This window comes from Pseudocercospora fijiensis (assembly GCF_000340215.1).
Source record: "Pseudocercospora fijiensis CIRAD86 unplaced genomic scaffold MYCFIscaffold_10, whole genome shotgun sequence".
Classification (NCBI taxonomy): Eukaryota; Fungi; Ascomycota; class Dothideomycetes; order Mycosphaerellales; family Mycosphaerellaceae; genus Pseudocercospora; species Pseudocercospora fijiensis.
This window is the reverse complement of record NW_006921541.1, coordinates 3,646,232-3,716,163: the sequence shown is the minus strand read 5'-3', so window position 1 is coordinate 3,716,163 and position 69,932 is coordinate 3,646,232. Positions and strand designations below refer to the sequence as shown.

At 46.0% G+C, this 69,932-nt stretch overlaps 10 protein-coding genes across 10 annotated transcripts; 5 read left to right on the top strand and 5 right to left on the bottom strand.

Moving 5' to 3' along the window:
- Positions 1-13,609: 13,609 nt before the first annotated feature.
- On the top strand, positions 13,610-16,628 carry MYCFIDRAFT_89319 (uncharacterized protein; the record flags this gene model as incomplete). The annotated part of the gene is made up of 1 exon (XM_007933681.1): positions 13,610-16,628. One exon carries the CDS (start codon positions 13,610-13,612, stop codon positions 16,598-16,600), a length of 2,991 nt encoding a protein of 996 aa, XP_007931872.1. The 3' UTR covers positions 16,601-16,628.
- Positions 16,629-17,325: 697 nt separating this feature from the next.
- On the top strand, positions 17,326-18,246 carry MYCFIDRAFT_46762 (uncharacterized protein; the record flags this gene model as incomplete). Its single annotated transcript, XM_007933106.1, has 3 exons — positions 17,326-17,428; positions 17,484-17,814; positions 17,868-18,246. The coding sequence occupies 3 exons, from the start codon at positions 17,326-17,328 to the stop codon at positions 18,244-18,246; spliced, it is 813 nt and encodes a 270-aa protein (XP_007931297.1).
- Positions 18,247-19,907: 1,661 nt separating this feature from the next.
- On the top strand, positions 19,908-22,631 carry MYCFIDRAFT_217005 (uncharacterized protein; the record flags this gene model as incomplete). Its single annotated transcript, XM_007933680.1, has 3 exons — positions 19,908-20,017; positions 20,082-22,305; positions 22,367-22,631. 3 exons carry the CDS (start codon positions 19,908-19,910, stop codon positions 22,376-22,378), a joined length of 2,346 nt encoding a protein of 781 aa, XP_007931871.1. The 3' UTR covers positions 22,379-22,631.
- Positions 22,632-22,707: 76 nt separating this feature from the next.
- MYCFIDRAFT_85320 (glycoside hydrolase family 3 protein) lies at positions 22,708-25,422 on the bottom strand (the record flags this gene model as incomplete). Its single annotated transcript, XM_007933679.1, has 3 exons — positions 22,708-24,974; positions 25,029-25,350; positions 25,411-25,422. 3 exons carry the CDS (start codon positions 25,420-25,422, stop codon positions 22,708-22,710), a joined length of 2,601 nt encoding a protein of 866 aa, XP_007931870.1.
- Positions 25,423-32,710: 7,288 nt separating this feature from the next.
- MYCFIDRAFT_212656 (uncharacterized protein) lies at positions 32,711-33,430 on the bottom strand (the record flags this gene model as incomplete). The annotated part of the gene is made up of 1 exon (XM_007933678.1): positions 32,711-33,430. The coding sequence occupies one exon, from the start codon at positions 33,428-33,430 to the stop codon at positions 32,837-32,839; it is 594 nt and encodes a 197-aa protein (XP_007931869.1). The 3' UTR covers positions 32,711-32,836.
- Positions 33,431-33,600: 170 nt separating this feature from the next.
- Positions 33,601-34,777, bottom strand: MYCFIDRAFT_168680 (uncharacterized protein; the record flags this gene model as incomplete). The annotated part of the gene is made up of 2 exons (XM_007933677.1): positions 33,601-34,675; positions 34,727-34,777. Coding segments are annotated over 2 exons (1,122 nt in total), but the record flags the coding sequence as incomplete, so codon positions are not given.
- A 5,759-nt stretch (positions 34,778-40,536) lies between these two features.
- MYCFIDRAFT_46738 (uncharacterized protein) lies at positions 40,537-42,195 on the top strand (the record flags this gene model as incomplete). The annotated part of the gene is made up of 1 exon (XM_007933104.1): positions 40,537-42,195. The coding sequence occupies one exon, from the start codon at positions 40,537-40,539 to the stop codon at positions 42,193-42,195; it is 1,659 nt and encodes a 552-aa protein (XP_007931295.1).
- A 466-nt stretch (positions 42,196-42,661) lies between these two features.
- MYCFIDRAFT_85323 (uncharacterized protein) lies at positions 42,662-43,042 on the top strand (the record flags this gene model as incomplete). The annotated part of the gene is made up of 2 exons (XM_007933676.1): positions 42,662-42,789; positions 42,847-43,042. 2 exons carry the CDS (start codon positions 42,662-42,664, stop codon positions 43,040-43,042), a joined length of 324 nt encoding a protein of 107 aa, XP_007931867.1.
- A 937-nt stretch (positions 43,043-43,979) lies between these two features.
- MYCFIDRAFT_54386 (uncharacterized protein) lies at positions 43,980-46,052 on the bottom strand. Its single transcript, XM_007933119.1, has 4 exons — positions 45,967-46,052; positions 45,784-45,903; positions 45,507-45,723; positions 43,980-45,454 (listed from the first exon to the last, which is right to left on the bottom strand). Exons 1-4 carry the CDS (start codon positions 45,999-46,001, stop codon positions 44,087-44,089), a joined length of 1,740 nt encoding a protein of 579 aa, XP_007931310.1. The 5' UTR covers positions 46,002-46,052; the 3' UTR covers positions 43,980-44,086.
- A 973-nt stretch (positions 46,053-47,025) lies between these two features.
- Positions 47,026-48,269, bottom strand: MYCFIDRAFT_89322 (uncharacterized protein). Its single transcript, XM_007933675.1, has 3 exons — positions 47,859-48,269; positions 47,454-47,808; positions 47,026-47,398 (listed from the first exon to the last, which is right to left on the bottom strand). Exons 1-3 carry the CDS (start codon positions 48,201-48,203, stop codon positions 47,070-47,072), a joined length of 1,029 nt encoding a protein of 342 aa, XP_007931866.1. The 5' UTR covers positions 48,204-48,269; the 3' UTR covers positions 47,026-47,069.
- Positions 48,270-69,932: the final 21,663 nt, after the last annotated feature.

The following is a 69,932-nucleotide window of genomic DNA, read 5'->3' as shown; positions in this document are numbered from 1 at the left end:
CGTAGCTAGGCGCTAGGTAGCAATTTTTAGCGGCAAGAGGGCCTTAGGCTCGCTTAGCACTTATAGAGTAGATAGCTTTACTAGTAAGGCGAGCTTGTCGTCGGGTATAGCTACGTACTTAGACTTACGGCATAACTAACCTAGCGTCGGTAGTTGCGGTACTAGTACCTACGGTGCCGGTACCTAAGCTAGTAGAGCGCGCGTCTTCTATAGCGGCTAGCCGGGCTCGTCTATCGCTACGGTACTAACGTATATCTTAGCTTTTACTATAGTAGCGAGCTCGTCTAGCATATACAAGTATAGATCGGCCTACTATTAGGGTATAAGCGCTTCGTAACGTCTAGCGATGCCTTTTAGTCCTAGTCCTCGATAGAGGGAGATTAGGTAGTTGTCTTCCTTATTATAGTCGTATAGGATATCGTTTAGGCGTAGCGTCGTATTCTTCTTATAGGCCGATCTTAGCGTCTAGTCTCGATCCTTTCGTAGTATACGGCCTATTTATAGTTAGAGGTACGTAGTATAAAGGAAATAGTCGAGGGCTACGTCTATAATGCCGGCGGCTGCCTTACGATTAAGGGCTGCTTTTATGTTCTCTAAGACGTAGTCTAGTACCGCGACGATATTAATCTCTGTCGGCTACTCTACCTAGTCTTCCTTAAAGGTTAGCTAACCGGCCGTAATAGTCTTTAGCTACTTGCCGTAGAGTAGGTATACTAGGTCCTTACGGTATTTCTTCTATCGCTTCTACTAGTCGCGCGCGGCTGTTAGCAGCTCCGTCTCGCCGGGGATATCTATTAGGACCTGCGAGATTATCGCCTAATCTAGGGCGTTATCGATAGAGGTAAGCTAGACTTAGTGCGCTACCTTACGCTAGAAGACTATACTACCTATAAGGATATATCGGCTATAGATTAAGGCGATCTTATACTTACCGTTAGTGCTTGCTATATAGTATAGGTATAGAGGGCCGATTAGCTTGCGTTTAGTACGCAGGAAGCCGTACGCCTCTACTAAGCAGGTATACTAGGTGCCGAGCTCCTTTAAGGTAATTGTAGCGTCGTCGATTATTTAAAATATATTACTAAGTTTAACGTCTAAGAGTTGCGTGCCCGTAGGCGGTATATAATCGATCGTAATAAAGCCTAATACGTTATAGATTAGTACCGTAGTATCGGCCTAGTAGCTAGACTTAAGCTATTGCTCGACGTCGGAGTATAGTATTCCGGAGCGCTATAGGTAGGTATCCTCGTCTATATTAGCGGCGCCTCGACGAACCTTCTTATCTATCGGAGTGCGTACGCTTATCGGTATAGCGATTTAGGCGCTCGTCGGTATAGCGGTTAGGATCTCGATAGTCGTAACGCGCGTAGGCTCTTCTAGAATCTCGAAGTCTATAACTGTCTCTTCTAGAACTTCCTCTCGGCGTAATAGACTAGCGTCTCTAGTACCTACGTCGGGGGTTGCCTCGCGTAATAGCTACGACGTAGCGTTCTATCCGATAAAAGGTAGTTAAGCGCCCTCTTCTATATCGCCCTTATTTATAGTCTATACTCGATAAAACATTGCTATAAGCGAGCTACGTAGGTTAGAGCCTATTAGGGAATTAGTATACTCTACTAGGAAGCCCTTATATTGCTATTACGTAGTATCGTCCTTATAGGTGCGTTTCGTAAAGCTAAGTTCTTATATCGGGTTTAAGACGGTATAGGTCTAGCGTACCGTATCGTTAACCTAAACAAGGCGGTCTATAGCTAAGTCGTCCTTACGTACGGCGTTAATAATTGCTACTATAGCTACCGTAAAGGCATAGCTTGCCGCGCGCTAACGTGCGCCTAAAGCTATAACTATATCGCGTACCTTCTAGCTAATATCTAGGGATACTACGGGTAGGCGCTTACGACGAGGCTTAGGTAGGTTATCGTCGTTATCGTCTCTATCTAAGCTATTCTATTCGCTAAAGCCGTTCTACTTTGCCTTACCTAGCGTAGTCGGCTGCGTCTTATCTTTCTATTACTTAGTATAGTATTACTATAAAGGTACTACCTTATATCGAGAGGGGCCCCTAGTAGTAGAGCTCTCTACTAGGTATATAGTAATATCGCATCCGTATATAGTACTAAAGGCAGGCTCTATATTGCGCGAGAGTATAGCCTTACGGCTAGAGGTACTAAGCTTATAGATATATATACCGTTAGCGTCTTATTCGCGGATTAGAGTCGAATAGCGGATTAAGTCTAGATCTAAGTCGACGTTAGTACTATCGGCGTTAAGGAATTCTTCGGTATCTTCTACGCTCTTAGTAGCGTAGAGGTTCGGGAAGGCTAACTAAACGGCGTCTACGACCTAGCGTACGGTTATCGGGGCGTTAGCGCAGATAAGGATAGCGTCTATAGCCTTACTCTAAAGTTCGTCCTTGCCTTTATTATCTAGAGGAGCGGGGCTGTTATTGTTTTTAGTTCTAGCGTTACCGACATTCTTTTCTATAGCCTTTTGTTTCTGTCCTTCGTACTACTCTTTCTCTATTACGTTCTTGCTATCGACGTCTATTTTCTCTACGTCCTACTTTTTACCTACGATTACTTTTCCTAGTTCCTACTCTTCTTTCTCTATTACGTTCTCGCTATCGACGTCTATCTTTTCTACGTCCTACTTTTTACCTATAATTACCTTTCTTAGTTCCTACTTTTCTACTAAAACAGTATCCTAACGCGTCGCGTCGTTAGAGTCCTTAAACTCCTTCTTATATCGCTAGAGTACCGGTAATCCCTTAGGGCGTAGGGCCGCCTTTCCCTTAGGGCGCTTAGTAGCTAACTCTACGGCGCTAGTATTAGCGTTAAGTGTAGTAGCGTCGCGTACTACTACGGCGTCCGAGGTATGTTAGTATTAATTTCTAGCTTCTCTAAGACGCTAAGGAAGGTCCTTATCGCCCTATACCTATCCTTAATTATTATAGTAATTTATCTACTAGGTATTAGGCTTAATTATTTCTACGATCTTAGTAGGGCCGTATACTAAAGTTAGGGTACGCTCCTTCTAGTAGCGGCATTCCGTCTAAAATCGCGCAAAGGCGGCAAGTTACTTAGGGTAGGCGTCTAGTAATTTAGTACTATTAAGCGTAACTAGGTCGACGGGCTCGAGTATAATAATCTTTTCTTATGCCTTTACGTATATCGCGGCTGTCTACTACTAGACTATCGCTTCTACGGTAACGTTCTATTCCTCCTCGAACTAGCCTAGCAAGTTGTAGCAGTTTGTAGCCTAATTAAGGCGCTCGTCGGCCTACTCTAGCGTTTCGTCTTCTAGTCTATCTACCGTGCGTACTACGATCTGTATAATCTATGCGTATACGGATATAAGGTTTAGCTCGGTCTCGTCCTAGCCTAGTATACCGGTAAGGATCTCGTATAGCTTATCTAGGGCGTTCTTTACGAAGCCGTAGCTAACTAAGGCGCTTATAAGTTAAAACGCGGTCTAAGTATAAGGTACCGCGAAGAGCATACCGTTCTCCTTATAAGACGTTAGAGTAAGGTCGAGTTTAGTAAGCGTCCGGATCGCGTAGTAGATATTATAGTTGCAGACCTAGTCCGGGATCTCTATTAGATCGTAGAACAATTTAGCGTACTAGGGATCGGGGACAATAACGCGGTATCGCTAGCCGTCCTAAGCGACGTCTAGCTTAGCGTCTAGGAACTAATAGAACTGCGGTAGGCCGAAAAACGTAGCCTAGCTAGCGTAATTACCTATCTCGTAGCCGTTAATACTAGCGCCCTACTATAATAAGATAGCGATACAGCGTAAGGTATTGCGGTCCTTTAGATTAGCTTTAGGGTCGAGTAGTAGCAGAGGTAGGTAGCTAAGTTCGGAGAGGTCGACTAAGCGAATTCGTATAATATATGCCCTATCGGAGCCGTAGTGCTTTAGGAAGAAGTCCTCGAAGGTAATAGGGTTTACCCGTATAGTTCTTCTATATAATAGCGGGCGCGGCACTAGCGTACGATAGATTCGTACCTATACCGTAGCGTTAACAAAGTTACTAATATTTTCTAGTAGCGGCTAGTCGAGCTCGCGGTATAACTCTACCGGAACCTTATTATAAGGGATTTTGTTAAGGTTCGCCTACGCGATGTTTTTAGGCGAGCTAACGTAGTCCTCGTAGTGCTCGATTTATAGTAGTACTACGGCAAATAGTAGGCCGCTAACCTTGCGACGCTAAGGTAGCTACTACTAGCTTAGTTCTAAGAGCTCGTCTTCTTTATAGGCGTATTGCTATTATATAGGAGGGCCGCGCTCGCCCGCTAGCGGACAGTAGCGCTCGGTACGCTCTATTTTAGGGATAGATAGTATTATCGGGGCTAGTCGTTAAGGCGGCGTATACTTAGTAAGTATGTTAGTAATACTAATAAATAAGCGGAGAGAATTTAGTATATTACGTATACGTAGCAACTAAGAATTTGCGGCGTTACTAGGGCGTTCTACGCTTGTTATAACGCAAACTTTACCTCGCTTACGCCGCGCCGTTTATATATATAGTACGGCCCGTCCGACAATAGGACGCGTCCTACGTTAATAATAATAATAAGACGCGTCGCCGCGCGCTTTAGAGCGATAATAGGGGGGGAGAACAATAAAGTAAACTATTTGCGTTTTAAAACAAAGTAAAGTAGGGTACGATTCAATTATAGACAATAATGCTATAACGTAATATACCGCGATAGAGATGCCTATTATTACGTATAGTACTACTTAGTTAACTTTCTATATAGCCGTTCTTTAGGAGTTACGCAAGCTAGGCCTCTAAGAAGGCCGAGCCTATAGTTCTCCTACTATTAACTACGGCGCGCTTAGGGATAGCGCTATCGGTGCCTACTGCTATAGCGCTTACTAACGTAACGCTTGCTATCGTAACGCTTGTTATAGGTAGAGGCGGTTGTACTCCTAGACAAGTTCTACTAAGTCGCGGAGGTTATCGATATTATACTAAACGTTATACGCGTAACTATAGCTACGCTACTTAACTAGGTACTGTGTTTTGCCTCTTAAGATCCTACGTCCGAGGAGCTTTTCGACCTCGTAATATAGCGCTTTTAGGTATAGATAGTCGTTATCGAAGGATGCTTCGTCTACTAGGCCCGGCTCTAGTATCTCTCGGTCGTATAGGTTACAGCCCTTAGGGTATAGTTCTAGCTACGAAACTAAGATTATAGGATAGATACGTATTACTAGGGGGAGGTCGAGCTCGTACGCGAGGTTGCTAACTAGGCGTAGCACCTTAAATAGTCTAGTACGCTATATAGAGAGCTTACGATTAGGGTTCCCTAGTAGGCGGTATCCCTTATATAATTTAAGTAGTACCTTTTAGCCTATCTTAAAGGAAATAGGGCGATGCTTGCGGTCGTATCGGTTCTTTATTATCGCTACCGCCTACGCAAGAGAGTCTGCTACCTAGTCGCATGCCTCCTATCTTAATGCTAAGTAGTCCTTAGTAGAGAGCTCGGTAAGGGGGTTTAGCGCGTCTAGGTTTGTCTTAAATCCTTAAATTAGAATATTAGGTACCTCTCTAGTCGAGGCATTCCTAGCGTTATTAAGCTCGGCCTAGATATACGGTAGCGCGTCCGTCTAATTAGCGTCTAAATAATTAGAGGTAAAGAATCGGAGCGCGATCTCTACGGTCTAATTAGTTCGCTTAGATTAGCCGTCCGACTAGGGATAGTACGCTATCGTTACGAAGAACCTTATACCTAACTTCTTAAAGGCCGCCTTTATAAATTCGCTAAGCTAAATAGGGTCCCGGTCGCCGATTATAATAGCCGGAAGGTTGCGTTCTATTTCGACATATCCTTAGATCTAATCGCTACCGTACTGCTACGCTGTCTACGTTAATTTATACTTACGTAGCATAACGCGCTTAGAGTACTTATACGTCTTAGTAAGGAAACTATTGTAGCCGTCTTTATTAGGTAGCAGGCCGTAAACCTAGTCCGTAGTAATAGCGTACTATAGAATAGGCTAGCATTTAATCGGTTGCAATTTACTATATAGAGGATAGCGTAGCGTCTAGTTTAGGATGCACTCGGAGCAATAAGCGATATACTTAGAGACCTCGCGCCCGAGCCGGCGTATATAGAAGCTAGCGTATAGACGAGCGTATATACGGTAGTAACCTACGTAGTAATAATAATCGTAGGCTATTTAGAAAACTTCTTTATATAGGGAACGGGGAATGTATAGCCTCTCCCTACCGTTAGTATCGTCCTTAAAATAGATAAGGTCGTTACGTAAGAAAAAGTAGAGTCCTAGTAGGCTTAACTCGGCCTCGCCCGTAATGTCTGCCTCTTTATAATTAGGGTTAGCGTCCTTATCTAGCGTCCTCTTAGTAGTATCTCGTAGGCGGCGTTCCTCTATAGCGTTTAGCTAAGCTAAGATTGCGGACTAATAGGGGTTTTTAGTATATCCCGCCTTTAGGTCGTCCTTAAATTCGGTAGCGAGTTCTACGAGCACGGAGTAGAAGACTATAGGCTCGTCGGATATATACGTTCTACTAGAGTGCTCGTCGACTATCGTAGCGTAAAAACAAATTATACTCTCGCTTTTATACAGGTATATATAGTATACGTCGATTATATTATTCGTAGGGGCGGGATTGTCGTATACTAGGGGATCTAGTATATTATATGCCTAATCTGCCGCTCGGTCGAGGTCCGCTACGAGCCTGCTTAAGGCGTCTAGTATTCTATAGAGGCGTCCTAGGCGGTAGTATACCTTAAGCTTAGGGTACTAAGAGAGGTACTAACCGGCTCGTACTAGATAGAGGTTAAGCTTGTTCGTAGACGTAGTCGTCGCTAGGCTCGCTACTGTCGTAATGCCTAGGGCCGTAATATAGTCGGAAAACACATATACCGGCTTACGTACCGCCTATAGGATTATTCGTACCTTCCGTACTGTCTAGACTAGTCCGCTAACCTTAAGCTCGGTAGCTAGGTACCGCTTTTCTACGTCCGTAAGGGCTTTGCTAAGGTATATAATAACTTGTACCTAATCTACCGGGAAGCGTACGGCTTTGCTATTCTCGATAGTCGGCTTTAGATCTCCCTTAACGTAGTATACTACCGCTACGAATCCTCCTATATAGGCGTCTAGGTCGATATATATAGGGCGATTAGGGTCCGCGTAATAGGAGAACTTAATATCGCGGTATATCTGCCTTAGGATATTAAAGGCCTTATACTCGGTTTCTAGTGCCTCGTCTACGTCGAAGGCTAGGGTCCTAGCTACGTAGCGCTTTCGCTTATTGCCCTTATTAGCTAGGCTAAAGCGCAAGAGCTCTTTCTTACGGTTCTCGAATAGCATCGTAATCGTAGAGTAGTATAGAATATACTGTCGTTGCTATCTAGTAAGTCCTAAATAAAATTTAATGTCCTTTAGCGTAGTAGGGAATTTTAAGTCTAGAATAGCCTAGACCTTTTCCTTATAAGTAGTATATCCTAGCCCTAACACTCGTTAGCCTAAAAGCTTCGTAGATAGATATGCGAGGAACGACTTATAAGGTGCGATACTGATTTTCTTGCCTGCTAGGCACTCGAAAACGGCGTCTAGATACTTTAGGTGCTTTTCGAAAGTACGGAAATAAATAACAATATCGTCGATATAAGTACGGTAGTAGGATTTGTATCGCTTAAGGATCTTATCGAGCTAGCGCTAGACATATTATATACTATTTAAGAATCCTATAATAGCTATATATATCTATTCCTAGCCGCGGTAACTATTAATTACAAATTTGCTACGGTCCTTCTCGGCTACGGCCTATTAGTAGAAGAAGGCAACGGCGTCTACTATCGTAATATACGTAGAGCCGCGTAATGCCTTAATAATGTCTTCCTATCTAGGGAGTAGATAAGAATCCTTAACTGCAATCTTGTTTAGGCCCCTAATATCTACGACTGCGCGTCCTTTACGGACTAGCTTACTATCTACTATCGTCGTTTTCTAGACTACGAAGACTAGGAACCCGAATTAGGTAGGCTTAGTCGTAAAGGATATCTTTCCTTAGGCGTATAGTAGGTCGAACGTCTTGTTTACGACTTCTTTATTAGAGGCGTAGAGTAGGTACGCTACTATAGGAACTTTATCGTTCTCGTAGCCTAGCTTTAGCGTAACTTCTAGGTAGTCGGACTTAGGAATGTCTATAGTAGTGCCCTTGTCCTTCTATAGCTCCTCGTACTTCTTTACTATAGCCTCGATGCGCTATACCTACTCTTCGGTACCGTAGGCCGTTACGCTATTAAAAAGTTGCTTCTCCTTAGTAGGGTTCGGTATATCCGGTAGCGGAAGGCCGGCTACGCCGTAATCTTTAGGCGCGATATAGTAGTAACCGTAGTAGTTATACTCGCGTATATACCCTATCTTTGTATATCGTAGTAGAGTTTATAGCCGATCTGTATTATTACGGACCTATACGAAATTTATAGCGGCGTCTACTACTACGGCGTAGATAGTTAGGGCCTTGTTCTTAAGCTCCTAGTTTTGCGGGTAGAAGGCTACGTCTCGGTCTATAGAAAGGTCTATTCTAAACTAGATAGGTACCGAAGTTACCGCCTACGGCGCTAGAACGACGTTCTCCTCGCTAGAGTATATAACCGTACGGAACTTAACCTAATCTTTGCGGCCTACTAGTAGTAGAATCTTCGCCTTTTTATAGGAATTAATCGTTGCCGTACGGTATAGTATATTAATCTTAATGCCTTCCGGGCCGATAATGTCTATTACTATAAGGAACTTAGCGCTAAGCTCCTTAACGATATATACCTTATAACGTATATAGGCGATAACCTTAGAGCCCTTAACGATTCCCGGTACCTAAAAGTCGAGATCTACGTACTCGCTAATATCCGTAGATCCTACGCCTTTAACCTTTAGTAGAGCTACTAGACGCTTGCGCTCGATATCCGGGCGTATCTAGCGTAGGAAGGCCTCGTCGATAAGTAATACTATAGCGCCTATATCTAAGCAGACCGCGTACTTAGTACTGTCCTTCTATAGGCGTACGACTATACGTAGATAATAATAGCCTCGAAACGCGTATCCTCCTTTAATCTTTAGCAATATAGCGGACTTAATAAGCCTAGCGTTCTCCTCTACGCTATCCCTCTTAGGCGTTAGCTCCGTAGCGTACTTAGTACGCCTATAGTCCTATAAGAGATTGTTGCTATCGAATTTCGCGCTGCAATTTAAGTATAAGAACTTTAAAGGCCGTATCGTAGCGAAGGGTTCTATAGCCGGGAGAAGGTACTTGCTAATATATAGAGAGAAGGGCGATAGTAGTAGAACTTCGCTATAGTATACTAATACAGAGTTCTATAAAGAGGCGTTATTATCTACGTCGTCTAATCCCTAGTAGATGTCTACCTAGTCGTTAAAATATATTAGTACGGAGTGCGGGCTTACTAGCCTCGCGGAGTAGCGTAAGCTTAATCGTAGGCGTAAGTATAAACTCGGATATAGGATAGGGGTAGGATCTTCGCCCTAAGGCTCTAGTTCCTACTTATTAGCGTAATAGTTACGCGGGGCATTATTATCTTAACGGCCGCGTTATTACTAACCCTAGGTATCGCGTACGTCCTTTTGCGTATCCCTATCTTATCGTCGTCTACGCTTAGCGTTCCCTTTACTACCGCGCGCTTCGTAGCCCCGATTATTGTTACGTAGCTCTACTCGGTTGTTACAGTTAGAAGCGTACTCTTTTTAGCGTCCCTCCCCCGCTAGGGCTTGCTTGTCGTTTCCTTAGTCTCGATACTAATACTAGTTTTAATTAGTATAGCTACTATTTCTAGGGCGCTTATTGCTATAGCCGCCGCCGTAGCCGCCGGCGTAACCGCGACCTAAGTTGTCGCGATATCCGCGTACTACTATAGCGTACCGGTCGTCGAACCTACTAGCGTAACCGCGACCTAAAGTATCGCGATACGCGCCCGAAGAATCGGTATACCGGTCGCTATTACGAGCGTTTCGATACTATAACTTACCGTTATATCTATTATAGCCTCGCGCTATACCGTAGGTGTCGGACTGTATATATCTACGGTACTATACTTTATACTTGTCTTCTACGGCTCGCGTAAAAGTGTAAATCGTATCGCTTAGTAAGGGCTTATCGAGCTTGTCCTATAGGCGCAGTTCGAATCGTAGCTATACCTAATAGAGGAGGGCGTACGGCCTATTCGGGTCTATCTCGAGGCCCGCCTTACGTACGTAGCGGATATAGTTTATAATAAATTGCTAGGGTGCTCTACGGTTATATACGTTCTATATTATATAGAATTCGGTATATAGCTTGTCCTAGGCCTCGACGATAGATCTGCTAAACTTGTCCCTTAGTGCCTTATACTAGCGCTTAATGCCCTCTCCTCCGCGGATAGTGTCGCGGTTATTACTCGTTAGCTCGTAGATAAACTATTACTATATAGCTTTACGTAGGTACTTAGTAAGCTAGGTACGTACTATGCGGGCGTAATTAACTGCCGCGTAGTCGTAAGCCGCGTCTAAAAACAGGTATACCGAGGTAAAGGTAACCTTGTTACTATACGTATAGATATCCTAGCCGTCTAAGTCTATATATAGGGCGTCGGGGTAGAAGTATCTAATATCTATTGGGTTAAACCTCTCTAAGCGCTAAGAACGTTATAGGCTATAATAGGGTAAGCGGCTAAACTAAAAGTTGTCGATATAGTACGGGTTAACGCGGTAACCTCGAGGGCTAAAGTTCCTACCCTAGGTACCGGAATTACCTAGGCTCGGGCTTAGAGGGCCTCTACTAGTAGCACCGCCTTAGCTGTAGCGGCGTTCTCTAGCCTCGGCATTGCGCTATACGTTACGGCGTAACTAATACGGCTAGGCCTTAACTAGGTTAGGTAGTAGGGCTAATAGGACTTGTTCCTATAGGACCTATTTATTTAAACCTATACGCGCGAGGCGTTTAGCTCTCCCGGTATTAAGCCTGTCTTATACTAAGCTTAAAGGGATGCTCTAGCGTAACTAGTCGATCTCGTCCCTAATTCTATCCCTAAGTTGCTATATTTAGATAACTTGTTAATTTAATAGTTATCTAAACAGCTAGCGTATCTTATTACGTAGGACGGCTAGGTTAGCGGCGTTTAGGATTTCGCCGTTAGCGTCTTCGGCGGCCGCGTTAGCGCTAGCGGCGTTCTAGTTCTCGCGTACTAGGACTTTACGTAGCGCGCCCTCTCGTAGGCGTTATAGCTAGGGATTGTCGTAAGCTAGCTACTTACTGTTGCGCTAGTTCTAGGAGGATAGTCCTACGGCCGCGTTACGTACTCGCTAGCGGTCCGCGACTAGACGCCTAGCTTCTATACCTAGGAAAGCGTTAACCGATCGGCGGCGCTATATCTACTATCGAGGAGATAGGTCCCGCTCGATACTAGGTTCTATGTATACTAAGTCCGTGCGCTAGAATTCTAGGTCTATATTTTAGGACATATCGGCTGTATCTTTAGTAGAAACGGGTAGAATTAACGGCACTTGCTACTATATCTTAGGACCTCGATACTAGAGCTTAGGACCTAATAGAGAGGACTCTTAGTAAGGCTTAGTACCTAAAGAAAGGGACTCTAGACTGCTCGGGGCTAGAAGCTCCTACTATTCGGGCTTAGGGCTCTCTCGCTCCGGAGCTTGCTACTTAGGACTCTACTACTCCGTATCCTAGTACTCGGGCTTAGGACCGTATTGCTTAGGACTTTACTATTTAGGGCTCTACTGCTTAGGGCCGACTGAAACCGGTAAGGACAAATTAGGACTGCTTGTAAGTAATAGCTCTAAGGTACTAAGTTCTCGTAGACCTAGGGGAAAAACAATTAGTAAGGACCTATAGCGTACGTACGTAATACGTCGCGTACTAGCTACTAAAATCGTCCGACGGCGACGTAGCTATAGGCTAGTGTCCGGACTTAGACTTATAAACACTACTATATCTAGAAAGGGTAGTGCTAGTTCCGGAGTAGGAGCCGCTAAGTCGTTAGGTCCTATCGTATCTAAAACTGCAAGTTCGTTATAGAGAGCAAGTAGCGTCTTCGCTACTACCGTAACTAAAGAGCGGTTAACTACCTAATCCTAAGGGAAACCGAGGGTAGTACCGCCTCTAGTATCCGAGAGTTTTCGTAGTATATATTCTTCTAGAGGCTAATAATGCGTAGTAATTTTCGTAACGACTACTACGAGCAGGTCTCTTTGCTTCTAGTATACTAACTTAGCGTAACCGGCGTTAGCTAAGAACTCCTTAAAGCAAAAAGCGATGTTTAACGAGTAGGCGTCTAAATCGGGGTATACGGAAGCTAGCGTATTTGTAGAATAAGCGTAGGCTCGATAATCTTATAAGTATAGGGTAAGTATAGAGTTAAGGGACTAGACTAGAGTCGGGAAACTGTTAGGGTACTTATAGGCTCTTGCCTCGACTAGTGCCCGCTTCGGTAGGTACTAGTATAGAGCAAACAAACCTAGATAAGGAAGGCGGGCCGCCTAGTCTAGCGATTAGAGGGCTATAGGGCGCCGTCGATTAGAGGGCTATCGGTATATAGCTATATATATACGGAAGATAATATACGGAATTTAGAGGACTGTCGTAATCGTATCTATATCGAGCGTAGGTAGTTGTTGTAGTTAGGTAGGTAGGTCGGCACCGCTAGTACGGGACCTCGCGGTCGCGTTAAGCGGCGGCGGTAGGGTTTTTTAGTTTTTTTTTAAAGTGCCCGTTCGTCTAGTACTTAGGTACTATTTAAACGGATCTAGATCTAACTAAAGCGAAGCTACTAATTGTTATACGAGGGACGATTAGTAGTTAGGCAATAGTATAGTATTACGTAAGTATCTACGGTGCTACCGAAGTATATACTAGGCCCGGCGTGCTATACCTGCCGTAATAACTAATAATATTGTATTTAGACCTAATATAGGTATATAGGTGCCGTCGGCTAAAGGACTCTACTATAGACTTCTCGAGCTCTTCCTATAAGACCTCTACTATCTATTCTTCCGCTTCTATCTATCTATCTATTAATAATACCTTCTTTAATCTAAGCTCTTAATATATCCGTTAATACCTCTACTAGCTAATCTTAAACCTATCCGCCTATAGTACTCGAACCGCCTCTTTATTAGGTAACCGTAGAATATAGAAGGTATATACGACCCGGATCTTTAGTACCTTAATATCGTTAACTTAGTAATAGTAAGTAGAGTAGCTATAATTAATATTCTACTCTTTAAGCCTTCGTTTAAGTATATTAAGGGATATCTAACAACCGGTCTCCTATATAAGGTACTATACGATTGCTTCCCGTATAGTACTGCTATAGACTTAAGATATTATCTAAGCCTTCTATAGCGATAAATCGATACGTAGAGGCATTCTACGAGTTAATAGCGAGTATATTGCGAGTCGTAGAAGGTCAAATACGAAGAATTAGGTAGTAATAGCGGTAAGAGGTATAAGAAACCCCGCATTGAGCCTCTGGTATGTATGGGCCTCCCTACCTGGTACATGTGAGCACAGAGACGCGAGATATACCTCCACTCTCACCAAAGCTATTGGAATTGATGCATGCTACATGGACGACTGACGCCGCTTGGCACGCAGCTGCGTCAGGTGCTGGCCCATCTCTCACCAAGACGACGTAGCACATCGGCTCTATATCAACCGTGCATTCCGCAATGCCATCCACGCCGCCTGCAGCATGGCAGTGGCATTGGCATTCCTTCTGCCATTCAGCCTGCCATTCCGACCAGCAATCCACCAGATATCCATGAAGAAGATCGACTACCAGCACAAGGCTCCGCCTCAACACCTCCCTCGAAGCGTCTACGCAATGTTGATTTTGACGGCCGCCACCACGTCGAGCCCACTGCCGAAGAGGCAAGCCTCGCGCCCGCATTCCTTCTACATGCGAGCGAGTACAGCGATCAGCGCGCCTACAAGCATCGAAATGCACGCATGAGCGCGCTTGAGCGTATCTTCAGGGACTTCGTAAAAAGCAGCAAAGCAGACCGAGATTCATTGGCAGCAGAATGGGAAGTGTCATACAAGCCAACACCTCATGCCTTGGAGGTCCTGCTTGCAGCACGGTACAATGTCACACACTTGGTCGCCTGGGCTCAGATCGAGAATGAGTCGGATTCTTTCGCAGCAGCAGCGAAGCTCGAGGCGCTGCTGAAGTCTAGCACAACAACACCAATACCTCTATTCTTATACATGGGTATTGTCGACCGGCTGTATGTCAGCGCGAAAGCTCTGCGAGTACTGCTCAGGCTTGCCTACGTGCTTTTTGACCCCAGTGATGCACGACCGCTCCTGCATGGCTTACGGGACGATTCTGTCTTCATCGCAGGAGCCGGCCTACTTCGACATGCGCGAGAAGTCTGGCCATCCAGTCTCACGGCGATTGTAGAGCTGGTCGTCAATCATTATCGAAAACTTGAGCTCGATGAAGATGCTTTACCTACAGCTACACGAAAGTTGAACAAGCTCCTGAAGCTTGTCTCAATGTCAACGGCAGAGAACCCATTCAGAGATAACCACCACCAAGAAGCCGCAATGCTGCCAATACTACAATTCATGGCAGAGCACTCGCCATCCATGCAGATCAACCGCGAAGGCTACAGAGCAGTGATCAGAATTCAGTTGGCGCAAAGAAAGACTCACGAGGATCAGCAGTGGGCCGAGCTCAAGTCACACGCCTGGCCACCTTGGAAAGTCGATCGCACAGCAATGGACGAGTTCATAGATGTCGAGAATTATGGTCAATCGAAAGCAGCAAGAACTCTTGCGCGCATGAGAGAAGCCGGTTATGCGCCTGAAGAGTGGGAACGCAATGCTCAGATCTTTGCTGGATGGGATGTCGACGGCACGCCGACGATACAAACTCGCACGACTCGGGACTCGCGAACGAGCGCATGGGCTGCCCGCATTGAAACAACGAGGACAGTCCAGGAAGCCTGGGCGTGCTACCTCGCTTGGGAAGAGTGGGCACTGCCGCACGATCAGGACATATACCTCGCGACTGCGGAGAAGCTTCGCGAAGAAGAGAGAAGGTCGCATAAGGAGGAAGTGAAGGAGGACCGCAATGACCATGGAAAGGCCTGGCCTGTCTTGCCAGGAGATGTGAGAGAAGTGGCGCCATTGCCGAAATCGACGCACTTGTGGACCTATACGCGTACCAAACCACCGAGTATGCACAGCTTCTATTCTCACATCTGCGCCCGGGGGGCAGTGCTGGGGAAACACGTTCTGGCCTTCTTCGTAAGCCACGCTGGTACGCCAGAGTCTGGACTGCAGTATTTGCGAGATCATGTCTCTCAATGCCCCGAGATTGAGGGCATTCTCAACCTGAGATCAACACATGATCTGACAAGGATTTCCGATCCCATCTACAAAGCTGCCATCACGCTGTACTCCCGAATGGGCTTCGTTCCCTCGGGAAAGCTCTTAAAAGGTCGTGGACAAGAGATTCCAGAGACTGGTCTGAAGGCTGACTACGAGATTGGCATCGTCTCTGCAATCGAGCTACTTCGCCGTCGTAAAGATCCGCACCGAGCATGGTATCATGTCGTCCTGCAGGGCCTGACTCGCGAGGACAACTTGCAGCAAATGTCAAAACTCAATGTCGACGAAAAGAATGCTGTCGCCAACCATGATGCCCCCCTTTCCTCGGATCTTCTGCAATGCCATGGCGCAGTGATTGCCTACCAACTTGCTCTGAAAGTGCTCGACTGGCAGCGCGACCACCACATCGATCCCGATTCAGGTACTTTTTACAGCTTTTGCCGAGCCGTGGAGAACTTCGCAGTGGCTGTATGGATTGCTGTAGAAAACGGACAGCTTATCGGGAACCTTCACGACCGCCGATATTTCAATATTCGCCTACTTCTTCAGGACTCCCCGAATGAGCGTCAGAGACGACATCCAAAAATTGCTTGTCAGGAAGAATTCTTGCGGCTTGTCTCTCCGTTACAGGATGAAGGCGATACATTGGCAGTGCCCGGCCTTCCTCGCCTACTCACAACACCCTCACCTTATGCCTTGCACGCATACGTCCGTGCTCTAGGCTGGCTGGGATATTATGACGGACTCCTGGACCTCACGCAATTTATGCGCCAACATGGAGACGAGCTGGCCATCCGCAAAAGCCAAGATCGAGGCGGAGAAATGGCCATGAGAAGGACGATCGTGGCACTCAGAGTCTTCCTGGAGCGTAGCTGGCTTCCAAACGACAGACCAAAGGAAGAGGCGGATGTATCCAAGCCACCACCCCTTGATGCTGCAACATACGCACCTCTCGAAGCAGACTCCCGCGCACCTTTGCCAACTTCAGAACCAGAGCCAGAACCATACAAGCTGTCAATTCGGTATCAGGTACATGCTGATCGTGCTTTGAAACTGCTTGCACAATTCCGCGCGTCTGCGAGTGAAGAGATCGTTACTGCCGTCCGCGAAGTCGTGGAAGATGTCGGGGAATGGGGTGGCTGGCCTGATGAGAAGGAAGTAGAGATTTATTGTCAGGATAAGAAGTTTACTTCGAGCCCTTTTCGGAAGTAGACAGAGCATCTATGCATTCGCACAGCTGTCTGCTTTATTCTCCATTCCTGTTGATGAGGTGCATCATAGCTTCTGGACGCCATGTCGGCTCAGAAGGAAGGAGGTAGAATTGCTGGTAATTTACTCAGTAGATTCTCATGATATGCGTAGAAACTGGACTTGTGATGTTCTGGGGAGAGGCGGAAACATGTTCACTCAAAGTGCTGGGCCGGAGAAATTGTGGGGCGGCGGGAAGCGGGAGACGGAAGCCGGGAGGCGCCGAGCCCGCAAAGCTTGGCACGTTGCCCGGCCCTACCATTGGCGTCATGGTAAACATACAGCCAGCCACCTTTGCTAGCCACCGACTGCCACCATGATTTCAGCGACGACGAGGGTGTACAGACGGCGGCAGTAGGAGGACAGTCTGATCAATCTCGAGCTAAGCTTCTCATCTCCCTCCGACAACTTCCACAACCGATCGCATTGTTCTGCGCACCAATTGACCAAAACACGCCTTCGCAGCTGCCGAACCTCGAATCCAAACTCTACCGAACATTTTACATACCATCCATCCCTCGACACATTCCAGCAGTCAAATATCTCACCACGAGCATTCGTTCCGCCCACCAAGCAATACACGGCTGCTGCATTCCACACCTCACCGACTCCACGGCCACTGGGCCGCTGGAGCAAGCGACCTCATTCCCAAGATCTATCATCCAGACAGCCGGTAGACCGTTTCTACCATGCCGAACGTACGGTTCGCCGTCGGCATCCAGCGGCTGATACCCTTCTTGGGATACCATCATGTCTTGATGATACTGATTGCAATAGCAATCATCTTTCTATGTCAGTCTCCCTAAATCAATTACTTTGACTTGCCCCTCACTGACATGTGAAACAGCACTTCTACTCGCAGGATGTTCCTCTTCGTCACCTCTAATACCAAGCATCTTCCTCATATCCTTCTACTATCACAGGTACACGCCGACATACAATCCGACTCAAGTCAATCCCGGAGTCACGGCAGCCATTGCGAATATCGTCGGCGAAACACACCTCGAAGTGAGAGTGGGATACTTTGGACTTTGCGTCAACGCAGATGGCGGAGGAAGTTTTCTGTGCTCGAATAACGCCACACTCCTCGCCGAACAGATCTCCATCGATCAGGATCCTCTGAATCTGATCTGGGTGGCCAACACCTTCAAAAATTCTGTCGTCTTCCCATACTTGCTGTAGGTCACTACAGTCTTCCTGAACCCGGAGCAACAAGCTTAATTCTTCACAGAATCATCGCAATCGTCCTCGCATTCATCACCTTCCTTCTCCTTGCAACCTTCCCTGGCTGGCACGAGGAGCACGACGCCCGAACTGGATCCGACATCGATATCAAGCCTTTCCCATCCCGACCCGTCTCGCAAGTCGCCTTGGCACTCATATTTATCGCATCCATCTTCGTCCTCGTCAGTGTCCTCTGGCAACACACGGCATCCGTCGCAGCGGCACAGGTGGCACAAGACCTTGGGAACGGCTCAGTGAAGAGTGGAGTCGGCACCAGTGCTATGGTGCTGGGTTGGTTTGGATTCGCACTATTGATCATTGTAACAGTTGGACTGTTGGTGATGATTCTCAGCATACACCTGTTGGACAAATTGACGGACGAGTGATGAAAGGACGGAGGATGTCATGGATAAGATACCATTGGCAGACGCACGATCTACTCGCAGTCTGGGCCTGGAAGGACGAGGAAGCTCAAAGATGAGCAGAGAAGGCCGGACGAATTGAGTGACGTGACGCTGACCGGAAACCACGAAGTCTCTTGGGGTGGGAGTCATACAAAAGGCGTGTCTTGCACGATACCCGAGCCGAGAGCGAAGAACGAGTTTGAGGCTCTTTGCATAGCGTTGCTTCAGACAGCGGCATCCTGATGGCGTTTGGGAAATCGTTTAGGAGAGTTATGGGTTGAATGCGAAGGGACTGGACAGAAAGCTACAACGTGTATGAATGGTGTCTACGACAGAATGACGCCATGTAAATAGACACCTTGAAATGGGATGCTGCGAGAAGGCAGAGTATGAGGCAAAGTCTTGTGCCAAGCTGACTTCTCTCACTCTATTGCAGTAATTCACATCATCGAAACTTGTTCTGAAAGGGGATCGTCTCGTTGAAGGAAGTCACTCCAGATTTGAGCGTTAGAATATGGCATATGTCGCTCGATCGAGTGATAAAGAAGCTAGAAGACAAGTAGTGGCCTAACTTTCATGCCGAAGAGAATAGTGACACGAGCCATGCCGACAAGAATACAAAGCATCGTTCTAGCCCTGCAGTGCTTGTCCCAATCGAGTGGAGCGACGATGTAGCGAGATCGATAAGACTACTACAATATGGTGGCTGAAACAGGCACAATCATCACAGACACGTGCCAAAGCAGCCTCGCACTCCCCCGAGCCAGCGATCCATGTTTAGAAGAGCCGAGCAGAATCGAGCAGAGAGTGTTGAAATGATAGGACCCAAGCTGCGAAACAAGGTCAATAATAAGCCAGGTCGGGATGGTGGGAGGTGTCAAGGTCAAGGTCAACGTCAACGTCCTTTGCTTCAGGTGGATGGGGACCAATCTTCCGAGACTGAGTCAGGGAGAGAGAGCCAGGGTGGTGTCGGCTTGGCTGGTTGGAAAAGATGGTACAGCGATTGTAGGAGTACGGCTGGTGAGGAATCGAGGCAAGGCAGGGCAAGGCTGCCAGCAGTGCCCTCTTGGAGGAAGTTGTTGGAAGGATGTGAGATTGACGAGTCGTCCAACCAAGCCTTTGTTAGTCGGAGGATGATCAGGATGAGGCGCGGGCGGTGGAACGGTGTCTGTGTCGGTGTTTCTGTTTGTGTGCTGTGCTGTGCTGTGCTTGTTCTGGGAGTGGCAGTGCAGTGCAGTGCTTTGGTGATGGTGGTGGTGCGCGCCACGAGACTGATGATCGGTAAGCCAAGCCCCGCCAAGCCCGATCCAGAACCCAGCGCCCATGACGACGCTTTCGTCTCGTGTGTGCGGTGTGCCTGTGCGTCAGCTCCACGTCCAGCTCTTGTTGTTGCAAACTTGACCAGCATAGCCGACTCATTGTTGCCTCTCCCGAAAAGTCCATCGCGCCTGCCAGAGAACAGTCTTTCGTTCCACGACGATGGTTGACCGTGGTGAATACACGTAGTTGCTCCAAAATCCAGCGCGCCAGTGCAGCAGGGCGACGCGGCATACGGCACGCCACAGGCTCATGCGAGCATCGATACAAGTACAGCTGAGTGCTGACGCCGGTCAAGCGAAAGACGAAGGAGAGACACAGCAAACATGGCCTACCAATACCAGAACAACATGTCGGCCACGTTCGTGCCCGGCGGCTTCGACGACTTCTATATGCCCACCGCCAGCCCGCCGCTGGTCCAGCCGGAGCCGCAGAGGTATGGCAGAGATCGCAATATCAAGAATGCGGCAATGAGAAGGATTGGCTAATCTGGCCCGCAGGATCAACCCGGAAATGTCGAACCAGATCGCAGAAGGCATTGGCAATATGGATCTGAACAGCCGAAACAGCGATACACCGCATCTTTCCCCCTTTCCCAAACTCGTCGACCCGCCGGCGAATGTCCCTCCGACTGACGATGAGCTGGAAGCGCGATTGGAGAATGCGCGGCTGCCTGTGCTGAACTCGAATGATCCCGAAATGCAGCTGGCATGGGCTGCGGATGCCTTGACCTACTGCGGCGTGTGCGCAGACGACGCTGAGCGAACGGCAGCCTCGAAACCACAGCAGGCACGATCGTCGACTCCGAGAATAGAACACCAACTCAAAGTGGATGCGATGAACATTGTGACCTTCTTGGCCGACCAGCAACATCCGCGAGCAGAGTTTCTGCGGGGCATGTGGTTAGAATGGGGCAGATTTGGCCAGCGAGAAGACAAGAAAGAGGCATTTCGCTGCTATTCGCGAGCAGCAGACAAGGGCTACGCGCGAGCCGAATACCGGATAGGCATGTTGTACGAGTCCTACAATGATCCCATCAAGGCGCTCAAGCACTACAACAGGGGCGTCGATGCGGGAGACGCAGCTTCCTGCTACCGACTCGGTATGATGACTTTGAGAGGACAGCATGGGCAACAGCAGGACTGGGCGAGAGGCGTAGCCCTGATCAAGCAATCTGCAGACGCCGCGGATGAGAATGCTGCTCAAGGTGCATATGTCTATGGCATGCTTCTAGCGCGGCAACTGCCGCAGGTCGAAGTACCGGAAGGTTACCTTCCATACGATGAGCGTCAAGCGAGAGAGAACATCCAGAAAGCTGCATACATGAAGTTTGCAAAAGCGCAGGCCAAGATGGGATCAGCTTATGAGCTTGGCGCACTTGGTTGCGAGTTCAGCCCTGCACTCTCGATCCATTACTACGCATTGGCTTCGAAGCAGGGCGAGGCTGACGCCGACATGTCGTTGAGCAAATGGTTTCTGGTCGGACATGAAGGCTTGTTCCCCAAGAATGAGGAGCTTGCATATTACTATGCAGAACGAGCTGCACAGACTGGCCTACCCACCGCTGAGTTTGCGCTCGGATACTTCAACGAGATTGGCATGCATGTTCCGGTGAACCTCGATAAGGCGCTGGAGTGGTACCACAAGGCCGCGCAGCATGGCAACGATGACGCGAAAGGTCGGATTGAAGGCCTGGAGAAGAAGCAAGTGCTCTCAAGGCAGGATCACGAAAAGGTAGCCATCAACCGGATCAAGTCTACCCATGGCTCGATGCGAGGACAAAGACCAGACCGGCTTCGTCAAAAGCAAGAGCCCAGCCTTGGATCAGTGAGCGAAGGCGCTGCATACTCGTCCTACAGCAATGGTTACAATGCTGTACAGTCACCGGCCAGAGGAACAACACCATACCCAGAAGACAATGGCCCACCAAGGATCGATCCCAGACCAGCATCCGTTGCTCCTTACCCGATGGCAGACGGCCCTCCTTCGCATCTCACTGCATCTAGGATAAACAGTGGCCCGACCGGTGGCTTCTTTCGCCCCTCTACCACCATCAATCAGCCTTATGATCGACCTAGCTCTGCATTTCACGTCAGTCCCGATCTCCGCGCTGCGTCCAACCAATCTGTACCTCCCCAGCCAGGCCTTGGCCAGCGGCCATACACAAGTGGCCTCGCACCAGGCCCTCTACGACTGCAGACTGCGCAGCCAATGGCACATGAGCAGCGCCACTCTTCGGCACCTGGCACTCCTGGATTTGACGGACGTCCATTCAATCCGAATGATCCACGTGCGAGACCTGGTATGGGCAATCGCATTGCATCAGGCCCTCCAGACATGCAAGGCCAACGCCCACCCCCAGGAAATGCGCTGTCTCCTGGTCCTGGTAACATTCATCACAATCCGACTGCACCAGTAGGTCACATCCCAGACATTGGCTTCTCGGCTCCATTTGAAGAGCGCAAGCCCAGCGTCGACCCGACTTGGAGCGAGCTGAAGCCGAAACGACGAGACCAACGACCAAATCCTACGCCACAGCCACAATCAGCCTCTCGACCCGCAACAACACGTCCTACAGGCGCAGGTCCCACTCCGCCGCAGAAGCAGAATCCATCGCCAACCCCTCCCGCAAAGACGACACCTGCTGCGGCCCGGCCGCCAGGCAAGGGACCAAAGACGTTCGACGAGATGGGTGTTGCTGCTCAGCCTCCGGACAAGGAATGCGTGAGTACCGCTTCATTCATATACTTCGTAACGTGGTCAGGCGTGCTAACACTCGCAACAGGTCATCATGTAAATTTGCACATTCGCATCGATATTAATCTACTTGTGAATTTGGGAGCGCGGCGTTCTGAATACCAGTGCCACATAGCAGACGGATGCATTTGAGGTTGCATGTATTTGTCAAATGTGTTGGTTAGCATAGCGAGAAGTGTCTGGACTGGGAAGGACTTTTTGCATATGGACATGAACATAATGCATGAGAGGGATAGCAATCAGTCAAAAACAAGTATACAGTCATGATTGTATATTCAAGTCAGTGTGGCATTAAAGACTCCTCTCTCTCTCTCTCTCTCTCCAAGCCATTCCTTAACGTCGGAACCCATTTCAGTGACAGATGATGGCTCAAACACTCCTCAACGTAACATTCCTCCCCGTATCAACCCCCATGCCCCCATTCTCCAACAACGCAAACACATACTCCCCCTTCTCCACCTCCCACTCATACCTCCGATTCAAAATCTTCAAATACCGATCCACCTCCACCTCCATCTCCACCACTTTCCCCTCCCCGACATCCAAATACACCCGGGAAAACGCCACCAACTGCCTCTCCGCACGCGTAATGCTGCTCCTCACTCGCTGCAAAAGATAGATTTGCGCCGTGTACGAACCGGGTCGAGCGCCGAGATTCCGGACCGTGACGTGGAAAGTGATGATGGAGGTGTTCACGAACGTGGCCCGCTCGGCTTCGAAATTCGAAATCTCAAACTTCGTGTACGACAGGCCGTGGCCGAAGGGGTAGAGGGGAGAGGGGTCTTCGTCCAGATATGAGGTTTTGTGCGTGGTGGGTTTGAAGTTGTAGTAGGAAGGTAATTGGCCGACGGAGCGGGGGATGGTGAGGGGGAGGTGGCCGCCGGGGGTGGAGAGGCCGAAGAGGGTTTGCGCGAGGGCGAGGCCGCTGGCTTGGCCGGCGAAACCGGTGGAGAGGACTGCGGTGGAGGAGGCGTAGAGGGAGGGGAGGGAGAGGGGACGGGCGCCGTTGAGGATTAGGATGCAGGGTTTTGAGGTTGCGAGGGAGAGGGAGAGGATGGATTCGGCGAGGTGCGTTTGGTTGGGTGAGAGGGATAGTGTGGAGCGGTCGCCGGATTCGCCGTCGGAGTTCCAGGCTCCTCCCACGGTGAGGATTGTGAGGTCGGAGGTTTGGGCGAGGGAGAGGGCTTGGGAGAGGGCGTGGGTCGGGGTGGAGTCGACGAGGTTCCAGAAGAGCATGATTTCGGAGTTGAGGGAGTTGTGGTTTGCGATTTTTTGGTAGAGGTTCCAGGCGCGGAATTCGAGGCGGATCTTGTGGGTGGCGCCGGGGACGAAGGTGAAGGGTTTGGAGCCTGGGGGTGGGGCGGTGCTGTTTTGGAGGGCGTAGGCGCGGTTGGGGATGTTGGAGAGGAAGTTGCCGGTGGTTGTGAGGGGGATGTCGATGTGGAGGGTGTCGTTGATGTAGAGTTTTGCGGTGCTGTTCCAGGCAATGCCGACGCCGAGCCAGCCTTCTGTTGTGATTGAGACGGGGACGGTGAGGGTGCCTTCCCATACGGCGCTGAAGTTGTTGCTTGGTAGACCAGGTGGTGGGTAGAGGCCCCAATCTCGGACGGGCACCTCGGGCTTGACGACGAGAGGCTGCGAGAAATTGGTGTCGGCGTAGTAAGTTGCCTGAAGACTACCGGTAGTGCCGTTGGGAGTGGAAAGGTGATAGCCAGGAATGGGAACTTGATCGTTTTGCACCCATGTATTGGCTCCCCAAGCTGTGTTGATCTCGACTGAAGTGTTGTGATCCTTGAAAACCTGTTGTATGCCTTGACGGAGAGTCCAGGCATTCTCGACTGGATATTGCCCAAATTGTCCGGAGTAGTCGCCGAAATTCAAGTTGTCAGAGTATGGTCCGATGAGGGCGATTTTCTTTGGCGAGGTAGGATCTAATGGCAGCAGTGAATTTTTGTTCTCGAGCAAGACGATGCTCTTCAGGGCGGCCTCCAATGCAAGAGGGACGTGTTCTTTGGTGAGCTCATCCGCATCAATGTCGTCCGGAATGTAGGGGTTTTTAAAAAGGCCGAGATCATATTTTACGCCCAGAATGCGTCGCATCTTCTCACGCAGCGTGTCGAGTGCAACCGTGTGATTCGCCACCAGCTCCACTGTCGAGTTCAGGTACGTCTCCAGTGGGTAATCGTAAAAGGACACCATCCCTCCAGCGTTGAACCATTGCCCGATCGTGTCCGCCGCGCCTGCCGATACTTGATGTACTTTCTCAAGCTCGGACATGCCAGTGTCATCCGCTATGACGAAGCCATCATATCCCCAATCGTGAAGCGCATCGTAGAGCATGGGACTGACGTGAGATGGGACGTCATCAACCTCGCTGTAGGCCATCATCACGCCTCCCACACCCCCGAGATCGATTGCGGCCTTGAATGGGGTGAGCAGATTTTGTAAAACCTCGCGATTGCCATGGCCCATCCAAGGTGCTCCATTGAGACCACCTTGAGAAGCTCCATGGGCTGCAAAGTGTTTCATGACTGGAACAACAGCATCGTTCTCGCCCCAGGCTCCATTCTTGGAGAGGCCAGCAGCATAGGCCACTCCTAGATGGCTCGTCAGGATGTGATCCTCTCCCCAGTCCTCTAGATTTCAGTCAGCATTATTCTCCGTTGATGCAATCCATACTTGCTGCGAACCCTGACATCTACCCCATCTGGGGTCCCGACATATATCGAGCACTGGCGAGAAGCAGGCATGTAGGCCTATGGCACGAGCTTCCGTGCCGATCGCTCGTCCGACTCGGTGGATGATGTCCGTGTCCCACGATGTCGCCATTGTGAGAGCTTGTGGAAACATGGACTGCCTGAAAGAGCCGACGCCGTGCAGACATTCGCCGGTATGCAAGAAAGGGATCTTCAGGCGGGACTTTTCCAGATTGAGGGCCTGCAGACTGTTGATTTGGGTCTTGTTGAGAGTGTAGACGTCGTGCAGGAAGCCAATACCCGCATCTGGAGCGAGCTTGAGGGCGTGGTCCGCGATGCGTCAGTGATGAATTCTACCGGAGTCGTGTTGACTGACCATAAAGCTCATTGTTGGAGTGTGGACCGATGGCATCGTCGCCGAAGAATAGATAGAGCTGTAGCACTGCATAGCCGTCAATTGTGTTGTAGTTCAGTTAGGTGATATGCTGGTTAGCTGATACCATTAGCTAACCTGTGCTAAGAGGAAGGATATACAATGGGTATATTAACTGCAGTTTCTATAGCAGGCTCCTAATCCTTCTTTGTATAGTTATATAGTTATCAATCCGATAATTAGTTGCATCCTTAGTACGATTTACAATAGGTTATAAGCCCGGCGTATACGCTCACCTGTCTAGTTCAACTATAAAAGAACTGTTTCTAGAGTCTACCAAACAGAGCTAGCTATCTGGACCTATTAGGTACCTAGTTAAGAGCTCTAGTTCGGACTAAAACCTAGCAAGTGTCCCTTATAAGCCCTACCTAGCACTATACTAAAAGGCAGCTAGGAACGATAGATACTAATTAGACAAAGACAGCAAAGGAGAATCAAGTTCTTAGGAAGGGGATTAACTTCTAAGACTAGAAGCTTATATTCTAGGCGGCCCTTTTAGAAAAGGACCTAGTTAGTATAGTATTCTATAGACTTAACTAGGCTAATAAAATAAAACTACCTCTGAAAAGCATGTTTATAGGGGACTTAGCCGATTAGCAGTATAGAGACATATTTAGGGATTAGAAGAAGAAAGATATCCAAGCCCTAGGTATACTTATTGCTAGACTCGACCCTGCCCTTAGACTAGACTTCGGTAATACACTTAAGTTAGCTAAGGATACATACGACTACATTAAGGCTCTATATAAGCCTATTATAACCGTAGACATATTTAATACTATCAAACTTATTAGGCATATTAGGATACCCCTTACTAATCCGAACACCTAGTAGTACTGCGAATCTTTTTAGTAGTGGTTTAACAGATTCTAAACATCGATAGAACAATTTGCTAGCTTAGTTACAACAATAGAAGCGCCTATAAAGTTATCAGATATTAAGATGCCTAATATGCTTGTTAGGATGCTGTTTATTTAGGGCCTTTCTAGTTACGAATAGCTTAGATCCTAGAAGCATAACAACAAGCCTAAAGCTAAGGACTCCTCCCTTAAAGTAATAATAACGTCCCTAAGGAGAGAAAAGCCTCTTAGACAGTCATCTAGCGGCTTAAAGCTTGTTAGAGGGGCTATTAGCAATAATAACGACCAGTATACTTAGTACAAGTACAAGCATACTAACGCTAAGTGCTATAAGCAATACCCTAATATAGCACTACCTAGTTAGGGAAAGAAAGACAAGAGTAAAGATAAAGACAAAGACAAAGGCAAGAAGGGTAAAGGTAAAGGAAAGGGCAAATCTAGTAGTGCTATTAACAATAACAAAGATGAATTAGACTCCTCCTCTAACTCGGAAGATAAGGGAGACTATTAGCTAGACGGCCTTAGTAGGGGCCTAATTAGGGGAGCTATTGCAAAGCCGGGACTAGCTATAGCAAGCTCTAAGAACCTAATAGCTAATACAAAAGTTTAGGATATAGGTACATTACTACACATTATAGGGAATAAGAGCTAGTTTAGCGATCTTAAGCACCTAACTAAGCCTATTTAGTTCTTCTAAGTAGTAGGAAAATTAAGTATATTACGATTAGGAACTATTAACATCTTCCTAACCTATAAAGGAAAGAAAACCCTAATTACTCTAATAGACGTCCTCTACTCCCCGAACTTAGATTGCAACCTAATCTTAGTAGAGCGTCTTTAGAAGAAATATAGCATTCACTTAGACAGACCTTTAGGCACTTTAATGCTTAAAGGCAAGCTAATTAGAAAGGTTGAGGAAGTATAAGGAGTACTTGCCTTTAAAGATACTAGAGTTAAAATGCTAGGCTTAGCTTTAAAACTAAACTTAGAATCGAGTTAGAAAGGGCAGCTATTAGCCTTAGCTATCGCTAGACTACGAGCGGACACATTGAGATAGCATTAGAGACTTAGCTACGTCGGCAACAAGATCCTAACAGCTACTAAGGAAGCCATTCTAGGCCTAGAAGAAGTTAATATATCTGAACTCGAGTACTATAAGACCTATAAGCTCTCGAGAGCTTAAAGAGTTGTATTAAGAGAATATAGAACTAGACTAGAAAAAGCCCTTAACGAAGTCTATATTAACCTTGTTAGCGTATAACCATTTGATCTATTTAGAAATAGGTACATTATAATCCTAACTAATGCTAAAACTAGGCTTAGGTAGGGTCTGTTACTTCGAAACAAAGACAAAGTAATAAGTAGTAACAAGCTAACCAACTAGATGACTAGAATTAAGAGGCAATACAACAAAATCCCTAAGATTATCTTTAGTAATAGCGGGGGAGAATTTACTAACAACGATCTAGTACATTTTATAGAGGAAGTTAGTATTAGATAGGATGTATCTGTACTATATATACCGGAGCAGAATAGCATTGCAGAGTCGTTAAACAAGACGATTCTGCTTAAGGCAAGAGCAATAATAATTGACTCTAGCCTACCAATATACTACTAGTACTTTGTAGTAATACATTCGATTTACCTAACTAATAGACTAGTAAACTTAAGAACTAAGGAAGTTCTACTTAAGGCTTTCGAATTAGACTTAAATATCGGCAGTATAGACATTGACCTATCTAAGACGAGACGATTTAGCTATAAGGCATTCAAATACCTCGAATCCGGGGTTGAACGACTTAACTCTTAGAAATTTGCACTAAGAGCTTTCGTTTACTAGTTCATTAGATTCTAAGAAAATTCATTAATAAACTATCTGCTTTAGAACCCGCACTAGAAGGATAGCGTATAGCAGTATAATATCAGATTCTCTCTATACGTTACCTTTAACGAGGACTTTGTCTATAAAGACAATTTTACTAAGCTTCTAAGTACCCTTTAAGCTTAGGGGGAGTATTTAAGACTAGCTATCCCTTAGGAGACTATTTAGGTACTTGAAACCTAGTCTAACCTCTTATTTGAGTTAGGAATCCCTACACTATTCCCTAGTGATAACCAAACACCTTAGCACTCTTTAGAACCTTAAGGGGAGCCATTTAGAGGTAGCATCCCTTAGCCTTAGTAGGCTTATAATTAGGAAGATTAGGAAGACTCCCTTATAGCTTAGGGGGAGCAAGGTATACTTAAGCAAGGAACACTACCTTAGCTAACACCTATAGCTAATAAGCTAATACTCCAAAATTACTAACTAGAACTACTAGTTGCCTAGTAGGAAGCTGCTCCTAAGAAAAATCAGTATACTTAAGAAACAGATACTACTAAACTAGAAGACACCCTAATCACTCCCTTCTAAGTCCCTAAGACTACTAGTAAGAGAAAGAGGGCTCCTAACCTACCTTAGCTAAACCCTCCTTAAGCCGAAGTACGACTTAGGTCTAGCAGAGCCGTAGCTAAGTATAACTATAGCAAGATTACTAAGATTGCTATAGCTACTACTATAAAAGATACTTAGAAGCTAGCTAACCTAACAACCCTAGCTAAAGCCCTAAAAAGGCCTAACTAAGATGAATAGAGAAAAGCCGTTACAAAAGAGATAAGGTCTCTTAAAAAGTCTAGTGTAATCGAGTGGATTCTAGCCGAATCCCTACTAAAAGGCAGAACACCTCTAATAGGAAAATGGGTTTTCAAGATTAAATACCTGCTAGACGGCTCTATTAACAAATACAAGGCAAGATAGACAGCTAGAGGCTTTATATAGAAGCAAGGTCTTAACTATATTAATACCTATGCTCCTATACTAAGAGTAGCTACTGCTAGACTTGTCCTTAGGCTTTTAGTAAACAAAAACTAGAAGCGAAGACAGGTTAATATCGAGACTATTTTCTTAAATCCCCCTCTAGATAAAGAGATTTTTATTAGACCCCTAGAAGGCGCGCACCTGTTTAAGAAGCACCCTCTAAAGTGGATTATCCGTATTAGAAAAGGATTGTATAGCCTTAAGCAGGCTGCTAATCTCTAGCACTATAATGCTTTAGACACTCTTCGTTAACTTAGCCTAAGTAGGACAAAGAGTAACTATTGCCTATAGCAAGGTAATAGTATTCTTGTCCTCCTTTATATAGATGACTTCTAAATCTTTAGAACCTCTAAGGTAAAGATCGATGCTCTAATTAAAGGTCTTCGTAAGAAGTACACAATCAAGATTGTTACGTCTAACCTATTTCTAGGCCTTTATCTAAAGGAAGATAAGGAGGGAAACCTTACTATCTCCTAGACACACTATACTAAAGAGAAGCTTTAGAAGCATAGCTTAGACTAGTATAAGCTAATAAAGTATCCACTTAAGAAGCTTTACGAGCCTCTTACAACCCCCTATAACCGTTAGGACTACTAGCTGTTTAATACTATAATTAGTAAAATGTAGTTTCTAGCTAACTAGACTAGACTAGACATTAGCTATACCGTTAACCACCTTGCTAGGTTCCTTTAGAATCCCGGACCTAAGCATATTATAGCTGCTAAACATCTCTAGAGGTACATTACTAGCATAGTTAACAAAGGACTTGTCTTTAGAAAGAAGAAAACTTTGGAATTTTAGGTATACTCTAACGTAGACTTTGCTAGTAACCCTTTATTATTAAGATTAACATTAGGCGCCCTTATACTTCTTAACAACACTCCAATTATATAGAGATTATAGCTCTAGAAGGAAGTCGTACTCTCTAGCACTAAAGTAGAGTATATTGCTCTAATAGAAGTATATAGAGAAATCTGCTAGCTCCGAAATTTAATAACTAAGCTTTAACCACTTACTAGGGAAGAAGTCAATAGGATTTACGTCTAGGTAGACAACTAGTTAGCTATTTCCCTTATTAAGGACTATATAAATTCCAAGAGGTCGAGGCACGTTTCCCTTAGGAACTACTACTATAGAGAACAGTATGCCTAGGGAAAGATTAGTATCGAATTCGTTACTACTAACAAACAGCTAGCGGACTGTTTTACTAAGCCTAAATCTCTAAACAAAATTCTCTAATAATATAGCGTCTCTAGGACAAACTCCTAAGTCACTCCTTTAGAAAGAAAAATCTTATTTATAGGATTAGAAAACAAGCTTTACACACTCATTGAATTTTATTCTAATTTCTAGAAATAGCCTAGCTGCACTATATAGTCTAAGCTACAAAATTTCTTTTATAACAACATTAAGACTAAGTAGGAAGAAATACCCTAGCCCTTAAGAGTCGGGAACTCTCTAATACTATAAGGCTTTTACTAATCTAGACTGCCTAGCCTATTTCAAAATCGAAAACATATATTATAGCTCTCTATCTACTAGAAAAAACCGAATCTCCCTAATTAGCTACCTATCTTAGTATTACTGTCTTCGTAATTAGAGAAACCCCTCTAAGGACTACTAGAATTACGAGTCGAGCTAGGACTAGTAGACAACCTAGAACCTAGACTACGACTACGTCCCTAAGTAGCAGCCTAGGTATAAGCATTTGCCTACTATAGTAGCAAATTTGCTACTGCCTAAGCGCCCTAAGGAGTACTCTAATCGATGCTAGACGGGACTAGCACGTACAGACGACGCTAATTAGTACCTACTCTACTCCCCGGATTGCGAGGCGGTAGAGGCACTATAGGCGTCTAACGATTCGTATTAGAGCGTAGCCGAGAGACGTAACCTAATAAAAGGATTAGTGTTTTTGCTTCAAAAAAATATACAAGACTAGATTCAACTTACTAAAGAACTCGCATTATCTATAATAATTTAGGCTAGCACAGTTAGTATAAGCGCCCTTTAGGAAAGCGATATCCTAACTGTTAATTCGATAACTTAGAGTTATATACTCTAAGTACGGACCCTTTAACTGCTTGCAAGGACCGTACTAGCTGTTACTAGTATATACGCGTCTAGTAGCAGCCGTATATATAAGCGCGGTAGGCAAGTAGTTAACATTCGATTTTAAGCCTAAATTGAATGCCTTAGCCGCCTTACGTAGACGCGGAGGCACACTTAGAAATAGCCGAGCATTATCCTAGCTCGTAATAAAATGCCTAACATTAACGTTGCGTAGCTAAGGCGGAGTCTGCTCCGGACTAATATTAGTTAAGCACTAGATAATTCTCTAGAGAATCGCGACAGTTAACTAAACTTCCTTAAGGACTGCGCCTAGTTAGCAAATTGTTAGAAAAGGGGAACCTCTAATAGCAATACTTACTAGTCTCTATAAGCTAGAGCTTATTATAACGCGAAGGGTGCCGATTCTTATTTAGATCGTTACTACCGCCGCCGCTACTACTACTACCTATACTACTCGCTATACTCCCTAGACTAGGGTAAAGAATTATCGCTATAATAAAGTCTCGGCTAGCTATTAGACTTAAAAGGTCTTAGTAAGAATTTGAATTCTAGTAGAGGCTGCTAGTACTTAGGGGATTGCTAAAGAGTAGATTGTAAAAGCTCAAGTTATCTAGTTAAGTTTAAGTGTCTTTTATAGGCGCCTACTAACCCTATAATTACGACTAAGGATATCACTCTAAAGCAAACCAATTAGCAAACAATATAATACAAGTACGTATAAGTAGTATAGTATATAAAGCTATATATAAAGCAGATATAGTCTAATATCTAAAGGCAGTTAGAAGATAAAGTGAAGCTCTAAGCCTAGATTTAGAGTGTCTAATCTAAACAGTATATTATCTCTACTTAGGGGGGAGTATTGTAGTTTAGTTAGGTAATATACTAGTCAGCTAATACTATTAGCTAACCTATGCTAAGAGGAAGGACACACAATAGGTATATTAACTGCAGTTTCTATAGCAGGCTCCTAATCCTTCTTTATACAGTTACATAGTTGTCAATCCGATGATTAGTTGCATCCCTAGCACGATTCACAACAAATTGCCCGGGCATTCTTCGACTTGACTTCTCAACACGCACGCACCCATCTCCGGCAGCGTCATTTGCGACAGCAGCTCTTCCACGAACGCCGCCTTCTCACCTCTGGCGGTGTTGGGAGAGGCAGACACGAAAGCGCAGCACAGCAGGCATGTTGCTAGGGCTGGCAAGAAGAAATGCATGATCGGATATTCCAATCAGCCGCATAGACGTTGCAGCGACGGCGAACAGCAAAAGAGAAGCGGCGAAAATGTATTCGAACATGCTGTGCAGGATCCTACTGTCCCATGCGCTGCGCTGCGAGCGATCATTCGACGTGAACATGGCAGTGCAACAGTTGCAGCCGTGCGTGTCTTTATGCGCGGGGGGCAGTGGAGAAATCTCGATGAACCTGGCTGGACTGGACTAGGCTTTTATCCGGACAGCGGTGTTTCGGTGAGGACCTCGCGGGCACAGGCACAGGCACAGCAGTGCAGTGTATCTACAGAAAAAGACCCACGCTCGCTCAGAACGCCAGCCATTATAGGGAGGCCATCACGAACTACGATCGAACCTGCTCAGGCTGACTCTGACTCTGCGCCCTCATAAACTCCTCCACCTGATGCGGCTCCATCTGATCCACCCGGTGATCCTCCGCCTTAACATCCTTAACATCCTTCTCCAGCTTCTCCTCCGCAGCAGCACCACCCAACCCCACAGCACTCGCCACACTCGCGACATATTCCTTTGCCTGCTCCACAACCGTCGGCGCATGCTCTTCCTCTCGATGTAACGGCGTTTCTTTCGCTGCTTGGCCCACAGTTCGAGGCTCCATGATACTAACATCATTGCCTTGTCCGTCGGGTCTTACGTGAGGGGTGCCATGTTCCAATTGTCCTGCTGCGTGCGTGACGTCTTGTTGCGCGAATTTCGAGGCTGAGGTGCCTTGACGGTTGGCGTGTTCGGGGGGGCTTTGGATTGCGTTGACGGGGTCTCGGTAGGGGACTGTGTAGGTGCCTGCTCGGGAGGTGTCTGGCGAGGATGCGTTGGCGCTCTTGCCTGTGTCGAGGAGAGGGTCTGGTGGGGAGGCGTTGGCGCTCTTGCCTGTGTCGAGGAGAGGGTCTGATGGTGGAGATGAGGGGGTTTCGGCTGGCATTGTAGGTGGAGGATCGGTTGTGGTTGTGGGTGGATGTATTGACCCGTTCGCATGTGGGAGCGGAGCGTCGTTTTCAGGAGATTGTGCAGTCGACTGGTGGAGGGTTTCTGCGCCTGTTCGGGAAACAGTGGCAAACAGCGCTTTGTGAGGCGTGGTCTGTCGGCCAGGACTGAGTGCTAAACGAGTCACACCCTCTTCAGGATGTAGCCCCGCCAACACTGTGTTACGTGGAGACCCTTTCTCGCTACCAATGGCGATTGCGACCAAGTCCCCGTCGTCGTCATACTGCCATTTGATAGGTCCAATGGGCAAGGTTCTGTTTCCACGGGAATCTCTCACATCTTCCTTCCATCGTAATGAATTAGCAAGGTCAGGCTCAAGCACGGGCATTTCGCCAAACTTCCAGTCCAGATTGCCTCCATATTTCTTGGGGATATTGTCGATATGCACGTACTTCTGCAATTCGCTCAGCATATTCTTGTCGGACAAAATAGAGATTTTCTGCACGGTAATCGGGTCGAACCAAGCCTTCGCCCAGTTCCAGATGGTGGGAAAGAAGGCAGGAGCTCCAATGACAAAGATATGGTCCAGCGTCTCTGGATAATGCGCGGTGGCCAAAGCCGAGCTATCTTGCAGATGGGCTCGCAGATTCCAGAACGTCTTGATTCCCACTTTTGAGAGGTCGACGATGTTCGAGCTCTGGCTGACCGGCGTCTCTGGCGAGGGTCGATTTGGGACAGCAGAGCACAGTGGGAGAACGAATCGGCAGAGATTCTCGTACAGCGCAAACAGCCGGAGCATTTTGCGCGGAGTTGTTGACTGGGCATCGGCGTTGGAATTCTTGTCCTTTTTGCGATCCGAGTCGTCCTGGTATGCCACTACATCCTTGTAGTTGACTTGACCGACCTCGAAGACGTAGAAGGGTATTCCGCGCAAATCTCTTCTGCCGGTCCATTGTGGATATAGGCGTCTCGTCGCCTCATATTCCTCGATATCTATCGTCTCGTACAGCGTGTCGAGCTGGTTCTGCTGCCGCCAGTCCTCGGTGTCCTTGAACTGCTTGAAGGCATCTTGCGGCACGAACTTTCGCGCTCGGAGGTATCGAAGGAGAGTCTCGTCGTCGTGAGAAGCGGGCGTCTTCTCGTCGCCGGGCTCGTAGTATCCTTTCTGTTGACAAAGCGCCTTGAACTTGTGCAGCGCAATTGTCTGCCCCTCGCTCAAGTGATTGGCGTGCCCTGCCGGCCACTGCAAACATGTCAGATGCGTTGTACCTTGGAGCACTAGAGCCTAGAATACCTGGTAGGAGTTGACACGCTTGAGCTGAGCACCGTCTGGGCGACTCATGTTGACTGACCTACGAGGAATACTGCAGGCCCAGAAGCATGTGAATGGCAGCCTCAATCCAGCAGTACACTTTATGTCTGCCGCGTGACGACATGAGGGTCAGGACCAAGGCCGAGGATTCCGCTGCGCATCATTCAGCATGATGAAAACGGATGTTGAGAGTACCGATCAGCCGGACAAGAGCCAAGGCAAGCTCTTTGACGCATTTTCAAAGCGCCGCCGCCGCCGCTCGTCATAGCTGAGTGTCAGTGCAGTCTGATGTGAGCGAGCAAAGAGCCTCAACTCTGACTTCACCTCCGTGAGACCCATTTTTGGAGTCTACATTGCACGTGACACGGCCTATCCATATCCCATCCATCCCGCTATTGCTTTCCATCACCTCTCAACTTGAGCATCGAGTTCCCGACCCGAACTACGCACCGCACAATCACGAGCACCGGTCTCAAGACACATGTACTGGCCGGGTCGAGCAAGATGAACGGACCACAGGAAAGTGAATGAATATGTGCAATAAGTGATGCGAAAAGCTGCCCATGAGCAGCGAGGACTACCTCCTGCCTATGTGATGCCATTGGCCTGGGTGCTCGTCTAGCTTGGTCCAAGTATTCGCAGCTGTGACGCGCGCGCTGCGACGCACTGTTGTTGTTGCTGCTGCATACACGACAGACCTGGCCACCGCTCCCCCGCCGCCTGGACGTATATCACCATTCCTATCACGAACATATCCATTCGGAACATACTTGCCATCGTCACGCGTCCGCGAAACCGGCCGCGGCCCGCGCGCGTTCCCAGCTGCAGTGGCTCTCTGCGCCTCGAAGTTGAACCCTCGCAGCCTCCGGGGCCAAAGGAAGTCTGCAGTGTCTCGATTATTCGGATACTCAACATTCCAGAAATGGTCCGTAAAGAACCTCGCCACATCGTCGAGATGGATGCGCCACGCTTGATCGAGCGGTCGCGTCACTTTTGGCTCTGCGCGCTTGTCCATCAAATTCGGGTCATCGGGCGTTGCGGAATCTTCATAGAAATTCACAATCTGCTGATAAGGCCATTCGTAGATGGAGAGTATGCCTTCTAGCGTCGAATCCGTGCCGTTGTATTGATACACATTGACTCGCCGAGCCTGAGGTTCGAGGAAGACGATATGGCCTCCCAGGAGACGACTTTCCAGCTCAAAGCCTAGCTCCGCGAGTAAGGCGTCTTCTCCGAGGAAAGGCTCACCTACCTCTTCCTGCTTAGAGAATCCACCTAGCATAAAGTTCCGGTAGCCATGTGCGATTTCGTGTATCAGGGCAACCGCGAAATCGAAGTGCATTGCCAGCTGCTTTGGCACGTCCGGTGGAGCTGTCGATGCAGTTATCTCTGCGAGCTCGACATATGTGGCGTGGGCGATACGTACTGTGCTCTGAAATCCATCCTGAACAGGTTGCGAATTTCTCGCTGATCTTCCCGGAGGTACGGTGGCATTAATGGTCTCCTCGAATGTTCGCACGCCCTGCTCGACGCCTCTGTCGATTCTGAATCGGAGGTTGTCTGCTAGTTCCTGCAGCCGCTGCTGCACTGTGGCCCTGTCACGATCGGAAATGGGCTTATCTGTTCTGCACAGATCAGTCGGGAAGACATCGTAGTGCCTGGGAGGCTGAGCCGAATCACGATATCGCTCTAGTTCGGTGGGATGATGCAAGATGAAAAAGAAAGAATCCAGAGCTCCACTGTCAAGGAAACGTGTGGCGAGTTTGAATGCCTGCCCAAAAGCTCGGATAAGAAGAGTCTCCCTCGTTTCCTTACGAGCTTGCTCGTACAGGTCCGAGACGGCCTTTTTGAAAATGGGATGGATCCTATTTGTCAGTCTTGGGAGCGCTGTGGTATGATTCTCGGTGTATCCAAATTGTGTCCTTAACAGCGTGGCCGTGTCAATGCGCTGTGAGGCCGACATGATATAAGGAAATCAAGGGAAATTTTGATAATATACAAGGATACCAGATCCGTAGAGAAGGAGGAGATAGCAGCCAGTGCTTCGAGAACGAGATACGAAAGTGTGCAAGGAGATTTTTTTTTCGAGAGATGGCAGGAAGGCTATAGCAATTGCTATGCTGGAACAAGCGCCATTTTCGGCTTTGTTACCGAGTGCATTGTCGCGAGGAGATGACCTGGATGGGTTGGTCAAAGACTTAGATTTGAAAATAGGTATCCGCGAACAAAGAAAGCACAATAGCAGAATGCCTAGGAGCACAATGAAGGAATGCTTGTGCCTAGAGTGATTCCGATGCCGGGAAGGAACGCAACGTGCAAAATTGGAGTGTCGTCGATACAGAAAAGTAAGGTCGCTTCACTTACCAACTCTGCATCCACAGCCGATCCAGATCAGTGTGTACAGGCAAGCACTCCACAGGAGTCCGCTGGTCCACAGGCCGCCACGGCCTTTCCTTCTGCTTTTTGACCGCCTTACCTTTACTCGAGAACACCACATTCTTCCTATCCACTCTGCCGCTCCTTACCTTCATCAGATCCGCAGCAACGATACCAGTATCTTGATTCAGAGTGTATCCAACCGGCACATACTTCCATTCCTCATTTTTAGCCTTTGGTCCTTTGGTAGGTTGATGGTTGCCGCACTTATCGAGCTTGAAGCAGACCCCGAAATCTTTCTCCGGCTTTAATGCGTCGAGGCTAGGAGTCGCAGCATGTTGAGCGTGCCAGAATGTGTCCTCGAAGAATTGCTGGAAGAAGCTCACCGGGAGCTTCCAAGCCAGATCCAGTTCTCGAAGTTCTTCAATCCCTTGTCTGACGTCCATATCGGCCGCGTTCTCTTCTCTAGCGTAAGTGTTCGCAAGCTTTTGATATGGATACTCCCAAAGGACAATGCGGCCCGTGAGTTGACTTTGACTTCGACCGTGTCTGAAGCAGTACATGCTGAGGTCCTCACCCGTACTTTCGTGTATGTCAATGCTAGGCCAAAGCCGCTCGATTCGTCCGCCAAACAATCGGTTCTCCAGCTCGAAACCTACCTCCGCGACCACTGCGTCTCCAAAGAAAGGCTCGCGGCCTTCGGGGTCGAACATGCCATGCATGAGATTACGATATGCGTGAGCGAGCTCGTGAACCAGTGTGATTGCGAGGTCGAATTGAGCGTACAAGAGATACGGAACGTCCTTCTGCTGTGCTTCGTGAGCGGCTTTTAATTCATCAAGTCGTTGTCTCGAGATCAAGATCGCGCTTTTCTCACCCCAAGCTCCAGGGTATGTCGTTTTAGGAAGGCCAGTTCCAATCGCCCAGTCCACCTCACGCAAATACGCGCCATGATTCGGATCATCGATGGTCTGGAAAGCGACATAATCTGCTAAGTCAATTAATCTTTGCTGTACGAGACTCCTTTCCCACGAGCTCAACTCTTTGGAAGGATCGCAATCTTCGGGAGCGAACTCCCATCCGAACCTGTCGGGATCATCAGTATTCTGCCATTTCCTAGGCACAGATTGAAATGTGTAAAAGAAAGAATCCAATGCGCCGCATTGGAATATTTGACTTGCCAGACGTAATGACTGCGCCATGCACGGTCGCAGACTCGCTGGCATGTGGTGGTTTACCTTGCTCAGCAAGGGATGTAAGTCGGTGCTTAAAAGCGGCAAGGAGAGGTTGGTGATTGTGTATTTCTCCTGTTTCATGAATTTTGACTTGTAGAATGTGCCGACATTGATGGGAGTGGCATAGCCTGCCTTGGTACCAGTACTTCGAGGCATTTTGAAAAGAAATAGGAAAACAATTCCGTGGAAAAGGACCTGCCTGATGGATGGATGGAGCGTTGAATACCAGATCCGCTCGTGTAGGAAAGTTGGTGCTTGAAGCTGAACGCAGCCGTTCGCGAGATGACAGGAAGGCCATGAATGGTCTTTGGCAAGTCTTTGTTGATTGTGATCCGGTGAAGCGTAATGCTCTTTCACGCTTTGTTCCGAGGATAGCACAAGATCGGCTACAAAGAACATTGGCGGAGCATCTAGGAGATCTTGCGATGGAATCTCCTGGGACGATCTGAGCCAGCAAGTGCAGAATTGTAACAGACGGACGAGAATTGCCTCTTGCCATTGGCGACCATCTCTTTCAGCTCCGATCTTCTAGTCGTGAGCTTTGCTCGATCCAATCACGAGGGTGCCGGGATCATCTTGGTGAAGCCATGTGCGAACACAATTGAGACGCCTTCACGCATTGTATACCACCTCGTAGCACTGTCACGCTTCTCGCAGAGATGGGCCAGTGAGGTCGAGAGTGTCAATGCGGCGATATAATGTATTCCGCCGCGTCGAAACTGGCATACGGTGGCGTTGAGGCGATGCATATCCTGCATAATGAATGATGCATTAACTGCGAAGGAGCAGAACGCGCTCCAGAGACAGATGCAGACATTCACTCAAGTCTCGGCCCGAGTTTCGCCGGCTCTTCTAACACTACTGTGCCCGCATATTTCCCCAGTCAAACCACAGCGATTAGATCAAGTAGTCCTGCTATAAGCATATAATTTATTAACTATTATATAGTAAATAAGGTTATACTAGTAGTATTCCCTCCTTATATAATATATAGAATATAGCCGCTTAATATATCCTTACTTATACTATTAGTAATTAGAGAGTCTATAGATCTTAGTACTATTATAAAGCGTAACTTCTTCCGGCTCTTCTAGCTTACCTAGTAACCTAGATAAAGTCCCTTATAACTAAGTACGTTATTAGTGGCTTTATAAAGATATATATCTATCCTATAGATAAGAACCTTATACTTTTATATAGATTAAGAGGCTAAAGTGCCTTAAACCTATATCTGCTATTAGTTAAGACCTTCTATACTATATAGTAAGTAAATACTTAATACTATCTACTAGATACTAAAGAAAAAGAAGGTAGAGGCTACTACTAAAGCTATTAAAGAAATAGTATACTTAGGACTCTCGAGTAGTAGTAGTAATACTAGAAGCTAATCTAATAGCCTCTATTAGCCTTTCTAAACGTACTCGTAAAGCGTTATAGCTATAACCTATCTAGTAACCTATATTTATAGATCTAGTAGAGCGGCTAGTTATTAGGCTAAGTATACTAAGCTTTTATTAGAGGGTATATAAAAGGCATATAACTAGCTAAGTAAAGCTAGGGTCTTAGTACCTTACTAGTAGGTAGGGCTTAGCGCTTAGTATTAGCCTAACTTCCTAACCTTCCTCTCTCTCCTTTATAGACCTTATCGAATACTATACGCTTTTTACTATACTATCTACCTACCTCCCTAACCCCTATTATAGCTTTATAAAGACTAGTAGAATAGTACGTAAACCTATACGCTATTGTAACTAAGATAATTTCATTCCGAATCTATATATTAAACTAAGTTAGAATGCTTAATTTCATCTGTATTAGTCAAGTATTAGCTGCACAATAATTATGTAAAGTAGTGCGACGGTATTGCTAAGATTGTACGGCATGTGCGGCTGTGCGGCTCGTAGGAAAAACTTCTATCAGGAACGGCCGACGTCCCGCCTGTCATTCACATCCCAGCAAGCGGCCAGCGACAAGCGCTCTCTCACAAATGGTGGCCCTTCACCAGTCTTGACATGTATTAGTGCAGCATGCGTTCACATTAGCAGGCTGCCCCCATGATATCGATAGCGAACGAGATCCGACACTCCGATAGCGGCTGATGGAAGTCATAAGTAAGGCTAACATTTCCTTCTCTGTGGACTTTCCGATGTGTCTCCCGCTTCGACCAATTCACTTACGACTATGAAGAGAACAGCGGCTTGGTTGGCGCTAGGTCAGCAGATTCTCGCGTCAACTGCGACACCGATCGTGAACCTCACTGGATATGGATGTTTCCAGGGCCTCTCGATTAACAGCTCCCTCACCAATGACACCCTGCCAGCAGCAGTAGATGCATGGCTTGGCATCGATTATGCCGCGCAGCCCGTTGGCGAACGCAGATTTCGCCCGGTCGAGAGTCGACCATTAACTTTCGAAGGAGTTCGTCCGGCGACAGCATATGGCAAGGCGTGCGTCCAGGACCCAGACGAACTTCCTTATGAGCAAGGTGAAGCATGTCTAAGTTTCAACGTCTACCGCACAGCAGGCGTTCCGTTAAATCAAAAGCTACCCACCTTGGTCTGGATCCATGGAGGAGGTTTCGTTTCTGGGTCTTCACGCAGTATCGACGGGGCAGCCTTCGCTGCAAACTCGAAAGAGCCAATTGCGGTTGTCAGCTTCCAGTATCGCCTCAACTCCCTCGGGTTCTTGCCTTCGGCATTATTCGAGCAGGAAGGCTTACTGAACCTTGGCTTGCTCGATCAGCGTTTCTTCCTTGAATTTCTTCAAGACCATCTCGCCTCTTTCGGTGGAGATCCAGAACAGATTACCCTGGGCGGCCGCTCAGCTGGAGCGCATTCAACAGGGATCCACTACTTCCACAACTATGGCAACGATCCTGGGAAGCCTCTTTTCGCTCGGGTAATACATCAATCGGGATCTGTCACGGCTCGTGCTTTCCCGGACTCCAGCTATCCCCAGTATCAGTCGGACTTCAAGAGGTTTATGGGTGCGTTGCACTGCCCAACCAATGCCACGAATGCCGCAGCTTTACAATGTCTGCGAAAAGCGCCGATTGATGCGATTCAATCCATCAGTGCTCAGATGTATGCAGACGGGGCACCATCCATTGCATGGCCATTCCAGCCAACACTTGGAGGCCCGCTGCTCGAGCGTCCAGGTTCGGTCTCCGGTATTGAGGGAACCTTCTTCCATCTGCCTGCCATCACTTCCCATGTCACCAATGAAGGAAAATTCTATACTCCGGGCACTTTACAGTCGAACGATGACTTTTTGAACTTCATGCTTAACACTAGCCCAGATCTGAATGTAACCGATATCGCCGTATTGAACGAGCTCTACCCAGATCCCGTGGCTCATCCAGATTCACCCTACAGTAGCTCGCCAAACAGCACTCAATACAACCGCCTTTCGGAAGCCTGGTCCGACTATGCGTATATCTGTCCAAGCCGAGAAACTGCATTCCGAGTCTCGAAAGCAAACGTGCCAATCTGGCGTCTGCGCTTCAATACTCCCGATCTTCCTCTGGAGTACACTTCATGGCGCGGCATTCCGCATACTTCAGATACTCGTTACACGTGGGCCTCGAAGCGCGTGCCGTACGAGATTACTGGTTCGATTTACCATGCTTATTTGGCCAGCTTCGTCACGACTGGAGATCCGAACACGGCACGACTTGATGGAACGCCAGAGTGGCCACAGTATGATGGGTCAAAAGGTGCAGATGCTGAACAGCTTCTAGTCAATCCAGGGAACTTTACTGTCGTCGAACGCGACTCATATCGTAGGGCTCAGTGTGATTTCTGGAACGACGAAGCTCGAGCTGCAAGGCTTCACAAATAGCCGAGCAGGCGATTCATTATCGTAGCGACGATCGGTAGTGCGTAAACCTCTCTCGTCGGTTCTGGAAGCAGAATCTAACATTAGCAGGCACACTACCACACTATGAAGTAGCGCTTATACCCCTGGTTCAGTCATGAAACCGAGCCAACAAGTCTTACAGACTTACACGACCTAAAAATTCGTCCGCAGACTGCCGAATCGGGAATTTTTTTTTTAATAGTGCATTCAATCGACCATGTGCCTTGCATCGCTCCGTGTAATAATAATAGCTTTTCAGGGGAAGCCTGGTCTATTATCGGCTTGGTGCGGAGTGCGCAATGTCGGATAGTCGGATGTTATGTCCAAGACAATCCCCACTCTTCTACTAGAAATCATATATAAGCTTATAGGCATTCCTTCAGATTTCTTGCGCAACAGTCCTTCAATCTCTCAACTGTATCGTACGATTCTACGACATTATATCATCATGCTCGGTCTCAAGCAAGTCATCCTCCTGGCAGGAAGTCTGTCCACGCTAGCATTGGCAAGTCCATTGGAGATGCGTGACGATAACTCATGCACGTTCCGTGTTGACTTGGTCAATGCCTGCAAGCAGTGAGTGTGAATGGACATCATCCGACCGTTGCAGTGAGGTTGCTGACGATTGAATAGGATGTATGGTGGATCATGGGACGTCTGCAAGGATGCACGGCATACATTTGATATCCCGGATTGCAATGGCGTGACGGGCAAGAAGAAGATCTGCGAGTACCATCAGGTAGCGGGCTGCAAGGGGAAGTTCTGGGGTGGCTGTTGGAATGAGGGTGATGTTGAGCCGCCGTTCGCACCGCCGCCTACTGGATGTTGAGGTCGATGGAGATAGTGCACGTGTTCGATGAAGGGGAGGGGTAGTCTGTATCGTTCAGTCGTTCTAGGTACTAAGTCAGTTACGAACATTTCAACAATGGGAGCAATTCGTATCATCCAAGGTACTCGAAGATAGGAGGCATCTGTGATCATGATGACAACGCTCAACACCGATTGAAACTTCCGTTGCGAGAGTAAGAGCCTGTGAGTGAACAAGACTTCTCGCGTTATCCTTGGACCACCGGTGACAGCTTCTCGCACGTAGTTCTCGTCGTTCTTGAAAAAACAAGCTCTTCTTTGGCGTCCTGATGGGGTGCATTATTTCTGGAGACCAACATTGCTGACAGCCGGCTTTTCCGCTGTATGTTGGTGCGATTCCCATGCTTTGTCCCAGAATACTTCTTCGCGATCCGCGGCGTTGCAGTGAAGCGCTTATCCACGTAGTACTGTCCCCCTCATATCGATAACCGGTCTGGCTAAATAGCTCTTGAGACATCATATGCGTTGGAATAGCAGAAAGCGCGTATCGCAGTGCAGTCTGATCCGGACGTCCCAGGTCGCTAAATGCAAGCAAGAGGCGTCGCGGTCGTTCGGTTATTATTAACGATCTCCCGTTTTGCTCGATGCGGAAGTCCATCTTGAAGGGGCAGGACAGGGCCCGCTCGATGTTCATGTAAGATCAGGAGAGTGTGTTGGAACGTTGGAAGTGGGAACGCGGATCTGAGCGGAGTGCCAAGAAGCCGTCCTTGTCATCACTCCGTCGGTCGCCACATGCTCGACCTAGCGATCCATTTCCTACTGCACAGAGCCCCATCGATGTCTTGACTCTATATGGAGACATTAGCTGTGTGCCGTGAGCTCTCCCTATACCTCTGGCAAGCGACAACACGGACGACATCGTCAGCGCCGAACGCTACGAAGCGAGTGAACCAAATCGTGAGAGAGCCTGCAACACGCCAAGGAGGCTTCGATCGAGCTACTGGAAATCGCTACTGTATATACAAAGACACGGGGAGACTGACCTCGACCCAACAAAGGAAGTCGTCTACTGGAGCTCGCCCTTGTACGTCGCCTGGATGTACTCTGCAGCCTTCTCAGCAATGCCAAACGCCGGCATCTGAGTGTGACCACTGTTGAGGTTAGGCATGATGCTGCAGTCGGCCACGCGAAGGTTCTTGACACCGTATACGCGAAGGTACTGGTCAACAACAGCCATCGGATCATCCTTCTTGCCAAGCTTGCATGTGCCGCCAGGGTGGTAGGATGTCGAAGCGTACTTCTGCACAAACGCTTGCCAATCCTCATTGGTCTTGTTCAAGTGGTGATTCGCACCCGCAGGCCAGCCTCCCTTGACGACGTTCTTGGTACCCGCGCCTTCCATGACAACCTCGTTGGCGAAACGAACACCTTCGGACATCATCATCAGATCGCGCTTGTCGGTGAGATAGCATGGGTCGACATATGGGGGCGCGAAAGGATCAAGAGACTTGATCTTGACGTGGCCACGAGATTGTTGACCGCAAAGGAAGCAGCACATCGAGAATGCCCATTGTCCCTCCTTCGGGAAGTCCGTGTATTCGGGTGGTCCGCCATAGCAGATGGTGTTGAAGAATTCGCAGTTCGGCTGATCTTCAGTGAGGCCCATGGGGTCGCGACCTGGCGCTCTTGGAAGTGCTCTCCATTCTGCGCTATCCCTCTCGAGGCGATCGGTGAGGCGGTTGAAGCCGAACGCACCAAATGGGAAGTTGGCCAACCAGCCCGTCTTCTTCTCGAGCCACTCCTTGTGGCCATTCGCATATGCTTCGGGGTCGTGGTTCACGCGAGCATCGTCTGTGAGCTCGGGCTCGCTGAGCTCATAGTACATGAAGATGAGCTGATGGTCCTGCAGGTTCTCGCCGACACCGGGAAGGTCGAGCTGTACTGGGATATTAAGCGCCTCGAGATCCTTCTTCGGTCCAATGCCGGAACGCATCAGCATCGTTGGTGTGTTGTATGTTCCACCAGCCAAGATAACTTCTCGTGAGGCGAAGGCCTTATATCTGTTGCCCTCCGCATCGACGTACTCGGCACCCTTCGCTTCGAGACCATCCGCACCTTGCTCAAGGATAACCTTGTCGACGGTCACGTCGCACTTGATTGTGACATTTTCCCGCTCCTTGTCCTTGATGACATAGTCAGCTGCCGTTGTTCGATAACCTTGCCATGTCGTTCGCATCGCATGGCCACATCCTTTGGGTGATTCTCCTGTGCTGAACATATCTGGCTTGTATGGAAGGCCTTTCGACTGGAACGACTCAAACATACGCTGAGCAATCGGAATAGGAGGCAGAGCAGGCTCGATGTGGAGAGGACCATCGGTGCCGTGAGCGCTTGGATCGTGTGGGAACCACTCCTTGGGATGGAATGTCTCTGCCTGCACGCAGTTGTCAGCTATACGATTTGGGACTGACGAGGTCTACGCTCACCTTTCTCATCGCTCGGAACATCTCATCTCCATTCCATTCTGGGAATCCCCAATCATCATAATCCTGTTTGACTCCACGTATGCAAATCGTTCCATTGGATCCACTACTGCCACCAAGAAATCTGCCGCGAGGAAGTCTGCATTCTTTGCCATTCAAGCCCACTTGTGGCGGAGATACGATATTCCAGTCTGTTGGTCCATAGTGATTTTTCGTCCATCTGGATTACAGTCAGAACGAGTGATCGATACTGGAGATCTGATTTGATCTAGATACTCACGCTCCAGACATGTGAACATTGTCCATGTCCTTGCTGTGCGAGCCCGCCTCAAGGATGAGGATCTTGAGGCTTGGGTCCTCTGACAATCGACCGGCGACGACTGGACCACATGTTCCCCCACTGTAGAAAGGAATCGGAATCAGTATCTGGCCAATTCATCTCTACATCAACATTCATCCTTACCCGCAGATGATATAGTCCCAAGTATTCTCCGCCATATTCACTGTCAAGTCTTCAAATTCTTGATTCTTTAGATATGTGCTCTTGGTACAAGCAGCAAAGCTACTGTGTCTTGGAGCGTGTACAACCCCATGACGCCTCAAATACCATATATGCAAGCCGCAGTAGTGAAGCTCTATACAGCTCCATTCCCGCCCCACAGATCCTCGGAGCGGGGGACGCACAAGCGCATGCACCCCATATAGAATACCCAGATCGAGGCCCTGCGATTTGGACGACGGCTGGATCTGCACTCGTTCCGCCTGCTCGCTCCGTCGCTCCGTACTGCTCAATCAAGCCATATAGATCTTCGGGTAACACCTTGCAGCGCTTTCGTTTGGCAGCGAGGGAAGACCGGAATTGTGCAATTGCAAGAGCAAACTCGTCTGGAATTTGGGGTATTGTGCAAACAGCGAGGGTACAGGTAGTTACGGAAAATGTTAGGCATGAGAGCAACTTGGTATCTTTGCGCCTCATCCCATTCCGCCGAGATCTACGACGACTTGGGAAGGATTCATGCTTTCTTTTGCTGGATGTCATCACTGCAGATTAGTCCACATCTATCTTTTTGCTGGCATCTCTTGATCTGGGTCGTTGCAGTAGGGACATTCGTACTTTTGTCCGCTCGGGACTCGATATGAGGATTCGAGACCATAATGGTCATTTGGCATTGCTTATGACCACATGTTTTGTGGGTTGCATCATCATGGTTGGTACCGAGCACCACCTTGGTCACTGTTTGTATACGTATGTGGTACCTAGGTAGTTGATTCCCAATCTGGAAGCCGCCACAACGACCATGGTGCAGGATCCGGTAGAAATTTCGCGGGAGCGCACGAGGTCGACCAAATCATGTGTAGCTCTGCCTCTGCCAGCCCGGCTGCTGTGTCTGAATTGCCCAGTCCTCGCTTGCGGTAGACTACGATGCAACAAGAAAATTCTTACCACGAATTCGCTGGAATTTCCAAGGGAAATACAGCATTGAGCTGCGGTAAAGATGGCCATTCTGACGCTTGGAGGTGTTGACCAGATCAATCTTTGGCATTTGGATTCATTCACTCACAGCCCTACAGTCTGGCAAGCGCGGCTCGATCTCCACCTTTCACGGGTAGCTGTAGACGCTTCACAGAGTCATCAGCCAGCGTGAATTCCACTTTTGCTCGCACCGCTTCGAGGTCTTCGACAGAGATATCTCGTATCTCGCCAGCAGCTGGATTGTAGCCAAGTCGTTCACGGCCGTCTCTAACATTCTTGACCTCATCCCAAGCCAAAGCAGATTTTCCATCGGAGCGCCGGAGGATGAGTACGCTTGCTGTGCCCTGCGAGCCCAGGATTAGTTGCAAGCAATTTTGTGCCCGCGAAGGTGGGCCGCCTGCCCACCCTCGTAGTCGCCAGACTGAAGACAGTAGTTAGTAAAGACTGATGATGCGCGGAAATTTTCACAAACGTACTTAAACTGCAAAGACTTGCCAGACCGGTCGCTCCAGTAAAGCGGTCGTCGGGTTTCGAAGACAGTTGTGGTGCAACATCAAAATCTAGGAGTGCTTTCCGGGGGTCCCAATTTGAGCTGAAGCTGATTTCAAGGATCCGGATGTCTCTTTGCTGGAGATTTGCCTGGCGTAATGCACGGGCGACTGCTGTCTTCACTGTGCGAGACTGGTTCTCGCCACCCTGCGAGAGGTGAAGTGATCGTTGGAAAATTGTGCTTGTGAGTGCTGAGCCGCAAATGCAGATTGCAGAGTCTTTCAAATATGCGTGAGAAGTCAAGAACAGATCGGATACGAGCACAATGGCCACGACTTGAACCTGTCTGATGTGAGCCGACCCTCTCCTTTCAGCACAGGTGGGATGCGTACTTGGTTGTGGCTGTCTTGTGCAACTTCTCTGTCGAATCCGATCGTCAATGTGCAATTCGATTGTCTAGAGGCGACCGCTTGCGTCGAGGAGAAGAGACCGGTGTGATTGGCAACCTCAAATACCGGCGCGCCTTGCAAGCCGAAAGTGTCGAAGGTTCTTCTTTCTATCCTCACGTCGTCGAGAAAGCACGCGATGCTTTGGTCCACATCGCTGTATGTTATGCCGGCATCCAGAAGTGCCTTGGTTCCAGCCGAAATCGCACATTTTCCGATTGCTTCGTCTGTCGTTCTCTCAATGATCTCTGACACGCCAACGCCGGCGATATGAGTCTTGGAGACTCGCATGTTTGCGGTCTGTCCCAACGCTCTCCAAGATTTGTGCTCTACCGCCACGAGATGGCTCTGTCAGTGGGATGGTTGATGGTCGATTCTTTAGCTGAACCTTTCCGAAAAAAAAAACGAAACAAAATGATGTTACGAAGCAGTACAGTAGTGACACTGTGACAATACCTCGTGCTCGCTCTGGGTTGCCGATCCTCAGCGTGCCACCCCTGTTCACTCCAACAGCCCCACAAAAGCATTGACCCTTCAGTTCCCGTCCTTCGACAACTCCACTTTCCCTGCCAACTCTAATATTAGACGGATTTCGCCACGCCTTTTGATGCCGCTCTAGGTGCCGCTCCAGGCGCCGCTCTAGCTCCGCTAAGAGCCTCGAATAGGCCTAGTATTCCGTCTCTTCCGCTTCGTATAGATATCGTATTTTCGAGCGCGTAGCGCGTATAGTATAGGCAAAATAGCTAAAGTAAAGGCGGTAAGGTCGCGCCTACTAGCAATCGTCGCTATATTAATCGCTTTAGTATATACGAGGCGTAGAGACCGTAGTTTCCGCTCGCGGCCGACGATTCCGTATATAAGGAAGGTATAGAGTCTAGATAACTATATCGATATAAAGGTAGAAGATAAATATAGGTACGTCGCCGGTAGAGGTTATTATTATTAATATAGAGGTTATTATTAATAGCTAGTATATATTAGAAGGTTAGAAGGACCTTACTACCGCTACGCTTAGCTAATTACCGCGGTAATAGGTTTATTAAGGTAGAGATTCGCTTCCTAGCTATTATATTACGAATCGATACTATATAATAGTCTAATTGTTACATCTACGAGCCGGAGTTAGTATTCTGTATTATATATCGGCGGCTATCGTATCCGTATCGCTAGAAGGACCTAACTAACTATTTTAGACGACCGAAGTGCTTTCTATCGATAATCTTCTCGGATATAATACTCTATATCTAGGAGCAGTTTAGAAGCCTTGTTTATTAGCACCTACGATTAAGACGATATTATATTATAAGAGGCTTCGTACGTAGTATTAAAAGAGCTAGTTATCTAGGCAACTTTTAGGGTTTTATTAATAGCACTTTCCGCGGTACTATAAGGCCTCTTCGATCTACCTACGATTAACGGATTTGCTATACGGGGTATAAGAAGAAGCATAGCTACAGGTTCTAAGGTATTATTATACCTAACGGTATACTATCGTCTCTCCTCGGCCTATACGAGGGCAGAACAAATAACTAGTCTATCTAGTAAGATTCCCCTATTCCTAACCGAATACGGCGTCTTATAGATAAACGGAGAATGCTCTATCTATACGGCGATCTAGTATACTATTATACTTATAGTGTTATCTGTCTATAGCCTAGCAAGCCTCTACCGCTATTAAAACAGGCATTTAATACTCGTATATTAAGGGCAAGAATAGAGATAGAACACGCCTTTAGAAAGACCCTATAACTATAGGGATATCTAGGCCTTACTAAGCAACAATATATTAGCAACTAGCCTATCTCGTCTTATTATCTAACGGCCACTTTGCTTACAAACCTTTATACCTGCCTGCGAGGTAGCAACTAGGAAGTGTTGTGGACCGCGGGCGCGTTCCAAGAGTGGCAGCGCAGAGGTCACCCACGTTCGAAAATTTTCGGCTTGGCGTTGCTTAAAAAAGCGAGCGTCCACCAGCTGAGCTATATCAGCTTCCCCGGATTTCTTGGCATAGATGGGCAGATATATATACGCAAAACCCGAGGACGTTCAGCCAATCAGATACACTACTGACGAGGGTAGTAGATGCGGGCGCCCCGAGGCCCAATCGTTAGACTACGCTTTATTGAGGGCCCCTCCGGGGGAGCAGGGGCTGGCCGGCTACTCACAGTGTTTACTATTCTGTATTCCCGAGTAGGACTGTAATCCCCCGACCGTGTAGCTGATTCTACGCTATAATATAGCACACGTTGAAGCTATACGGGTCGGGAATGGGTACTTCCGGAGGGTGTTTGGTTGGCTTTTTTTTTTTTTAAAAAAAAAAGACTAAGGTAGAGGAGATTAACTACGAACAATATTTTATTATTACAATCGTTAAAGCCTAAATTTTAACTACAATCGACGACTATCGGATTTAGAGTCTAGTATTCGGTTAGTATATGTGTTAGTATTAATACGATTCTAATAAAAATTATACTATAAGTCTATATATATATATATAATATATAAGATAGTATATATAGCAAGGGGAAATATAAACGTATATATAGAAATTAAATATACTAGTTAAGGGGATATATTTATAATGCTAGTATATAATATATTATAAGAGTATTAGGATAGATTAGGACAATATTAGTAGAAACTATACCGTTATTACCGGACAACTTAGTCCGTTATAAACCCTAGATATATTCGAAAATCAAAGAAATATATACGTTTACTTAAATTATAGAATTAGAGCCGCGCGAGTTAGTACAATAGTCTAGCAACTTGTTAAGTTACTTAGATAGGAACTCGATAATAGAATTTCCTCTTAGTAGTTACAGCCTATTATAAACGCCGTCCAAGTACAAAACTATATATAGTAGATTAATATACAAAGTACTCCTCCTCGAAAGTTGAAACCTAACTCCGATATAGCGCCGCCTAAGCACAAAACCATATATAGTAGATTAATATACAAAGTACTCCTCCTCCTCGAAACCTAACTCCGATATAGCGCCGCCTAAGTACAAAACCATATATAGTAGATTAATATACAAAGTACTCCTCCTCCTCGAAACCTAACTCCGGTATAGGACTACTACCTCCTATCCTACCAGCTATTAGGTACTCCTCCGGGGGCCCCTCCGGACGGGGTATAGTAGGCGCTCTTCGCCTCGGTAGTAACGTAGGGCTAGGATCCGCCGGGCTAGGTGATAAATCCGGCGATACCGAGCCACCCTATAATTCCTCCTACGTAGTTCTATGCCGTAACGGACTCCTCTGCCTAGTATCCCTTAAAGACGGCCGGAGGATAGGTGGAATCCGAACCGGCGAAGGATCGATACTCTTACGGAGGGTAGAAGGTGTTTTCCTAGTCGAGACTAAAGGAATAGACCTTAGCGAACTAAAGGCTAGACTTTGTGTACGTATACTACGTAGCGTAGTAGTAGGGCTAGTAATTTCGACAGATAGGAGTTGCTTCGTCCGTTCTAGCCAATCTAGATCCCTATCTTTCGTAATATCGGAGATACTAAAAGTAATATCCGACTTTACAAAGTCTTGTTCGATAGCGAGGTCCTTATAGGCCCTAACCCTCGATAAGGCTACGTAGAATGCCCTGGGAGATACTTGCTTCTCCCTAAGGTTTACGACAACCCGATCTAAAGTTATACCTTGCGACTTATAAATCGTAATCGCATAGCAGGTTACTATAGGGAATTGCTCGCGCTATTGTGTCTCCGTAGTACCGTAAGTACCGCGTGCCCTCCGTACGGGAAAGATAGGCACAACCGCACCCTTCCGGGCCCCCCCCCGAGCGTCGATCTGCTCGTTTAGTCCAACCCTACGAAACTCGGGAAAATAAACGAGTAGACAGCGAGGCATAGTATCCCGGGGACTCTCTACGTCCTCGTCCTAGAGAATACTATATAGTTAGCCGCGGCTACTATTAACTAAACCCATCTCCGTCCAGATATTCTGATATAGAAGTACCGGACATCCAATAACTAAGTATAGCTCGGAATAGAGTCCTTGAAACTCTTTCTCGTTAAGCCGACTACTCGAAATAGAGTCGTGCTTAGCGCTAATACGAAGTATCGGATATTCGCTAGCTAAGAGTTGCGTACGATTAAACTGCTCTACCGTAGTACGATAGGAGTAAAGCCGGATAGCAGACTTAAAGTCTCTCTGTATTGCCTCCCCGAAGGGCGTAAACGTACGCTGTCTAAGAAGATTATAGTGCCTATCTTCTACCTTATTAACCCGGACGGCTTGTAGGGCATCCTTAAATTGTAGGGCAGTCTTATCCTGCCCGGATTGCCGGACAACCTGTGACAAACGTAGCGTATACTTAAAGGCTCGGTAGCAATTACGACCGGAGATATCTATAGCGTTATATAAACGCTTAGTAGTAAAGAGAGCGGTAGCCGCGACGGGCGGAAGCTGACAGAAGTCCCCGGCTAGAAGAATACTAAACCCGGCAAAAAAGTCGGTAGAGGCCTTAGTTTTAGGAAAGATCTCGAATAGGCGCTAATTAATCCAACCTAGTAGACGAATACTAAGTATAGATTTCTCGTCAATTACTATAAAACGCACTCCTTCTAACCGTCGGCGGCAGACCTTTCTAGCCTCGTCTCCAAGTTCGTCTAAGATAGGATCGACTTGAATAGGTAGATTAAAGAAGGAATAAATAGTATAGCCATCGATATTAAACGCCGCTGCCCTAGTAGGGGCAAGTCTAACAATAGGACTTCGAGTACTACCTTCAGTACGCCGCGCAAGAGCCTATAACCGAGCCGAGAGTAGCTCGATTACATAGGACTTTCCGGTACCCGCCTCGCCGTCGAGATTAATTAATAGCTACGGGGCGCCTTCGGAGTTGGCGGGCGCCCCTAAGCGGGTACCGAATGGAAACTCTCGGACAAACTGTTCGTAGTTCTTAACAAAGACACTATATACTGCCGCTTGCCCCGGATTTAGTGATAGATAGGCGTTGGATGCCTAAGATTCGACATCTAAATTCGAGGTCGAACTTTCCTTTAACCGCCGCTAATAGTTATTCCGAGCTAGCGGTTCGTAAACCTCGGGTATAGTATCCTTAAAACGGCTACAGTAGGGACTCCAGTCAGCAGAAATATCAATACCCCGCTGTCCTAACTCGAGCTCCTCGCGAATCCGATTATTATCGCTAGGATGCTCGTTCCCGAGTTCGTTAAATATAGCCTCCTCATCCTCGGTAATAGGATATTCCTCCTCGAACTCGTCCTCAAAATCCTCGTTCTCCTCGGCTAGACGGCCGTAATAGTCCCTCCTAAGTGTAGGATACTACGACTCCCGGCGCTCTAATTCCCGGTAGGCAGCCGGCCACGTAGTATAAGAAATAGGCGAGTTTGGGAATCGGAAGGGTAGTACTAGATATACTATCTAAGGGACGTGTAGTACAACCTTAAACCGACAGTACTGCGCGTACTTCGGATCGCTAGTATCGCTAGGATATAGCGGGATATAGCGAAGAATCCGGTCGGGATTTCTATCCGCTAACCTCGTAGGCGGATTCCGGCCTAGATTAAATCTAGTCGCGAACTCGAAGAGCGAAACAGTAGCGTATACTTCCTGTCGATCGCTATACTTTATATAGATCGTCCTACGCGCAGTCTGCTGGGGGTGCCCCTCGCCGAGGTCGTTTAGCCCAAATGGTACCTGTTGCTCTGCCTGCGGTCTACAGTCGAGGTTAACGAACTGCCGCGTACAATCTACTAAATTATAACCTAGTAGAATAAACGAAACCTCTTGTACGGACCAATCTCTTTCAGAAACTAGCTTATTAAGTAGCTTAGCGGCAAGCGAGACTAAGGGCCTCCTATCAGATATACGGGGCAGGATATCCCGTATAAGTTCTGAATAGGGCTTTGTAGCAACCTCGGCTTTCGAACAGTACTTAACAATATATTGTAGTACTGCCTTAATATCGGTACACGGAGTAAGATCGGTATTCGCTCTCTAGGCCATCGTTAAAAGGGGATTAAAGTGATTAAGGTTCTGATCGTTACACTCGGCAATATATGTAACAAACTTGTCGTTATAGCGATTAGAAACCTCGGCCCTCTCTAGGATAGTACGCGGAAAGTGAAACCGGCAATATTTCGTAGTATCGGCCGCATCTTGTCCCTTCTTACGGCGTAGGCAATAATCGTTACACGAGTGCCGCTAAAGTCGGTTTACAAGATCCGAGAGAAACTCGAGATTGTTTTCTATTTCCGAGGTATCCGAATTTATAGCACTACGGCCAATAGGGGCACCCTGCCGACTAGTATCCGGATTTAAGGCAACGATATGTCTATCCCAACGTGTAGCAAGTGCCGAACGCCCCTCGTTAGTAGTAACACTAATCGATAGTAGCTCGTCTATCCAAAGAAAAAAGTGCGCGTGAATACTACCTCTCCCTTGAAACTCAAACCGAATCCATGAGTCAGATACCCTAAATTTAGGCTCTAGGACAGTCTTAAACAAGAGCTTTAACCGACGCTTAAATAGATCTACTACGATATGCGGATAGTCCTTAAGAAACTCCCGTGCTAGACGGATAGAATCGGCCGAACTACCTGTTTTCCATTCGTTATAGAACGGACTTAACCGAAGTAAATGGTCCCACTGTAGATCGGCGGGACTACAGGTTCCAAAAAGCGCCGGACATCCTAGAGACCGAACCATCGCTTCTAGTTCCATTCGGCGGGCGCCCATATACGGCCTCGTACCAATTAGGGACCGCCCGTGCCTTGTAATTGTGTCTAAAATAGACTTAGAATCCGGGGACTCCGGGTTTAGTAAGGCCTCCCGTAGTTGCTCCTTTGTAAGGCTATTAGCAACTTCGAGACTACGGGCAAGGTACGTAGACTAGCTACGAGTTAAGCTTCGGTAATAGATATTAAATACCGTATACCGCCAGCTAGTATGGGAACCAAATCGACCGTCGTAATAGTATAGTAGGGCTTGAATATAGTCCTTAAAACCAACTGTCCTTTCGCGAGGGCTATAAAAATCGCCCTGCCCTGTAGGATATAGGTACGGAAAGGCAAGTGATAGAAGGCTACTATTAGTATCCCACTCGTCGATAGGTCGCGCCTGTAAATGGGGCCACGTTAAGTGGGGTAGACTGCGAGGCTGGGCTAATCGATGTAGACTCGTCCCGGGGGGTCCCCGGCTAACTTCGGTCGGATTCTAGGGGCCTACCCGGCTAACCTCGGGATTATCCCCCCCTGCTATACTCTCTACAGACCGTAGGTCATCTAGTAGGGTTTGATTAGGATCCCGGGTTTGCCCTAATTGCGGGACAGCGGCGGTTTCAATAGGAAATTCCTCGTCCTCGCCGGTAGTATCTAAATATTGTAGCCGATCGCTAGTAGTAGTTTCATCGGACTCTACTAACTCGGTTTGAATTTGACCTAATACGCTATTATCTTGCGGAAGCTGAGACAATAGCGTAGGGTCTATTTCGATATCAGAATATCCGGGATGATTATCCTTTAAATACTCTAACCACAACTTAATAGCCTGCCTACGAACGCGGAATTCGCGATTAAAGGACGCAATCTCATTAGTATTTAGGTTCCGAGGCCTAAGTAATAGTATATCTACCTCATTAGGTAGTCGCGGCAGTTTGTTATAAATAGAGACTATATCGCGAAGGAAATGAGCGACATGTCCGCGGTACTTATACTGCTGGCCCCGGACCGTAAGTACGTTAACGGCAGTATGGACCCTAGCGATTAGGAGCTGTTCTATATCGCTAAGCTTAGGCAAATCTACCGGTAGCTCGCCCGGGTCCATATTATTTGCCCTAGAGAATAGGGGAATTCGAGGGGGGTTCGACTTAATAGCCTTTAAACAAGAGCTACAAGCGCCGGTAGTAGGATCTAGCTTAAGATCTAACCAGCGGCGGGGGCATATTTGACACCGTATCCAAGATATAGTATCTCCCTGTCGGCTAAATCGTATACACCGGTCGAAGTCGGTATTAGATAGAGCCGGTCGAGTACGACGTTGTTCTAGTGTTTCGGCGTTTTTAAGGCTAAGATTACCCTTATCTAGTTCGCGAGTAGCCTGGGCTGCCTCGCGAATTCGATTAAGAGAACGCCTATTCATTCGAGACCTCGACGACTCGGAAGCCCTACTAGAGCTAGGAATCGTAGAGGGAAAGATACCGTGTTGCCGGCAGTAACTATATTCGAGACTACCGGCCTGAAATTCCGATCGGGTAGTAAAGTGGCTACCCGTTTCGCACTACTTTAGCTCAGTAGTAATATCCGAAATACCGGGATTCGAACAATACGAGCAGAGGGTAGAATTAACTACCCGACATTCTCTATAGGGCCGAGGTATATTACAGCCGCTACAGGTAAATGAATTTATATCGCGGGCAAGTAAGGGAGCCCTAGTAGATCGTAACGCCCGATTTGCGCGGTCCTCTCTCGCGACAGCCCGTCTTTGCTCCCTTTCAATAGAGGTTTCGTCCCGACCTCTCCGATAAATATTAGGGGCTTCTACGTTAATAGTAGGGCTACGCGAACGCCTTTGTAGCCGCCTTTTGCGTGCCTGTTTCTCGCGACATGTAAGACAGGTCTTATAGGACTGCCTACCCTCTCGATTAAAATCGCTTAGAGGTCGTTGTGTTTTACACCTCGAACATTGTTTTTGTACTCGATCCCGAGTAGTATCCGAATTAGAATCCATATTATATAGATCCTAGGTAAATTTCGATCTAGGACCGTAGTAAATGTACCTAGTTTCCCTCGGCGAAAGGGGTTTTTAAAGGTATACTCCTTAACGTATATAAGACAGTAAAATAGTTCCTTTAAAGAATCTAAAATACTACTCCTATATACATATCCTCCGAACGTGCTAGGATACGATTTCTATATAAGGCGGTTCCGCTCCCAAAGTAGGTCCGCTAGCCGGCCACTTTTATATAGGAAACCCTTACTTCGGGGGCGACCCTGCCTCGCGAGCGCTCTTAAAACGCGCGCAACTCGTAGACTTAGCGAAAATTGTACGTCTAGTATAAAAAAAAGTCGATATACCTACTAGACGCCCTAGAGCCTTACTATAGCCCCTCCGATTAGGCTAATATTTAGTACCCTATAGGCTAGTATATTAGGGCGCCTCTAGACTAGATAGCTATAGAATACGGAGTATCCTATATATATCTCGATAAATACTAATCCGATTTCAATAAAAATTACACCGTTAGAACCGCGCGGGTCGGTTCTATTAAACGTGAAATTTTTATAGAAATCGACCACCTTCGAATTTGGTATTAGTAGGTATTAGCTAGTGTTGGCTCTAACTTCGGCGGTTAATATCTTAATGAATATTGATTCGATTTCTATGAAAATTACACCGTTAGAACCGCGCAGGTCGGTTCTATCAAACGTGAAATTTTCATAGAAATCGACCACCTTCGAATTTGGTATTGGCAGGTGTTAGCTAGTGTTGGCTCCAACTTCGGCGGTTAATATCTCAATGAATATTGATTCGATTTCAATGAAAATTATACCGTTAGAACCGCGCGGGTCGGTTCTATCAAACGTGAAATTTTCATGGAAATCGACTACCTTCGAATTTAGTGTTAGTAGGTGTTGGCTAGTGTTGGCTCTAACTTCGGCGGTTAATATCTCAATGAATATTGATTCGATTTCAATGAAAATTACACCGTTAGAACCGCGCGGGTCGGTTCTATCAAACGTGAAATTTTCATAGAAATCGAGCTATTAGCTCCTACTTTATAAGTATATAGAGAGTATTAGTTTCCATTCTATATATATCGGCTAGTTGGTCTAGTAGTATGATTCTTAACTATTAATGATTCTATTTCTCCCGGCTATACTACTTAATATAGTCCCCGCTATATGAAGGTATATATCTTAAAGGAGTTATAAGATCGATAGGGGTTAAGAGGTCGTAGGTTCGAGTCCTACACTAGCTATTTTTTTTTATTTATACGTAATTAATAGGAAATATACTTGTCGTAGGTTCGAGTCCTACACTAGTCCTACACTAGCTATTTTTTTTATTTATACGCAATTAATAGGAAATGTACTTAAATCTTGAATTAAATATTACTACTATCAAGCTAATACCCTAGCTAATAAGCTAAGAAATCCGGGGTAAGTTAAATTCCCCTTTAATCTTTGTTTCGATTGACGTTCTACGCTGAAATCCGGGGTAAGTCAAATTTCCCTTCAATCTTTGATTGCATATTACTTCTGCGAAATTTCTCAGCCAATCATTTCGGTCTTGGCGGACAACTTGGATTTTCGCGGGCGGTGGCCGCGGTGTCTAGATTGGCAGCTGCGCTGCCAATTAGTGCACTACGCGCTTTAATATAAGACCTCTATCTACTACGGAATATCTATATCTATACGGCGATATACCTGTCCTAGAAGAGCCTGTCTATCTATAGCGAATATACGTATAGAAGCGACGACGTAGACGGGCAATTAGTACTTAATAACGGATAAGAGGGTTCGAGGCAATGCATTCTCGGTAGTCCGGCCGCCTCCGCGGACCTCCGTAGAGGTAAACTTTATTTTAGTCGAGATATATATATATACTAAGCTATATCCTTTACTACTATATTTTACTATAACGTAGTACCGGTACCTATATATAATTATAGGAGCGCTTTATCTTCTATATCGTAGCTATAATATACTTTTTACGCGACTTAATACGACTAAATTTAACTATCTTATAGCTATATAGCGGAAGCGATAAATATGCTATTTTATTAACCCTTAAACTGCGACAAATCTACGCTCGGATCGAATAGGTCTATACCCGCTACTATATATTCCTACAGCTCTGCTTTACTATAAGTACCCCTAATTAATTCTATATAGGACAGATCGACCTCTATACCCTCGGTAATCGCCGGAGGGCCTTCCTATACCGGATTTGCTTGCTTAGAGCCCTGTTCTTAGTAGCTAGCTATGTTCTTTAAGAGCGATAGAATAGTATTATTCTAAGCCTTTAGCGTACTAATATTACTCTTTAGCCGCTTTAGCTTTGTAAGAAGGGTTATGTTAGCAGGTAGATAGGGTAGTAGTAAATTAGTGTAGTATTCGATAGCGATCTAAGAGGAGAGGGAGGAAGGCAGGCCAGTTAGCCTAACGCTAAGCGCCAAGTCCTGCCTAAGGCATCGAGACCCTAGCTTTACTCGAGCCCGGTTATATGCTAATTACGTATAACCTCTTTAGTCCTAATACACGCTTCCCTTCTAAAGGCCGCGCCCTTGTAGCCGGTCCTTGTTCTAGTCTCAACCTCTATTGCTGCTAACTTAGCAGGCCTAATAAGCCGCTTAGTCCGCGCTAAATTGAACGTATAACTACCGATTATATAACTATATCAAACCTCACCTTCTAATACAATGTCTAACTCTAACTACGCTATCCTTGTATATAATAAAGTAATATATAACTACAAGAATTAAGGACTATCGACTAATTATAATACGAGCGCGTCTTCCCTACTATAATAGGTAGACGTACGAGGTATTGTAGCCCTGCCTCCGCTCTAAGTAACGTCGTACCGAGTTCTTTGCGTCTACTCTTAAAAGACTTAGCAATGTCCGCTTCCGAGGGTTTGTCCGCTTCCGAGGGTTATTGTTCTTATTGTTCGTAGTTTCGCTAGCCTAAATTAGTTAGGTTTAGTAGCCTTCAAGTGTTAACTAATTATATCTTTTTAAAAAACTTAGTTCTTCTAGTTTCTATAGGTAAAGGCTATTATAAGTGCAGTAGTAGAGGTTCGCCTCGCTTAAAGGGTTAGATAGATTAAGGAGTAACCTATTGTCCGCAAGATCGACCCCGGCTAGCTTAGCTCTATAGTTTTTGCCCTTAGTTAGTTAGTCTATTAGTCCACTTAATCTTTTAAGCGGCTTAAAGCTTTAGCTTAGCCTTAAAGTTTTAATCAAAGTTTTAATTAAAGGTGCCTTAGGCTCGTAGTATAGGTAAGGTTATATCTATAGGCGTAGTAACAATAGCAAGTAATGTTGACAATAGCGGCGCTAGTCGTCTTAGCGCTAACTCTACCTTGCTTTCGATTTCCTTCTTCGACTAACAATACACTCCGCAATACCGTTACTAATATAGCCGCGCCGGCCGTGTCGCCCTTTAGCACAAGCGTAACGCCGTCGTTACTATTATTATTACTAGCACTATTCGCCTACGCGCGCGCGCGCCTCCTCTATCGACCGCCTAGGCCTTAGGCCTTAATAGAATAAAGGAACAAGAGGGGGACCTAAATACTAAGAGAAGGGCCTTATAGGGCGCATTAGTAAAGAGGTAGAGCCCTTAAAAGAGCATACGATTAATTGATTGACGCGTCGTAGCGCGCCTAGTATAGTCTTATTATCCTTTGTTACTAACAATTGCTTGTCTCTAATTAGTTAGCTAATAACACCCCGGGGATAGCATTGTTCCTAGGCGACATTATAGGCCCTTAGCCTTCTTCTTATTCTTTATACTAGTCTAATACTTATCTAACAACTCAGTTATGTCCTTAAAGGAACCTTTAGCTTCCTATAAGTCCTATTTAGGTAAATAGCCTTGCTATCTTAACAGGTACTCCTTCTTGCCTTGCCTAGTCCGGTGCTTTAGAATACGTTCTATAGACTACAGTTCTTTACTATTAGCTAGTATATCCTCGGATTCAGTAGGTGCTTTATCCCCTTCGCGTAGGTAGTACGGCTTAAGGAGGGATATATAGAAGGTGTTATAGATAGTGTAATAAGGTAGAAGCTATAACTAATAGGCCTAGGTGCCCCTAGGTTCTCGGATACGGAAAGGGCTAATGTACCTCGGTGCGAGTTTAGGCCTTGTTTTGCTATTAGGCGAGGGGTGTTTGCGGATACGGAGGTTCTTCGTACTAAGCATAACTAGGTCGCCTTGCTTAAAGGTTATTAGAAGGTAGTGTTTATTATAGTAGGCCTTCTAATAGGCCTAGGCCTTTGCTAGTTTGTTAGCTATCTTAGCGTAAATTTCTCGTATCTTTTAAACCCTCTTAATAGCCGCTAGTGTTTCGGGTACTTAACGCGCTTCCCTTTCCTTACGCTCGGCCTCGAGCGAGGTAAATAGATCTTGTAGTAAGGCAGCGTTCTAGCCTATTATAGCAAAATAAGGCGACACCTTAGTAGATAAGTAGACACTATTATTATACACGAATTCAGCTAGTTATAGGAGGTTAACCCAGTCCTCGGGGTTCTTATTAATGTAACTGCGCAGGTACTACTATAGGGTAGCATTCTGCCTCTCTGTTTAACCGTTAGTCTATAGATAGAAGGCTATTAATAGCCGATGCTTTAGTCTTAGCTGTAGGCATATTTCGCTTTAATAGTACGATATGAATGTCGAGCCCCTATCGGAGACTATCCCCTTAGGGGTTCCCTAATAGGTATAGAAGATATCAGTCTATAGCGCCTCTACTATATTAATAGCAGTCCAATCCTTACGCGCCGGGATATATCGAGCGCCCTTAGTAAATCGATCTACTATAATAAGGATAGCATTATACACTTCCCCCCTACGCTTAGTAGGCGGAAGTCCTATAATAAAGTCTATTATAAGCTCTATAAATAGCTTCTTTAGAACAGGGAGTGAAGACAACTCGCCGAATAGCAAGTGCTTCGGCGCTTTAACTCGTTAATATACGGTATACGTATTTACGTAGTCCTTTATGTCCCGCTTACTATTTAGCTAGTAGTATATACGCGATAGTAGCTCGTACGACCTCTCTATACTATAGTAACCGGCAAGCTTACTATTATAGTATCGCTTAAGAAGTTCTTATCGGATCGAATGTTTAGCGGGGACATAGTACCTGCCCTTGAACTTTAAATAACCTTTGTTATCGATCGACTAATTGTTACTCTTACTAGATCGAGTCTTTCGCCTACTTATAAGCTTGTTTATACGTTTAGCAGCAAAGGCGTCCCTCTACTAAGCCCGTAATAGCTTATCTATAAACGATTAACTATCCCTATCTGCAAGGTTATTTAATAGTACCCTCGCTATTAAACGAGGTACGCATTATATGCATCTAATAGCACTAGCAGCCGGATTAACTGTATTAGTGCTTTGATCGCTGTTACTATATATAGCGATATCGACTAGGGAGTTATTATAACTTCTCCTATCTGTGTCCTTAGCCCTTGCCTTAATACGCACTATCAATATAGTAAGAGCATTAATATGCTTTAAGCCGTCGCGGAGTCCGGTAAGCCGCTTATTCTACGCTTGCTTATTAACAATACGGGCTATAGCAATCTTATACTGTAGGGTTAGAAACAATAAATTAATGGATTGCTAAGTCCCGCTATCGTAATTAGGTCGCCTCGATAGGCTATTAGCAGGGTTGCTTACGCCTAGCCGATATAATATATTAAAATCAAACCTAGCGAGGTAGACGGCCTATCTAGCCTATCGACCTATAACCCTAGTAACCTTCGTAATTCTACGGAGGTTGTTATAGTCCGTATAGACCTGAATAGTATACTAGGCACTATCGAGATAGTAGCGCTAGTGCTTGAAGGCTTTAACAATAGCTAAGAGCTCTTACTCGTAGGTCTCGTAGCGACGCTTAGCGTTAATTATCTTCCTCGAGAAGAAGGCAATCGGGTGCTAGTAATTGTCGTTAGCCTATTATAACATAATAGCTAATATAGCAAACTGTAAAGCGTTAGTCTTAATGCGGATCTGTTTGCTTAGTACGAAATAGTGCAATAAGGGGACTTTAGTAAAGCGCTGCTTTAAACCGTTAAAAGCGGCTCGCGCTTTGTTAGTCTATTTAAACTCTCTAGTCGGATTAGCCTTGGTTTTAGTAAGTTTAGTTAGTAGCATTATATGCCTCGAATAGCCCTTAATAAATCGGCGATAGAAGTTAGCAAAACCGAGGAACGACTATAGCTCCTTAATTGACGTAGGAACAGGCTATTTAGTAATAGTTTTAATCCGATTAGGATTAGCCTTAACACCCTCGGTTAATACGAGGAAGCTAAGGAATGATACCTCTTTAGTAGCAAAGGTACATTTAGAAGGTTTGCAATATAGTCTATAGGCCCTTAGGCGATCGAGTACCTTACGGACTGTAGCCTAGTGTTCCGCAATGTTAGGAGAGTATATATAAACTAGGATGTTATCTAAGTAAACTATACAGAGGTAGTCTAATAGACCCGAAAGGGCCTAATTGATATAGGACTAGAATGTTATAGGGGCGTTTGCTAGCCTAAATAGTATAACTAGATACTCGAAATAGCTATAGCGGGTACGGAAGGCTATTTTCTATTTATTACCCTTACGGATGCGGATGCGATAGTATGCATCCTTAATGTCTAATATAGTGTAGTAGTAAGCACTAGAAAGGCGATCGAGGGTCTTATTAATAAGAGGAAGTAGACAGCGGTCTTTAATAGTAACAGCGTTAAGCCTACGATAATTAATATATAGACGTAGGCTACTATCCTTCTTTAGTACGAACAGGATAGGGGCGCTAGTAGGGCTGTTACTATACCGAATGCGACTATTAGCTAGGTTTTCCTCTAGGTATTTACGCAGCATAGCAAGCTCTCGTTTACTAAGGTTATAGAGGGGGCTAAAAGGGACCTCCTTGCCCTCTATAATATTAATCCTACAATCCGTCTCTTTAAACATAGGTAATGTCGATGCCAAGTGGTGTTTAAACACAGTAATATAGGTTTCTCGAATAGGCTCCGGTATACGAGCAAGCTAATTAGGGTCTACGCTATTAGGGGGCATAGGCTTATCGTTATTGCCTAATAGGTCGACTATTAGGTTAGCTACGGCAGGTGTTAGGTTGCCGATAAATAGAACCCTAATATCGTTAGGGCACTCGCTAACATCGATGTGTTTAATATCCTCTTTCCTAGCGATTTTAAATCGCTACTATTAACTGCCTAAGTCTATAACTATAGCATAGTACTTAAGAACAGGGTTGCTAATAACAATCTCAGATAGGAGGCTATCTATATCTACTGCGTAGGCAGTAAAGTTTAGTAGGCGCTTATTGCCGAGGTCGTCTCTTAGGGCTATATAGACATAGTAGGCTCCGTAGGTTAAGTGCCGAGCGTTATTAAACTAAGTAAGGGTTGGCAGGTTAGTCCTAGGCAGTTGTCGAAGGTCTAATTGCTTAGCTAGGCGATAGCTAATAAGGGTACTAACTGAATTTCCTAGATCTAGTATAACCTTAGTCTTATAGTTAGTTCTATGCGTATCCGATACGAGATAGGTACGTATAATAGCTAGTACGATATCGATAGTCTTACGCCGCATAAGGCTAACAGTTAGTGCGGCGCTTATTCTTTTTTCGAATAGTTAGAAGGGCTAATAGGGGTAGCATTAGCGGCTAAGAGGTGCTTTCGGTATTTAGCGGTAGTACGGTCGACTCGGGCCTAGTCTTAAGGCCTATTATATTAGCCTAGTAAATGAGTAGTGCTATCACAATTGAAGCACTTGTATCTAGTTAGGGCACCGCTAGGTCCGCTCGAATTGGTGCTAGAATTAGATAAACGATTAGGGGTATATAGAAATAAGCCCCTTCCTTGCCCTCTTCCTCGCTAGGGGTTTCTACCGCGGTATCGGCCTCTGCCTCTTCTACGTTAGTCGTTACTGTTTCTATTGTTAGCAGTGTTAGTTTAGGGAGTACCTCCTTAGTTTCTACCGCGGCTACGGTTAGTAGATAGTCGTATCTTAGATTCCAACCGTTGCTATAGCTATACTATACGCTCTGTAGTCTCTACTTTAACTATGAATTAAATGCGTATAAGATTGGCCTATTCGAATACACGGCGGCGGTCCAATTTAAGGACTAGTTCCTATCTTAGTTTAGGTCGTATCTTAGATATCTAGATAGAGTCGGTCTTAGGTAGCAAATCGTCCTTAAGGGTCTTTAGATAGGCCTCGAAGGATCGAGAGGTTTAGTCGGCCTTTTGCTTAGCACGTAGGTATTAGTCTTAGGCGTGCTACTAGCGCAATATAGGGTTGCTAAGGGTGTTTAGTATAATAGTCTTGTAATCCTGCTATTAAATAGCGGTCTAGTCGTAAAGGGAATTAAAATAGTTATCCTATATACGCTTAGGGTTACCGTTAATGTACTATATAGTATAGACAACTAAGGAATAGTTATCTAGTAGCGCTCTCGGTGTATTGCGCTAGTTAAGCTTACAGTTACGAATATAGTTATTGTATTGCTTTCGACTAGAGCTATTAAACACAGTACAGTCCTTAAGTTTAGTATCCTTCTTCTAGACTAGGACTAATAGTAAGGACGGCCCTGCTATCGGCTTAGTGTTAGTTGTTAGGGCCTCCTAAAGGCGACGAATCTTAAGGAGATTATCCTTTAGCTATTGTTCTTAGCGTAGAGCAGCGAGCCTGTTTTAGGTAGCTTCCTAAAGTCTCGCTACTAGCTAGGGCCTAAAGGCTAGTTAGCTATATCGTCGATTGACAATGTTATTAAGAATGTCGTTAACAGGCAATTCTAGATCGTCGCCTAGAACTACAGGTTCTTCGGCAGGCCTAGTAGTAGGCTCTTTAGCAGGTACTTTAGCAGGTACTTTAGTAGGCACTTTAGCAGGTACTATGCTACTAGCGTTGTTATTACTAGCGCTACTAGCGGCAGTACGGTTGTTGTTGCTTCGTAATGAACCGGCTATTGTAATAAGGGGTAGCACTAATAATATATTATAGCCCCTTATAGTGCGGATATAGCGGAATTAGCGAGTATCGGCCTAATATACTTAACTTAGTATAATAGGCCGTATAGAAGGCCTTACTTAATAATTGGTACGGTTGTTTTAGTAGAATAGTACGTATAGGTCCCGTTCTTCGGGCGTAATATAGTTAAATCGATAGTTTTTCGTAGCTATACCGCTAAAAGCTTAAAATAAGGACTATCTAGCTACTGCCCTTAAAGGGTAGATCGAATACTATATAAGAAGGGTTATATTAGTAGGTAGATAGGGTAGTAGTGAATTAGTATAGTATTCGATAGCGATCTAAGAGGAGAGGGAGGAAGGCAGGCTAGTTAGCCTAACGCTAAGCGCCAAGTCCTGCCTAAGGCATCGAGACCCTAGCTTTACTCGAGCCCGGTTATATACTAATCACGTGTAACCTCTTTAGTCCTAACAAGCTTACGCTAACTATTCTCGTCTACTTCGCTGCTATTTAACGACCGTACTAATGCCGCTATACTAGCTTCTATCGTCGGAGGTTCTTTAGCTAACTCTCGCTTTGTCTTGCGCTTCTTAGAGGCCTTAGTGCTACCGACTAGCTATAGCGTTACTAAAGAACAAGAGGCCGGCGGTGTTAAGGAACGAGAAGCCGCTAGAGTCTATAAATTATAGACCGCCTCTTTATTAAAGTCCGCCTTTAGATAGACTGTTTCTAGTAGATTAGTCTAATAGTTAGTCTTATTCCGCTCTGCTTCCTCGTCTGTCTTATTTTCTTCTTTATTAATATAAGCATTAGACTTACTGCTACTACTAGACTCGGGGTCTAGTAAGGGCGCTTTCTTCTTCCCCTTGCCCTTCCGGCTCTTAGTAAGGTTTAGTCTTACTCGCTAAGTATTAATAGCCTTATCTTCCTTCTTCTTAGCAGCATTCGCTTTGTCTTTAGCTAACTGTTGCTTCTTAGCAATCGCCGCCTTTATCTTACTAAGCCGATTAGTGTATTCGTTGTTAAATTTAGTACTAGAGTCTATATAGGTGCTACCTTGCTTAGGGTCGCGCTATTAGTTATAGACCTTTAGCATTGCCTTAAACACCTTCTTTAAGCTTCCGTAAGTGAATCCGGTCTCTCTTGCGAATGCTAGGCTAATAGTATCCTATATTTTAGGCTAACTAAGTATTGTTATATGCTTAAACACTACCTTGCTAAGTACGACCTTCTAATAGTTAGTAAAACTAGTGTTACGGTTACTCGCGACAGATCGTTAAGTGACTTCTTATTACGTACAAGCCGAGGCTTCTTTAGAGAGGCTAATACAAGCAGGAGGCAGAGACAGAATAATTAGTATAAAGGTAATTCCAATTAGTGATTAGGTAATATAAGTTAAACGCCTCGAGCTATAAGGGCATTCCGGCGTTCCTAAATACAAAGGAGATATCTTGTCTATAGTCGTAAGCGACGTAAGCGACGCTATCGCTCTCGACCGCTCCTATCGCTCCTAGTAAGATAGAGCGATAGCTTAGCCTACTAGTCTTAGCGTCGCTCTAAGATTATATAAGGACTCTAACTAATTAGATCCGTAATACTATCCCCCTCCTTAAGCGGAATAGTCCCTTATTCCGGGACTTTCTAATTCTAACTTCTTTGTTATACTAAAGTTATCTAAGGATTTGTCTTCTCGCTAGCGTAAGGAAAATATCGTAAATAATATCCTCGCCGACTACCTCGAAATACCGATCCGCTACTTTTATTGCGAATAGGCCGGTAAACCCTATAAAGTCGATCTTCGTTCTAGTCGCTGCTCCGAGTGCGCCCTATACGGCTAGTCCTATAATATACAAGTTACTCGTATAGAGTATAAAAAAATCCGGAAGGCGCGCCTAAAGATAGCTAAAGATCTCGAAGCGGCCGAAGAGGAGGAGGACCTCCTTACGCGGAAGCTTTTCGAGTATTACGTAAAGGTCCGTCGCTTACGTAAGTCGCTACGTATAAAGGAGGATCGGGAGATATAAGCTCTTAAGGTAGAGGAAGCCTCTATTTAATAGGCGGAGGAGCTCGAAAGAGAGCTAGGCTCTTCGCCTATAGAGCCGATAATATTCTCGTTGCCTACTAACGAGCCGTTTCCCCTAGATAGCCGATTATAGATGTCGCCTTATAACTAGAGTCGTCTAGATAGGACATCCTAGCCTGTCTCTAAAATCCCTAGTAGGAGTGCCGAGAGTCTAGTATCCTAAAGGTATATATTTTTAATGTTTCCTATCTATTTTATCTTCTAGCTAGTTAGTCTAGTAGTATAATTCTTAGCTATAAAAGACATAGTTACTAGGTACGCTATTAGAGTCCCCGCTCCTCGAGCTATACTGCCCTAGGTCGTTAAGAACTCTAAGGCGCTATAATCGATAGGGTCTAAGAGGTCGTAGGTTTAATTCCTATACTAGTTATTTCTTTTTTGTCCGGTTTTGATATTTTTTAATTATCTGCTAACAGTTCTATAGGTTTTCTTTTAGTTCCTAGGTGTTTTCTAAATATAGGTATCCTTTCTATTTAATAAGGTATTTCTAACCTTACTAATCTAGGATTTCCTCGACTTTAAACTTATTTTCTTCCTTAGGTTAGAAGTGAAATGTTTCTTAATACGGTGTTTCGGCGTCTATAGGTTCTAGTATAGAGATATAGAATACTAGGTAGATTTTCGCGTCGTCCGGTAGTTTAAGTCGGTAATTAACTAGTCCTTTAGGCTTATTAATCAAAAATGGCCCGACTTTAACGTAGTCTAGTTTCTTAGTCGATCTCCGGGTTTTTAGATTCTTTATTAGGAGGTAGACCTTATCCCCCTTTTTTAGCTAAGGTGCCATTTTTCGTTTAGTATTATATAGTCCCGTAATCTTTTCTTAAGACTCGGCAATTGCTCTTTGCAATTCTTTATATACCTGCTTTAAGTCTTCTAAAGCGACTATCGCTTTATCCGCGTATAGATACTATAAATACTATTCCCCGAACAGCTACGGATGTTTCCTAAAATTAGCGAAGAATAGTGTCTCTTTCGTAGTCTTAGATTGTTAGTTATTTAGTGCAAGTTGTGCTATAGGTAATAGCGATACCTAATTGTTTTATACGTAATTGACGTAGTGCCGTAAGTATACCTCTAAGGCCTGATTCTTAACTTCCGTTTAGCCGTCTGTCTATAGATAGTATACCGTTAATAGCTTATGCTTAATTCTAAGTGTCGCTATAAGCGTCTTCTAGTAGTTTAATATAAAGAGCTTGTCTCTATCCGTAATATAGGTCCTTAGAAATCCGTAGTATCGTACAAGTCTATCTAGTACGAGGTATCCGAGTTGCTCTACCGTACTTGCTTCGTTAGCAGGAATAAAGTGTATATATTTCGTAAGCCTATCGACTATAACAAGTATTATGTCGTAGCTATGTCCTATAACCGGATCCTTAGACTTCGGTAGTTTCGTAATAAAGTCTATTGTAACTTCGTCCTATAGTTTATCTAGTAGCGTCCTAAATTAGATATGTCTATACCTAGCGTGTCTATTAGCCTTGTTACGCTAACATTGTAGACATTTCTTAATATATTCTAGAACTCGTTATCGTATATATAGGAATCCGAAGCTTCGCTTAACTAGTTCTATTGTCTTTGAAACTCTAGGGTGTCTATTTTCTAGTCCGTCGTAGTGTTGTCGTATACACTCCGTAACTCGTTCCTTAGGTACTTAGTATTTCCTATATTCGATAGGAAACTGTTCTTCTATATCCTAAAGAACTCGTATAATATAGTTGAATTCTTTTGTGTTAGCACTAAGGCTTCTATCTTAGTTTGCTTTTAATATCTGCTGCTGCACTAGTTCGTAACCCTCTATATAGTCGCTACGGCGGCTTAGTGCGTCGGCTCGTCCGTTCTCGCGTCCTAGGGTATAGCGGATTTCGAACTTATACTATCCTAGTAGCTCCGACTAGCGGGCCTATCTTCGGGTTAGTACTTTAGTCGTAGTAAAGTAAGTTAGATTCTTATAATTAGAAAGAATCGTAAGACTTAGTGCTCCTTCCGCGTATACTCGCTAGTATTGTAGTAATGCAACTATTATAAGTAGCTCCTTATTATAGATATCGTAGTTCTGTTCCGCGGGTAATATCTTTCTCGAGTAATAGGCTACCGGGTGTCGTTTCCCGTTATGCTCCTATATAAGGCATACTCCTATAGCCCTATCCGACGCGTCTGTTTCTATCTAGACTGCCTTACTCCTATCGAATAATCGTAGCGTTAGCGTAGAAACGCATTGCTTCTTTAGCTACCTAA

Coding starts and splice junctions, on each gene's coding strand:
- MYCFIDRAFT_54386 (XM_007933119.1), bottom strand. CDS start 46,001: ATGGCGGAGAATACTTGGGACTATATCATCTGCGG. Junction 45,724..45,783: donor AATGTTCACATGTCTGGAGC/GTGAGTATCTAG, acceptor ACTGTAATCCAG/ATGGACGAAAAATCACTATG. Junction 45,455..45,506: donor TGTTCCGAGCGATGAGAAAG/GTGAGCGTAGAC, acceptor AACTGCGTGCAG/GCAGAGACATTCCATCCCAA.
- MYCFIDRAFT_89322 (XM_007933675.1), bottom strand. CDS start 48,203: ATGCGAGTCTCCAAGACTCATATCGCCGGCGTTGGCGTGTCAGAGATC. Junction 47,809..47,858: donor CACAAGACAGCCACAACCAA/GTACGCATCCCA, acceptor CACATCAGACAG/GTTCAAGTCGTGGCCATTGT. Junction 47,399..47,453: donor GGCAAGTCTTTGCAGTTTAA/GTACGTTTGTGA, acceptor TACTGTCTTCAG/TCTGGCGACTACGAGGGTGG.